Below are 72,089 nucleotides of genomic sequence, written 5' to 3'. Positions count from 1 at the left end.
TATCCTGGAAACCCATGAAGATTAATTGTCATTCAAGTACATTATTATCCATACCCCTGTTAAAGTGACTTGATCCCATTCTCCATACTGAAAAAAAATTGAACATGTACATTGTATCTATCAAGGATGGCATCTTTCCTTTCTGCGGATGCCAGGTACAATAATTTTTTTGCTTCACAGTAAACACAAGATTTGTTCATTACCTAACCAGTTTCCAGTATTTACCATGGATCTCCCTATCTTTTCTTACTGTATTGAGAAACGGTTCAAAAACAGCCAATGTGTTTATACATGTGTGTATATACATGCAATTTTGTATTTGCAATGTTGATGATTCTTTTTCCTCAAGTCACAAGTGCTCTTGGCAGTGCTCTACTGAGATTCATCACAATATGTCATATACTAAGAAAATGCTCATTAAAACAGCTAAAGAAAATACTAATCTTGGCTCCTAGTGGCAAGAATTTTGGAGACAATATCATTATTTTGGCCAAGACGAATCAGTAGTAAAGACATGATCTCTTCTCATCCTGTAATCCCAGGCAAAATGAAACTGTTGAAGAACTTTATTCTTCCATTCTCAATGACACTTGGGAAGATTTGGGCTGAATCTCTGCTGAATTATTTCCTTACATCATGGTACTGCATTTCTTTTAATTCTGTTCACCTTCAACCCATCAGCCTGCTAATGTGTCTTCCACTTGAGGAAACTGTTATGTGTTTAACATAGTATTTCTTTATTTTTTCCTAAAAAATCAAAGAAATACGGAGATTTGATAATAATTATCACAGCACTGCTTCAGTGCACTACATTGATGTGAGCTATCACTAACATATATTTCTCTTATTTCACTAGGATTAGTCCTCCTTCGAGGCACATGTGCAAGTAGAGGAATATCACAATTTCCATATTCCCTATGCTGTTGAAACGAAAGAAAATTCTGGCTTTATTTAAATGTCGTATGCTGAAGAGAGAAAAAAAAATGATACAATTATGCTAATGATAGTAATAATATAACAGCAATAATAACTTACAATGCATTCGTAACAACGCATACTCTTGGCTGGCTGGCAGGATTGTATTCGAAGCTGTGGAAAGAAACTTGTGAAAACCTCACGTACTCTTAGGCACTTCTGGAAAAGCAAGGTGCTTTCAAAAAGTAAGATTTGCAGATTCTTGGAGGTATAAAGCAACCTAAAATTCTCCTTCCACAAAGAAGAAAAGCCATCCAAACTATTTTTTTTTCTTCTTTGTCACATAATGAGAGCAGCTCCATTCTGGTAAGATAAGGAGGAATTACTCTTTTACAGCAATGAAGAGAAAACAGATGTAAGGACTCATCAATTGGAATGTGACATTTTTTAATCCATGTCAAACATTGCCTTCAAAATTGTCTGTCTTGAATAATTTGGCTTTACTGGAGCCTCTATAAATAAGTTTTCATAAGACAAGATGCTCAAAACTCTAGAAATGAAGTCAAACTAACCCAGAAAAAAACTGCTGTGCAAAAAAAAAAGGGTCAGTCTTGACTGTTGATGGATCTCTCTCTTTGTAATTGTTTCTGAGGATCTTATTCATCAGTCTTCTGTGAGAACATTATGGGAAAATGGAAGGCACTTTATCACCACAGCCTCCATCTAGTGCAGATGATCCATTTCATGTACCATAACAGAATCATAAATTGGATTACAGCCTAGGAAAATACAAAGGGAAGGTAGAGTAACCTCTAGTTATCATGATTAGACTGAAAGCAAAAAATAGACTTAATTTTTTTAAAAGCACTGGCACTTCCTTTTGTTTTGTGAATATTTACAAAAAAAAAAACCAAAACCAACCAACCATAAATACTTGAGATATTTCATATTCTTTTCTCTCCAGTATTTTGTCCTAAAATCCCATTTAGGATAGAACAACTTGTTCAGCTAAGCCACTGTATTGTAAGGAACCAAACACTCTGGAAATGACAATGCTACATGTTCAGAATAAGAATAACCTGGAGGAAGTCAAAGGAAGTCAAATGAGACTAATAAGTTCAAAATTTCTCCACAATTTAAAAAAAAAAAAACACCACATGTTTAATTAGGAGTGGAGTTGTCTGCGTGTTGGAAGATCAGAGTTCAGAGCAGGGGGAAGGACTTTTTCTTCTCTAAAATCAGTTGTTTCTGATCGCTGACTTGTCATTAAGCACACTGCCACATCTCTGTTTATATTAGCAGTACGATGCTCTCGTAGTCTGTGTAACAGTAGCAGATAAGAAACCCCTGTATTACACCAAATTTCCCATGTCTCATTCCAGACTAGTCTTATGTTACTATTTGAAGGACTTTAATTATGACCTAATGCTATTATCAAATTTTTCATGGTTTCCATAATATCTTTTCCTCACAGTTTACTGAGATATCTATTTGCTGTGAAATTTCATCACTGTTTAATGTAATGAAAGCATTTCTGAAGCTGAAAAAATATCCTAAATTTAGTCCAGATGTTTGTTTGCTTTTGCAGATGCAACTAGATTAATAACAATCTCTAATTCGGGGTTTCGTGCCCACCTTGTATTATAAATTATTTATCACTTACTCCCTTTTGTTGATAATCACCAACAAACTTTCCTAAAATTTTTTGCACTGTTGTCAAGCAAAAATAACTCCACTAAAGCCAATGCCTGTACAATGGCAGATGGTGGCAATGAAACGGGAATAATTCTTCTGCTGTTTGCAGTAACATTCAATATGTGGCAGCTACTTCCCAAATATCCAAAAAGGAGAATCTCTTTTTAGAATAACACCTAAATAGGTGAACGCTATAGAAGGAGATCAAACAGGTAATGTGTGAGGTCATTTTTTGTGAGATTCTTGTAACTAGTGAGAGAAATGGATCCTTCCGAGAATTTTAATACAGACAAAAGGGAGATTTTTGGAGCTGAAGTCAAGACATGAAGAAAGCATTTGGCAGAGGTTGAAAGCCAGAAAGAGTAGTGAAACTATAGAAAAACAAAGAGAGATAGGGAGAAACAATACTGTGTGAAACCCTAAAAATGGCTTATGGAATATAAAATTTCTCTGCGAGATGAATTCCAGACTTAGATGTGTATTCAGTTCCCAGATCTCAGAATTCCCTATGTGAAATGGGATGATTCACATAGTCTATCTGCATCTGAGTTTTCAATCTGTAAAATGCAAAAGAAGGGATGAGAGCCAAAGAAACTTAGGGCAGGTGAAAGTAAAATTGTATCTTGCAAGACATATGTAGTAATCTTAGTAAACCTTTTAATCTACTCAGTGGCTTTAGCTGAAATGCTCTCCTCAGTGTTGCACAACATACTTTAAAATAGTTGTGAACAGCTGTAAGGAGGCCAGAGGAGAGAAGGAAAAAATGATTCTAGAAAGCTAGGAAAAATCATCCACAAGAAAGATTGAAAAGAATGTAGTTTTTGAATCTTGAGAAAGAAAGGAATACAAACCTCAAGGAGAAGCAATATATCTGTACAAATGAAGCACGAGAAGAGATTGTCCAACAGTTCAGCAAAATCTGCATTATAGGAGATCCTTTCCTAAGAGTTTAACAGACACTGGCCAGGAATGACATGGTTTTATGAGCTGCCACTGATGTCAGTGTGACCAAAGTTAAATATTTATATATTAGAAAATAACATTGCAGTGATGATTCAAGCATTCATGATCCAAGTGTTTCATGCCAAGAGGACGTTTGCAACTGTATCAGTTAGGAAAAGTCAGTCTACTGAAGTTTCAGTAGACTATGGCAGAAAGGTATCCTTCACATCATTTAATTTCAATTTAATTTTTAAATGGAAATTAATTTAATTTTGTTGCAGAACTACTTCCTTCTTTAATATGTTTTGAATGCATAGCTATTACTGAAAGAGATGCCTCATTAAAATCTGCCTGTTTTGGTTTAGAGCAAAACTCATAAAATTTGCAAGATTTCTTTTAATCAGTTAAGTTGGAAATTAATGTCAGATAGCACTACTTTCTTTCTCTTGTTATTATGGGAATTGGACTATTAATAATTTCTTCACTGTTTTAATTTAATCTGGAGGTATCTTCAAATACACCATCAGTGTATTCAATAAAGGAAAGAAAGCAAGCTTTGAATTTCAAAGGTCAGTGTTGCAAATGGTAGGTCATTATGGTCAAGACACATTTTATTTCCTTTGAGAGATTAGTCTACATGACACACGGATTTTAATTATAAAGCATGGACTTCATAACAGAAAACCAAATTTTGATAAAGTGAATTGCTAACACACTTTTAAGCTTGTGTTTGGAAAAGGTATAAGGGCTCAGACATATCCTATTTGTACATGTAGGAATTTCTTCTCTGTGAAAAGAAATGCAAAGTCAACAGGACCTTGCGAAAGTACTGACAGAAAAATCTTTCTGAAATAGCTCCTTTTCACTGCGAGGCAGCTCTCCATTTAGACTACCTCTGACTTATTTTCTCCGTTTTAATGCTGAGAAGTGTTTCTTTTTGTGTAGTCAGCTACTCTTGATGGAGATAGTGAGTGCTCCCTGGGCTGAGACTGATGTGCCAGTTGCATTCAAGGAGGCACTCCTTTTCTTCCTGATGGATCCATCATTTGCCATTGCCTTAGGTATGACTGATATTAGCAGCCACACTTCAGGGTCAGATCTCCTTTATTTCAAAAGCTGTGTTATCAACCAGTTGTATTACCAAAGTTTTCGGTTTCTCTCTTTCTTCAATTCCATTTAATCTGATTTCAGACTGCATATTAGTTGCAATAATCAGGATATCCAAGACCCAGATAAAGACTCACAACTGTTCTTATTTCCTTGTCTTCCTCTTGCTTTTCTCTTTTCATGCAGTCTTGAGGGAAACCTTGCAAAGGAAAATTAACTTGAAGACTCCTTAACAGCAAAAAAAGCCAAAGCACAGCTAAAGCTAAAACCTTTCAGCAGTCTCAGAAATTTTTTGCAGTTCTGGCTAGAGATTGTAGTGTATCCTTGCTGTTTGGCAAGGAATTAGATACGTTGCCTGATTGTGATACCAGGAAACATGGCTGAGCTGATGCCTGCTTGGCTAAATCCTCGTTCCCTCTCCAAAACCAAGAAACCCAAATACCTTTAGGGTGGCATGCCCATACTGCCCATACTGTGTTCTATCCCAAGCATTTCCAAAAATGTGTTTGCTGTCATGGGCCAAAATCTTGCCTGTAAGTGTGCCAATAAATAGACCAAACAATCAATGCACGAACCCATACTCGGGTCCCATTTAATTTACTAGCATAACCTAGACTTTCTGTCCTGAGCTTGTCTGTTATTCCTTTCTTGTAACCTGCTTTGATTATTGAGATGATGAACACTTGTGACAGTATGTTGTATTTGAGCTTAGTGGTGTCTTTACACGCTGGCATAGTAAATAATAATTTGGAATACAACAATGAGTTACACTGCCCATAACTGACAAATTATATTCATTAAGATGCCTCCATAATTTTGAGCTGTGTCAGTGCTGCAGATCAAATGACCTGACATGTTAAAAGCTATGATTTACATATAGAATAATTCCTTGAGGCAAATAGGGTAAAGCTTTGTTAATATGGAAGGTTGCAGTGAAATGCAGTGAAAGGAACTGGAGATCTGAATAGTCATGGGGATGCCTCTACTGATCATCAGGGAAACATCTTAGAACTCTTATTAAAAACTGGTTACTCATTTACTATCCTCAGATACCCATGTGGAAAAACATACTTTGTCCTCTGGGCTAGTATGACAGGTATAATTTTGTATTTCCTTTGTGTTCTTTCTTGTACTTGCTAAGGTTATGGCCATTTGAATATTAGATTTCTACAAAATTTCTGACTGTCCAATGCCTGAATATAATCCATAAACCACTACATGTTTCAAAAGGAACTTATCTGACCACAGAACCTCAGCACTTTACAAGCCATATGTACTGACAGTGGCCTTAGTGATGAGATTCGTCTATTTTCTTCTGCGCTTTTAATTTTTAATGGATTTAGGGCAGGAATAAATTACTCTTATGTAATTCTGGCTTGTTTACACTCAGCTGAAGTTTTTGAATTGAGGTACCTTTGAAAGAGAAAATGCTTTTCTCTGAAATAGCCCTTTGGCTTTTTGAGTAAAACACTGATATAGACAAATCACAGCTAGGATTACAGCATCAGCCAGAAATATTTTCTCTCATGCAGGTGGAGTGTGACCAAAAAATAATCTGGGCACTTAGGCTCTAATGTACCTATTCATAAACAAACAAGAGAAAACAGTTAGTAAGTCTCTGTGTAGAAATTACTGTTATTGAAAAACAGAGATTCCGAATGTAAATTTTACTCTACCTCTCACCAATGTATCTGACCTGAGCAAAGTAAGGTCCCATACATTAGCTTACATGGCATTGCACAGGAAAGTATGGAATGATTTATTATTTTTTGACCTATACTTTTCAGCATTACTTGTTATTCAAAGCAGTAGAAAGGAATTCAATTAATATACAGATGCACTGTGCCTAACATAGGAAATAAACTGATTCAGTATGTTGATATACTGCTTATCCCAATGTCTGACACAGAAACTCTCCTGCAAATTCTCTTGCATGGCTGCCTACTACTCTTTCATGAATCCCAGTGTTTTTCAAAGTATGTCTTTGTAGTACCTTAGCTGTCTAGACCAGACTATTAGTAACCGTTAATTGCTGCTATTCAGTGAGTTATCATGTCTCATCAGAGCTAGGGTAACTGGCTCTGAAGGTGCTTTCATGTCCTAAAACTAGAAATAATATCTATTATTTCACATATGTAATGGCCTAAGAATATATGTACACACAATCATTTACCACAGCTCAGCTGATGAATGGTACCTCATTAAATAGCTGTGATTTGGTCATCACTCTAAGCCTACTTTCTGTCTCATTTTTATGTTTGTGAGACGGAAGCATTTTGCGTCTTGTGATTAATTGGATGATGGTTCACCAACACAGGACCTGTCAGTTGCACAATAAGATCTGTGTTACAGGTTCTGTGTTACAGGTTCTGTGTTACAAGGATGAATCTCCCAGAAACCTCTGCCGGATTTTCACTTCCTAAAATTAAAAGCAATTTTACCTTAAAACATTAACTCTTGACCTCAAATGAGGACTGTGAGATGGAACTTAGATGAAGGGAAAAAAGGAGACATGAAGATGAGACACTTCAAAAAGTTAAAAAAAAAAAGCGCAAATAACTTCAGGAGGTCACCTTATTATATGATATCTAAAGAAGATGAAAGAATCTGATGACCTGAAAATGAACATAAAAGAGTGAAGATTAATAATCCACAGTCACACAAAAGAGAAAGAAATGCCTGTAATGTCTTTAATTTGTAACTATAAATGATACCAAATAAGACTCTCATTTCTCTTGACAAAGGCATGAGTCTGTATTGCTATCACTTATTATTAGCTTCTTTATTTGCTTAGTACTAGGCAATTTGCATTAAGAGCCCATTTTTCCCTCTTCTATTTTGTTTGTTTTTCAAATGAATTTATGTTCACGGTGGGAGGCAGCATGAGAAGCCTTGGATTTAGCCACAGAGAATAGCAAGCAGTCAGCAAATTTCCTTTTCGGTCTCCTGCTGATTTGCCAGAAGAAAAAAGATCGTTTAGTCACCGTGCACATTCAGTTCTTATCATCTGTGGTCCCAACGGGGGGGGTCAGTAAAATGTCAGCAGGATAGCCAGTTAGTGCTAAACATGCTGCTGACTTTTTAGGGAGGGTTGTGCATCTTTGGCCTTAATTCTCAACTCAAAAGCCTCACTGCTGCCATGCCGTCTGCAGGCTATCTCACTGATTTATATCTGGTTGACTCGCTATCTTCTAGTCCCTTAATATTTCTGTCTCTTGAGAAACCTCTAAGGCAGGGATGACTCTACCTACACGTCTGCAAAGTGCCAACCTTATTGTAGGATCTTTTTTAAGCAAAAAATTCCTAAATCTTCATTACTCATAGTTACAAATTGCCTTTACCAGAGTAGAATTATCAAGAAGAGTTAGCCCCTGCTTAACTACTTGGTTTGCACTGTCACAATGCTGGATTTGTGTTGCACTCAGTCTGAGCAAATGTGTCTGGCAGGTATGATTTATTCACAGTCTCTACTGAAGATGTGTCTATCAGGGGGCTTTGAGAGTAATGATCACATCTGATTAACTTCACCTCTGTCCAGATACAATTTTCTGAGTCTATTTTTCAGTAAGCCTTAGCATGCTCAAGAAGGTAATCTGGTATAAAGGCATATGAACCTGAATAGCCAGAGACACTGAATACTTGCTATATATACTTATAATATACAGTACTATTCAGTGGAGTCATAACTTTTGTAAGTTGATAGTATTTCACAACACAAAACAAGGTCCAGCTTTCCTTTAGTGTTGTCCAGCAAACAGTTGATCATTCCATGCTCAGATTGGGCAGACAGATTATGGGCATGTCATGACAGCAAATAAAGTGTATCTGGGATTATTCTCTCACAGTAAGGCATGCTGATAAATCCTCTTGGTCTTCCCAAATTCACATCTCCATGCAAGCTACCTATGGGCCAAACCAGCACCAGAGACAAACAATTTATGCATATGTACAGTCAGGTTCCAATGTCAGGTATATTCCTCAGCATTGTTTAATTCATTAGTATAGATATTAATAAAGTGTCTACAAGCTGTAGAGGACTCCAGACTTTTGGTAGTAAAGTAATTTGCATGGAATAACGCGTCCAAATACTCGTAAATATATTTGGGATCCAAGCTTTCTCAACTTCTATTCAAAGCCTCTGACTACTGAGATGTTGAACAAAAAAAAAGACTGCCCATAGTTGTCTTCATATAGATGACCTTTCTAAATTAAGTGTAGCAGATTCCAATTAGAGGGTAACACCTTCCTCCAGCCTAGAAAAAGGCCATCCTGAGACATACATGTCAGCACTGGTTCAGCCACCTGATTTTAGGCACTTTCCTAAAGGCTTGGTTTGTGTAGATTCTTCCATAGTCTTAGGGGTCATACAGCCAGTATGGGATATAAATCTCCACCTAGAAGCATAATATTCTATTAACTAGTGACTAATTTCCTCCGTTAGCATACCAGTTTAATGTTATAACTTAGATATAATGATTTTTCAGTAAGGTCTTTTGCAGTTGTAGCAAGGTGGGTGATGGGTCTCTTCTCCCAAGTAACAAGTGATAGGACAAGAGGAAATGGCCTCAAGTTGCACCAGGGGATGTTTAGGTTGGATATTAGGAAAAAATTCTTCATTGAAATGGTTATTGAGCATTGGAACAGGCTACCCAGGGAAGTGGTTGAGTCACCACCCCTGGAGGTATTTAAAAGATGCATAGATGTGGTGCCTAGAGACATGGTTTAGTGGTGGACTTGGCAGTGCTAGGTTAACAGTTTGACTCTAATCTTCAAGGTCTCTTCCAATCTAAATTATTCTATGATTCTATGATAGGATGAGGGGTAATGGTTTTAAAATAAAAGAGGGTGGATTTAGACTAGATATAAGGAAGAAATTTTTTACGATGAAGGTGGCGCAACACTGGAACAGGTTGTCCAAAAAGTGGTAGATGTCCCATCCCTAGGAATATTCAAGGTCAGGCTGGCCAGGGCTCCGAGCAACCTAATTGAGTTGAAGATGTCCCTGTTCATTGCAGAGGAGGTTGGATTAGATGACCTTTAAAGTTTCTTTTGAATCCAAACCATTCTGTGATTCTGTGATTCCTTCTTTTACAGATTAGTGTCACAGGGAAAAAACTGTTCACTTGTTTGAATTCAACCACATCAGGATCAAAGTGGTTTATTGATTTATTAACACATAATTAAGAGGCAATCAGTAAATGATATATTTGACATCAATATCAGCAATATAGCAGATAAACCACAATCCTAGTCACTTACAGAATGTTAAGGAATCTAATCTCTATAAATCTCCAAACCATGATAAAGCCTCCTTGGGGACACATCTGCATGCTGATGTGGAGTCCCTACTTGCTGCTCCATGTTTAATTCCTCTTTTGAAACTGACTCCTCCTTTTTTCAAAAGTATCTTCACAATTCCCTGGTTTAATTTGTGTTTAATCTGGCTGATGGTTGTCTTCCCTCTTAGTGTTAGCCATTTGGTCACAAAAACCTTAGACAATTTTGCACATTCTGTTGGTATACATTCCTGCCTCACCAGCTTTTGTTTTCTAGGCCACATCACCAGGTAGGGGATCAGGTGAATTCCCCCACTCCCTTCATGTACCCATTTGCTTATGTGGTTCATTGGTTCGTGCTCAGAAAAACACGTCTCAGGCAGAAGTGTTTGTAAATGGCATTGTTCACATTAGTAGAAGAAATTCAACAGCAAAATAGGTGCTGTATGTACAAGACGCTAATTTTGGATCTTGGTTATATATTGTTTTCACACTTGGGCCATGACAGAATAAGAAGGAATTAGTCCTGACTGTTTTCAGTGAAATAACTGAATAAAGAGAGTCAAAGTCTTTGACAGTTTTATTGATGTTGCATATATTTTTCACTGTATCAAAACTGATCACTTTTTCTTTAGTTTATTTTAGGTAAAGTGTAAAAATTTCTATATAAAGAGATTTCATTTTAGATACATGCTTTATTCATTGTATAATTTCCAGACAATGCTTCCCATTGACAATTAAGTGGCCTATTCTTAAATTATGTTAAGATAAGCAATTTATACTTCCAGTTCTTATTTTAAATTAAATGTGGATACCTGTGCATGTGGTTGTACATGAATGTGCGTGCGTATATAAGAGAATCCCATTCAGAAGACGTGATTCACTACCTCCCTCTAAAAGAAGAAACAATCCACATCAGCTACTAAGTCTTTCTTCAAAGATGTGAACGAGTGTGAATTTGAGGCACAACATAAAGTAGATGACATTGCTGGAGGAAAATAAATAAATAATATGCAGGTACAACCAGAATATCAGAAGTGACTGTCAGGCAACAGCACTGTCTACTTTAAAGTGTCAGAAGTCCCTGTCAGTTTGGAAGAAAACAAATGAAACTACCCATTTACCTAGTTCTCTGGTGCAAACTCTAAATGACTTCACCCTGCTTTGGTTCCTCAGGCAAAAATAGAAAATGTCAAGACTGAAGAAGAAGATGTGCCGAGACTCGTGACCAGAAGGTTTTCAAGCCAGAAGGCAGAAAAGGATCCCTTTGCGGTTGAAGAAGCAGGATAAATTGCCGTGCCTCAGCCTTTGGAGCTTTGGGTTTGTTTGTTTCTGAATTCAAGAGGTTCTAAACACACCAAAAAAAACCCCTAAGCTTTGTTTGTTCTGGTTTTATTTATTTCCATTTGAACATAAAAATGAAACCATTTTCATTAATCTAAATGGTCAGGTTTGGTTGATTTTGTAATTGGTTTACCAGATGATTCACTGTTTGGAACTAAGATTTATCTCCAAGTATCTAATAACAAGACTTTTCTACCTCTTACATAAAAACCCTAAAGGAAGGGAATTTTTATCATTATTATTATTATTATTTTACATGCTGCAAATTAGAAACCATCTAAGTCCTTAGTCTGCAAAGGCCAGAAGCATGCTGAAATTGAGATTATTGAAACTCCATTGATGCTACAGGCTAGAAACTCAGTCCCTTTGCTCTGCATGAGATACAATGGGTTTACATCCTGTGGGTTTACAGAGAATTTCTGCCTACTGTGCTCCCCTTTCACCAGTGGATGTGACTGGTAATAATTCAGATATAATACAGGTATAATGTCAAATTTGGGTCTAGTATGCAAATTGACTCTATTAATTGTGTTATAGTCAAGTAGCTACTCATTCCTCCTAACACAACTGCCTAGTTAGTAGAAGCTGTTAGGTAAGGCAGTCTGGCACTTTGCAGATTCTCAGTTTTGGGCAGATTTGTCCTGGGAGAGGTAAGGATGAAAGATGAGAGACCTCTCATGCCCCCCATTTTTCTTGTTCATACAAGATGTATTTGATAGGCAATGGACAAGTTTCATGTTTGCCACAAATACTTGACTGTTAGTGCTTAATTGTTAGATTTAAATACTCTTATTCAATTATCCATCATTAACTGCATCCCAAAGATACAAACAAGTGAGCTTATGATTTAGGTGAGTATACAGACGCTGTTTAGGCTACCGAATAGTCATTGGAGAGGTGAGTTAACTATTGTATTTTTTTTCCCCCAATCTACTGGTATAGATTGTCAATTGTTTGCCATTTCTGCAAGTAGCAACTGTTTCCAGAACCTATACGTCTTGTTTAGCAGTGGACTCAGCAATAGTGTGCATTTCTGCCTCTAGGAAAGGATGGTTGGTAAATAGTGGACATGTGCAGGGGTCCTATAAGGATGAATTTACTAGTCCTTCAGTCTTGCCAAATGGAAAACCAAGTAGGATAGCAAATGTCCTAGAGCAAAAGGAATCATAGCCAACATCTCCCTACAGAACTGCTGAGTCTTCATTTCTCCAAGTTGCAACAATGCTGAATTTTCATCTAATTATAAGTAATTTATTTGCTAGGGTTTAAATCGCCTACCATTACTAGTTCACTAGGGGATGGCAAAATGGCTCTAGTCAGATGTCAAACTACACAGACAATTTAGATGAAAGATGGAGGCTGGTGATACACATCTCAAAATCTGCTGCTGGTGGGTGGCTGGAGGATTATTGTTTCAGGCAAGAGATCAGTAAAAGATTTGAGATGATTTGCCTGGTGGTAACAGTAATTACACTGATAGGACTGAAGTGACTCATAATCATGGCAGTAAGCCAGACCCTCTTAACACTCTGCAGGGAAACTAAAGGTCACCCAATTTTCAATTAATTGGTTTCTGGGGGCTGATATTTTTTTGTGGCTTCCCTGAACTGTTAGGAGGGCTTACTTCCCTCCTTTTGCTACCTTTCTTTTTGATTGTGTTTCCTTTGTTGTTGTTGTTGTTGTTGTTGTTTAAAAAAACAATATACACCCTTCCTTTGTGTTGTACCTGTTTTTCCCTTTCAATAGGAGCAAAAAGGTTACATTTAAATGTCTTTATCCATATACAGATGTACTTTATCTTTCATTCTCAGAAGCCTTAAATAGCAATATTGATTTAAACATATCTCTCTGATATATTTTGATAAGATACTTGCATATTTCTTGACAAGATGATGCCAGAAGCAGACACTGAGTCTAAATGCAACATTGAGGAACATTATTCTTCTGTTTCTCATGGATTTCAGATTATTCAAAAAAGCAGAGTAATTATCATTTTGCATTTCTTCCAGATGGGAGTCTGAAGAAATAAAATTACTTTACTAAGGGGTGGAGAAGGTGATAATTTCCCATGCAGTTTGACCCACTCAAAACTCATTTTTTCTGTTTAAATCATGCTACATGGTATGACATGTATCTCTGTCCACAGTGTAGAGAATAAGTTACGATAAACTGCTTTTAAACACTTACATTTTTCATTACTGAAGGTAGATGTGAAAGTCATACACAATAAGCAAAGTAAGCATGTATATTTGAACCCTGGCTTCATAGATCCCAAGATAGGAATAGAAAACAGTGTTGAGAAACAATAATCAGACAATAAAATACATTGCTGAGCAACTATAATCAGCTAAAGACTACTGGCTACTACAGTTGAAGTAGAGAGTGAATTGAATTTCTGTGGAAAAACACTTTCGTAATATTAGACATTTTTATTTTGTTTTTATGAGAGTCAATTCTTTTTTTTTTTTTTTCAAAACAAGGAACAAAAAAAACCAAAATGTCACCTCTTTAATTGTATTGGATCCAAAGTCTTTGATGTATATACTTATATTCTAATGAGTCAAATATGCCTTTTTAATGAACAGCTGTAAAGGATAGAAGAAGCAGTTTGATCATTACATAGAATAATTTTTATTGGACTCTGCATAGATAGAGATGAACAATGTGACTTGAAATGTATTTTATTATTACCAAAAGCTGAGCACTGGATTTTGTGTCCTGTGAACCTTTCATGATCAAGTGTGAAACTGTAGTGACTGATCACAGCTACCAGTTAACACTAAGCTCAGACTCACAGAGTTTTATGTTTGACCCACCAAGGGAGACACAAGATAGATAGGCACAACTTGGTTTTTAAGTATTTCCAGGGATGCCATCTACACTTTTCCAATCCTTCTGTTTTCCTCATACTCATATGTGATAGTTTGATGTGGGGGGGTGTTCTGGTGGCAGGGGAGGGGATTTGCTCCCTGTGCCACCAGATCTGAGTCCCATCCCCCTCGGGGGGTTGAGCCAAATCGGCGCCTCTGCGAATTGCCCTATTTAAGTTAGACAAAGGTGCGGTCTTTTGGCGGTCTTTTGCCCAGGAGCGAGGAGAGGGCAGGAGGGCGCTGCCCTCGCTCCCGGCTCCCGGCCGGGCGGCCGCTCGGGCCCGGGCCGGCGCCACGTGCTCAAGATGGCGCCGGGGGAGGCGCATGGGGGACTCGGGAAGCGCCTCGCTCCCGGGGTGCCCGCCGGGCCGAGCTCCCCCTGAGGGGATTAAGATCTAAGAGAAAACAACCACAACGACCAGGTCAGTCAGGATGGAGCAGGAGGAGGTGTGCTGGAGCTGAGTTTTCCCTTGCAATCGGTGTGAGATGGCAGGCAGCCCCCCTGCAGCCAGGGTGTACTCGGCGGAGCAGAGACCCACTCGTGGCCCGTGGAGAAGCCCACGTCGGGGAAGAGATGCCTGAGCCCAGGAGAGGTCGTGGAGCAGGGGATGCGCGACCAGGTACTGTTAATAATGGGCATGGGATGCACGACGAGGTCGTGGAGGCATCTGGAGTCCGTGGGACGACCCTCGCCGACGCCAGTGGCAACAGCTCCCTAAGGGGCCGAGACTGGTAAAGCCCGAACTGGTGCAATCCATGGGGAAGGATTGCAATCCTGCGGGCAGGACTTACGCTGGAAAAGTTTGGGGATTTTTTCCTTGTGAGTAGGGGATCCACTGAGTCAAGGGAAAATGGTGTAAGGACTCCTCTTCCTTTGAAAAAGGAGCAGCAGTAACAACATGGATGAACTGACCTGCACTCCTCCATTCCCTGTCCCCCTGCGCCGCTGGGGGGGAGGTAGAGCCAGGAACAAAAGGAGAGGGGAGTGAGGAGGCTGTTGTGTTTTAAGATGTGGGCTTGTTTTCTCTTTCTCCTCTCAAGTAACCGATTTCGTTCACTTTTGTCTCTTGTTAAAGTAACTGTTAATAAATTGTTTTGTTTTAAGAAAAAAAGCCTGAGTCATGTTTTGCCCGGGACCATGGTTGGTGGGTGCTCCCTCTCAGTTCTTGTCTCGACCCTCAGTCCAAAAACCACGACATCATATGACAACAGTCTCTGCAGACCAGGCATTCTCCAAACTGAGCCATTCTGTTAATACATGCAAAATCCAGCCAAAATAATCATTATGACAAAGTCAATATTAGTATAGCTCCCCAAGATTCATTTCTTGAGAATGGCAAAATGTCTTGTCAAGCCATTAAGAAGAGTGGCTACAATTGAACCAAACTTCTCAACATTCCATCCTGAGAACTCACCTTTTCATCAAACCTAGCTGAGAAAACTTACACCCAGTTCAATTAAAAGAAAAACTGTTGCTTCCTCCTTACACACTAATCTGTTAAGGCACTAAGAACATAAAAGAGGATGTGAAGTAAATGGATTTTTATACTCTCACTGGAACAGTTGAATTTCAAATTCTTTAAAGCTTGAGTTCCAGTGTAATGTGATCATTGTTTTTAGTACTTTAGGGAAATGTTAAGAGCAGAGTTCTTCCCAAATTTTAATCTAATAATAATAGAAATAATACCCAAGAATCGATATTGTTCTTATTAGATTAGCCTTCATTTGCTACTGTTGTGCTTCCCTGGGATTTGAATGGTCATATGGTTTCAGAGCTTGTTTATTTAGGGAGAAGGTTTTGTTAAATCAGCCTCTGAATAAAATCATTCCATTTCTAGTGTTATGACACGGCAACTGAGAAAAAGAGAGAAAAGGAAGGGCGGGGGAGGGGGAGCAGGAAATAGTCTTTTGGCAGGAATAACAGAACTGCTGAAGTTTTAATGAAAGCAAATTTGAAACTTATGAAATGCTTTGGGTGACATTAATAATAGAGAGAAGAGATCCAGTCTTCACAGATTTTAGTTCTAGAGCAAAATATTCCATTATGCTACCTCCTCTATGTAAAGCATGTTGTACCATTTAGATCAATTAAGTGGAAGTATTAAAAGGATATTACAAGGGCAGTTGCCCTATCAAAATAAAGATAAAGGCTGAGGCCACTGAGATTGCAAGCGTACATTTGTCACTGTGCAGTCACCTGTTAAAATAGCTGTTGTGAACTTTTTGGACTCAGAGAATGCCACTAACTATTCTGATAATGAGTTCTGTCTTACCCAAATTAGCCCCAAATAAAATGATTTAATTTTTCTGAACTTCTTTGAGGGTGAAGCTATTCTGTTCATCTCCAAATAGCTGGTTCTCAATTTAAGTTCATTTTCTGTTTGCTCTATGACAACCACGAGAAGAGCCTGTTTTGAGTATTTTGGGGCTTCAGCTCTACATTGAAAAGAAGAAGTCAGATGTAAGTAGAAATACACAAAAAGAAAGGCCAGACATCAGGTGCCATAGTGATAAGCTATTTCTATAGAGAAAGTAGACACGTAGATAGTTACCTGAATATCTTTAAATATCTCAGAGGTGTTCTGAACAGGAGAGTATTTCTGCAGGAAATGATCTCACCATGGCTCTGCTGTTGCAATAAGCAAACCATACTGTATACATAGTAGGAGACAGAAAAACAAAGTGATTGAATACGACCTTTTAAATTCAAGAGAAAATGATTTGTTGCTGCATGTGGTCCACTTGTAATATCATCACAGTGCCACTTAGCTCTTAAAGAGTTGTTTTCATCAATACTTCTCAATGTACATTATAAAAAGTTGAAATATCACTTTCTATAAAATTGAAATAAGATGAGCCTTGTACAAGGATACTCAGCAGTCTCTTCGATCAGGCAATAATACAATTCAGTTTCTGAAGATTTTCAGTGTTCTTGCCATTTGGCAAGACGGCTTCTTTCTTTTACTTACTCAGAAATCAGCCAGGAACTACTTAATTGAAATAACTACAATTACACATCTGAAAAACAGTTGTGAGAAGAAAAGGCGGTCTTCTATCCTTAGAAGCATCAGCCTTCTGCTATGCATACCAAAACAGCTCAAAGAGCAAAGGGGAACTATAGGTGTCCTACCAACACTTCCTAGAGCTTCCCATAAATAAAGGTTCATACAGACAGCCCAAAGGACTTTTAAAGATTTCTCCAATTGAGCAGATTATGCTGCCACGATCCCATTGACATCTCTCGTGTTTGCCTCGAGATCCCAACTTCTTCGTCAGCTGTCACTGACCCAGCTGGAAATAGGATGATGATTCCTTCCTGCCAATAGTGCACACTGACACTGTAGATTAACTTCCCTGTTAGAGGTGACCAAGTGACTCCAAGAGAGTCGATGAGTCTATATGCCTTTTGTCTTCCACTTTTAGAGCTTCCACTTTTGGAAAGAGTTCATCCTGTGTAATCTGAGGCATTTCGGCAATGTACTCCTCCAGCTGGTATAAACACTGAGCCTGAAATACATATGAAATTCCAGGGCTTAGGCACCTTGGGGTTACTACAGAGGATGTACAGCAAACATTGCGGTGCCTGTCATTAGATCTTGCGCAGTCTCATGGGAATTTTTGTAGGGTAATACTGCAAGATTTTTCTCAGAAGTAAATGAATTAATTGAACTTAAAAAACAATCACAATATGAATTTGAGGTATGAGTTGGGGGCTTCACCTGCCAAGCTTGAAGACTTACACTTACTCACTGAGGCCTTGTTTTTTAGGTATTTAAGTATAAATGTTTATAGGTAGTTGAAACTAGTAAGTACAGATTAGGGTCCATACATGGATAAAAAAGATAGTTTCTAACCTATAAACTCAAAAACTCCGTAATTTGTGCTGCATGCAGTTTAGTTAATCTCATTTTAAGCAAACTACTTACCTGCACTCTTCAAATGCAAGGTCCTGCACACGGGTCGGGGCAATCCCAAGCACGAGTACAGGCTGGGCGGAGAATGAGTTGAGAGCAGCACAGAGAAGACCTGGGGCTGTTGGTTGACGAGAAGCTCAACATGAGCTGGCAATGTGTGCTGGCAGCCCATGGGCTCCACCCAACAAAGAGGCATGGCAGCAAGTTGAGGGAGGTGATTCTGCCCCTCTACTATGCTCTTATGAGACCCCACCTGCAGTACTGCGTTCAGCTCTGGGGTCTTCAACATAAGGACATGGAGCTGTTGGAATGGGTCTAGACGAGGGCCATGAAGATGATCCAGGGAGTGGAGCACCTCTCCTATGAAGACAGGCTGAGAGAGTTGGGGCTGTTCAGCCTGGAGAAGAGAAGGCTCTAGTGAGACCTGCTAGCAGCCTTCCAGTTCCTGAAGGGGCTACAAGAAAGCTGGAGAGGGACTTTTTACAAGGGTTTATAGTGACAGGACGAGAGGCAATGTCTTTAAACTGAAAGAGGGGAGATTTAGATTAGGTTTAAGAAAGAAATTCTTCCCTCAGAGGGTGGTGAGGCACTGGAACAGGTTGCCCAGAGAAGCTGTGGCTGCCCCATCCCTGGAAGTGTTCAAGGACACCTTGGATGAGACTTTGAGCAACCTGATGTAGTGGAGGATGTCCCTGTCTATGGGAGAGGGTTGGATCTTGAAAGTTCTTTCCAACCCAAATTGTTCTATGATTCTGTCATGGTTTGATGTGGGGGGAGAGGTTCTGGTGGCAGAAGCTGCCCACCAGATCGGACTCCCATCCCCCTTGGGGTCTGAGCCAATTGGCACCTCTGCGAATTGTCCTGTTTACGTTGAGACAAAGGAACCGGAAAGGTGTGCCTTTGACCAGGAGCAAGGAGAGGGAAGGGGGGCGCTGCCCCCGCTCCTGGCTCCTGGCCGGGCGGCGGCCCACGCCGAGCCGGCACCACCCGCTGAGGATGGCGGCGGCAGAGCTGCTTGGGGAACTCGGGGAGAGCCCCGCTCCTGGGGTGCCCACCAGGCCGAGTCCACCCAGAGAGGACTGAGATCTGAGATAAATGGCCACGCAGACACCAGGTCAATGAAGATGGAACGGGATGAGGTGTGCTGGAGCTGAGTTTCCCCTGCAACTGGTGGTGAGACGGTAGGCGGCCCCCCTGCAGCCAGGACAGACTCCGTGGAGCAGAGACCCACTTGCAGCCCGTGGAGAAGCCCATTTTGGAGAAGAGATGCCTGAGCCTGAGGACGGTTGTGAAGCATGGGACGCACGACAAGGTAGAGAGGCATCTAGAGTCTGTGGGACAACCCACGCCGGAGCGAGTGGCAACAACTCCCTAAGAATCTGAGACTGTGGTAAAGCTCGCAGAGGAGCAATCTGATGGGGAAGGATTGCATCCTGCTGGTAGGACTCCCGCTGGAGAAGTCTGTGGATTTTTCCTCGTGAGTAGGGGATCCACTGGAGCAAGGGAAAATGGTGTAAGGACTCCTTCTCCTTTAAGAGAGGAGCGGCAGTAACAACATGGGATGAACTGACCTGCACTCCCCCATTCCCTGTCCCCCTGCGCCACTGGGGGGAGGAGGTAGAGCCAGGAAGAAAAGGAAAGTGGGGTGGAGAGGTGTTGTTTTTAAGATCTGGCTTTGTTTTCTTTTTATCCTTTTAAGTAACTGGTTTTGCTTGTCTTTATTCTTTAAGTAACTGTTAATAAATTGTTTGCTTTAAGAAAGCTGAGTCTGTTTTGCCCGGGACCATGGTTGGTGGGTGCTCCCTCTGTTCTTGTCTCGACCCTCAGTCCTTTTATTATATTTTTCTCCTCTCCACTTTACTGGAGTGAGAGAGCGACTGTGTAGGGTTTGGTTGCCGGAGCGGCCTAACCCACGACAGATTCACTGTAAGAGAATTTGCTGAGTGAAAGGTTGAAAAAGGCAGACTGCGTTTTTCTGTGAAGTTAGTGACCCGAGTTTTATTGCTTAGCTGGATCACTTGATTCTCCTTAAAGTTAAAACATACACTGGGACCAGAGCCAGTCAATCAGAGACACTAACCAGCAAACTTTTCTAATCAGAACTGAAGTCTTGCATTTCTCTCTCAGCATTTAGGATATTGCTCTGCAACTCTCTTTTTCTTAAATTATATTCATCTTTTCACAGATCTGAGGAGTTTATGTATGCAACAAGAAGGAAACAGACGATGTGGGTTGCGCAGGGCATGATGCTATAGGGTTTTCAAAATGAAAGGTTCGGAAATTCTGCTGCATGGAAATCAGGTAAAAGCATTTCCAAGTATCTTTTTACAGTCCCTTTCTCTAGGGAGGTCAGTTAATCTACGACATGAGAGGAAAGGGGAAGTAGATTTTATTTCATGATCTAAACATATGGTGCTCTTTTCCTCATCAGATTTCACCATCTTCTTAAAGGAAAAAAAAAATAGTAGGAGGTAAACAAAAAAGATGGGCAGAACTGTAATATGCGATTGAAAAAAAAAAAGAAAAGATAAAGAAAGTGTTGAGTTTTGCCTAGTGTACAGAACGCGAGTTCTTATACCTGATTTCTTATCACTCGGCTGAGCTACACTGTAAATTTCTCTCAGCAAGCACTATGTCTCCATATGTGTTTGCAAGACTTTCTGTTCGCTTATGGTGCCCTGGCAGTAATAAGCCTTCATAGAACTACTTTATAGAACAGCAGGAAACTCTTCAACATATCTTACAGAAATGCATGCTGGTTTCTGTATTGTATCTAGCAAAAGAAATCCAGATGATTATGCAAACTGCCTCAAGAGGTCCACGCCAGGGGAGTGGCCAAAACCTGTGATGCAAAAATGATACTACTTTGGTGACACTACAGAAAACTGCATCCAGGGCGAGAACTGACGCTTTTGGGTGAACTCAGATGAAAGAGGTGCCCACTTGATTTTTTGTTTATTTAAAGTTGCACTGTAGATAGTTTTTAGGTTCAGAAAAGGCAAAGCTGTCATTTGTCATGTAAATAGGAGTTTCTGGACTCCCTCCCCAAACTGTCATCATAGCAGTAAAAATTAGAGAGATGCAATCCGTGGGAAGTAGATGGGGTTCCTTACTCTTGATAGGCAGCCAAATAACACCTGCTGGAAGATGTGTGACATAGAGCTGGCTTTCAGTGTCAGTGTGAAGGGAGATCTGTGGCAACTCCTAAATTTCACTGCCTGAGGAGTTGCTTTGGGAAATGCTGAAGTTTGGAAACAGTCTTCTGCTTACAGCTCCTCCCCTATCTGCCATGGAGTAATAAATGCTGTCCAGGTTGATCACAGAATTGTGTATTTTTATCCAAGCAATAAGGGCATGCTGCTTGGATGAAAGAGTATAAGTTTCAGCTCTAACTACCAGTTATGTGCTCTATAAAATAAATGCCACTCCCCAATCTGCTAAAATTAGTATGGTTGTTGTGCTTTATGCAGAATTCATGGTTTTTTACATGTTTTGAATGACTTAAGAGATTGGCTCCTTTAGTGAATTTTCATAGAATCATAGAATGGTTTGAGTTGGAGGGGATCTTAAAGATCATCTAGTTCCAATCCCTCTGCCGTGGTCAGGTAGACCAGGTTGCTTAAATCTTCATCTAAACTGGTCTTGAACACTTCTGGGGATGGTGAACCTCAGATAGTGAATTTCAAATCTACCTTTGTGCAACTAACTGATTTCACCCATGGAATTGTAGATGTCTGGAGGTTGCAAGCCCATCGGCAAGGGAAAGACACAGATGTTGTTCCTCATTCTTGATCATCTGTTCTAGAAATTGGTGAGTGGGAAATAATCTTGTTTTCTCCTAATATCCAGGGCTACAGCCTGTTGACTAACTTATGGAGGTAAAAAAAGCTAAGCACAACTTCATTTCTTTGGCAAAAAGAAACATTAACATTTGATTTAATATTACAAATATTATTAACTGACACAAGCCTTAGAATTTCCTTCCTGTAAATTCAACAAAAGACCAAAAACTTGCAGGTTAATTACAACATGCAAAGCACACAGTCCCAGTCAGCAGGTAACCTACAGCTTACATAAAGATCAACAATAAGCTCCTTGTATCATCCTGTGGAACAACTTTCATGTTTTTCCCCAGACAGTTAATAGAAAAATACCACAGACAGACGGGAATATTTCAGTCCCATCCCTTATGTCCCTCAAAAGCTAATAATCTAAATCTAATTATCAGTCTATTTACTAAAATTATTTATGGCTGACTAGAGATACAGCGAGCCATTCATCTCCTAGGAGATGCGGTTCAGTTTCTGTACACGTCTCGGTATTTCTATCTGGCACTATTGATTATCTCTCAGGAAACACAAGCACAGTATGTTTCCTACCCTGTATCAGTTCATTGATCCCTCTCAACTGACTGCGGTCACAGGCTCAGAGTATGCTTGTGAGCAACACGCAAATAGTGAAATTCTTCCTCTCTGATAGAGCACCTGTGTTTTTGTTGGGTTGTTTGGGGTTGCTTGGGGTTTTTGTCAGAAAATAAGCCTGTGCCCAGGGAATAACATAGCCCTGGTTTAACTGCACGACTCCAGCTGACACATGGTGCAGGGAGATATAATGAGATGGGAGAGCAGGGTATGAGCCCCCTACACCTCTCTGCCTCTCCTGACTAAATTCAGGTATTTTTAGACCAGTGGCAGTATATTTGCATAAATCTAATTGTGAACAGGAAGGCAGCTCCGGCTCCAGAGAGCTGGCAGGCTGCTCTGTCTTTGGCTCAGTCCATTTAGGAATCAGGCAGCTGAGATACCAGCTGTGTCTTCTCTGTGAACCTTCTGTAGATTCTGCTAGAATGACTTGGAAAAAGAAAGTCTGGAGATGATAAATATGGATAACGTTGCCAAGACTTGGTTAAAGGGAGCATGTGTTGAGGGGGAGAACAGCTGTAGAGGAGGTAACTTGTGCTGGTGGTCTTTATTTCAATACCTGAAGACATTAGTGGGACTAACACAGCTTTTAAGAGGGAGGCTTGCCCCAGCTGCCCCAAGGCTCATTTTAATTCCCACTTCATAGAGCAGTCTAGTGCTTATAGCACTCATCGGTGACTGTGGGCAGAAACAGACTGAGGTCCCAATCCCTGCTGCTAGGATATGCATTTTACATGAAATCACAACTGGGAAAAAACATATAAACAGCCCTTGGAAGTGAAGCTGAAGCCTCCCTGTCCTCCCACAGGACATCTCCAGCCTTTCTGCTAGACCTGCCCTTGCTTTCATGTTCTCTTTCCAGCCCAGTGAATTCTGAATTCTTTCTCTGCACACCGCAAGGCTTTTCATCTGGCACTACTGATGCATCCTGCCCTCCCTCCAAGCAGCCTTGAATCTGTTGGCTAAGCAACTTGCCAAAAACACAAGAAGCAGGGAGTTAAGTCCTGTTAAGCAGGGGAGAAAACTGAACACAGATCTTCCAAAGTTCTGCTGGCTGTTAATCTGCTGCATGAAAGCATCTCGTCATGTCAGTGAGTTTGCCCTGGAAAAGCAGCCACTACTACATTTTCTGTGACACACAGGAGCTGATAAACACATTGTGTGCAATAGCTGCTACCTGGAGTTCCTTGGGCAACTCAGGCAGTAGAAAGCCTCCTTTAGAAACTCTGAATAGATTTGGGAATGAGTCAGGTGCCGGGCTGTTCATTGCTTTCAGAAGTACATGAACAAATGGAAAAGTTACGCTTAAGATGCAAAATGTGTTGGAATGTAGCCTGAGACAGAGCAGTACTTTTCAAGATTGAAATTTTGAAATTATGGGCCAAAGACCAGCCCGAATCTCATTTTTTGGGATGAGGTCTTTTGAGTCCTGCGTCAGATGCCTTGTTCAGTGTCTCAAAGGGGAAAATTAATCTCACAACAAACTGAATTACAGCCACTGAACCTTTCTCTTCTCAAAATCTCAGCTGCAACCTGTTGTTGTGTTTTTGGGTTTTTTCCCCGTTCTGCTTTGTCTTGTGCTTATCATTATTGAAGATAACTAACCATTTATTGAAGCTGTGAGAGTAGAAGACTGATCAAGTTTCCCATTTTTGTTACAGTAAAAGAGGAAAGACTCTCCAAGTCTTGTCTACGTGAGCCTGCTGTTCTCACTACTTCTTTCCTCAAAAGAAACAATCACTAGTGCTGGTGTTTTACCCTGAGGGGTAAAATAGCTATACATGCTGTCTGTAGTGTTAAACAGATTTTCTGTTTCTACCCTGTTTCTGTACTGTTAGATACTGCCACTACCTTCCTGCTTTGGCAGATGACATCCTACTTCGACAGCAAGAGAGTGCAGTTAGAAATAAGCACTAGGCATATTAGAGTACTACGTTAATTTACCTGTGATTAAACATAAAGTTGGATGCAAAATCATGGTAATAAAAGCCCAAGATCATAATCTTGACACCTATGAAAAGGATGCTGCCTAGACATCACTGCAACAAGCAAGTACAGTGTCTAGATAACAGCTCATCTAGGTGAACAGCGTTTGCCAGACAAGGCAATTAATACATGAATATAAATACTTTTACAGCCACATGAACAGGCTCCCTCTCTCTGTAGTCACTCAGCTTCTGAATCTTCTCTGCTTCGTTAACTCAATTTGTTCCAGCATTTCAAATCATGCTGAAGTTCCTAGTTTATAGCATAGCAGGACTCTGGGTTTGGTATCATTGATGAACCACTAGTGTGAGAAATGCCTGTCCAATGAAAGACAATCACACCATCTCTTGTTAAAAAAATAACACACACAAAAAAAAACACACACACAAAAAAATAACCTACAACAAATAAGGAATAAGTCTAAGTCAAATCTTTGGATTCAAATTTGGCAGTATAGGTGATGCAGAAGGACAAAACTACAGAATTTCAGACCTAAAAGCCACATAGCAGCTTCCACTTATTTTTTTTCCTCCCTTGATGTGAGTATATTGGACTTGAAATCTTGAGGACAGTTGAGCTGTGATGGTGACAATAGTTTCTCTAAACTTTGTCTTATCCTACATTGGGCTGAAAAGTTGAAATCTTGATATTGCCTTCCTCCTCCTCCCCCTTGCCTTTCTTTTCTGGAAATTTGGTTGAAAAGTTTAATTTTGCAAATTAACTTTAACACACTGACATTTTCTGAAAGAAACACATTTGATAATATCCCTACTCCAAGGCTGCTTTTATTCGCTTGTGAATTTCTTTGTTGTGTGAGGCTTTCCGTTGCCTTTGTTGCCTGTGAGGTAGCCTCATTATAGCGAGCAGAGCAGCCAAATGAAAAAACACAAAGAACAGAGAGAGACATTTGCCATGTTCCACCTAAAGCAGTGCTGTCATTTAAAAATCCTGGGATGTTCCCATTTCCCAAGATTCCTAAATATTCTAAAATGCCTTCTGGATAAAATGGGCAAAGTTATGCAGAAATATAGAGATTTTATACCAGAAATGCTAGAAATAACAAGATAAGAAATCACCAAGTCTAGCCAGGAAACAAGGCAGAAGCAAAATGGGGAATAAGCTGTAGTCTGCTGAGAGATTATAATGGCCTCTTCCATTTGTAATTCCAAATGCTGAACCTCCTTACAAAAATTGTTTAAAAATACAACTTTTTCCAAAATTTATGACCAGAGAAAAAAAGTGGTGATGATAGTAGTGTTCCCTTGTTGTCCAGCATCATGAGAAAGTGTGAGGTTCAAATCTCTTCAGTTTATAACGTACTTTGAAAACTAACATTAGGTAAATGCTCAAAATGCTAGGACATTCTATGAAGAGAGTTCCTCCTCTTGAGGCTGTTCCTCTTTGTGAGGGATGATTAAAAATTAATTGAGCTGAAAGGCGATAAAATTATGATTCTATAGGTAAGTGATTAGGCAACTTACTGTTTCTGCTCCAGTGAATACTTCATACAAAATTATGTAAATATTCATTAGAATGTCAGGAACTCACATCTCCCCTGCCACATGAATACCCTAATCACTAGGATCATAGAGTCTTTTGCCCAATGAATATTTAGTTGTTCTGTAGCGTCTAGCAGTTTCAGCAGGAGGCTTCAATGAGTCTCTTCTTGAATATCTAAAGCAAACGTTTTGAAATATTTGATGTTTGGGTTTTAACCCTGACCAGGAAAGGATAGAATGAAAGCCGGATATCCCACAACCAGGGACACCACTTATATACTGAATTAAAGGAAGAACTACAGTGTCTGTCAACTTGATATTTGTGACAATCCATGGTGGTGTTTTGAGAAAAATCTCCTGCATTGTTCCCAGATAGGCAGGGGAAATGTTTCCGGGCCAGAACTCAACATGGAATTCCCAGGCTACGTTGAAGTGCCCTAATCACTGTAGCACTGAGTATCTGTGAAAGCAACTGTGGAAGAGGTTATAATACAAACAGACTTAATGAACACTAACAGATCGCCAGGACCAGATGACATTACCTCTAGAGCTCTACAGGAACTCACAGATGAAATAAATGCATTACTAATAGTAGTACATAACCTCTCATGTAAAACTTTACGATATCTGGAAACAAAAAGATGGGAGATAAGATACCAGTGCTTAGAAAGTTTCCAGACGTGCTCAGGGACTAATAATCTTTTAAAATTAAGATCTCCACTGGGAAAATTAATAGCAACACTAAGAAGTTATAAACAAGTAGATGCTTGGATAATTTTTTTTTTTTTGAGAAGGGTCATGATGGCTTCAGTAGAAGGCATTGTTTAAAGAGGTCAAGAAACATATGGGTTAAAGTGGTAGGAACTATATAGTTTATTTCAATTTCCAATGAATTTTTAACAGAGGCTTCCACATAGGCTGTAAGGATGAGTATCATGGGATAAGAGGGAATACTCTAACATGCATTAATCTTTAGTTAAAAGACAGGAATTCAAGGAAAACAGTAAAAGGTCATTTCTTGCGATGCAGGATAGTCATCATAGCAGTTGTGCAGGGGTCTGTCCTGGAAATCATTCTGTTTAATGAATTAAGAAATGAGCTAAAGAAGGACGATGATCTGTATGGAGATAATATGATGTGAATGATGATGATCCAACATTATATGAGGCACTTAGGAAAAGGACAGATTGTGAAGAATTTCAGAAGGACCTTGGAGGCCAAAGTATCTAGGAAATAAAATGCCAAATGAAATTAAACACAGATAAAGTGATATAATGAGGAAAAACAGTCTTAGCGTGACACACATGGTGAGCTAGCTTTGGCTTACAGTCAAACTCCTACCCTGTTGCTAGCTCACTCCCCCTCCTCAATATGACAGGAGGACCAAATAGGATGAGAAAGCTTGTAAGTTGAAATAAACATAAGGAGACTGTTTTCCAATTACCATCATGGGAAAAATAGGCTTCACTTGGGGAAAATTAATTTATTCCCAATGATAATAAGTATTTAATTATGAATTAGGAGAGTAAGAAACAAGAAGACAAACATTAAAACAACACTTTTCCTTTCTCCTTTCCTCCTTTCCGAAGCTCAACTTCACTTGCTCACTCCAGACTCCTTTCTGGCACCAAGCAGCCCAGGGGATGAGGAGTAGGAGGTTACAGTTTGTATCTAGTGGTTTCTCTTTGCTCCATCTTACTTCTCAGTTTTCCTCTGCTCTAATGTGAACTCTTCAAGGGCTGCAGCCCTTCAGAAAAATCTGATCGAGCATGAGCTCTTCACAAACCACATTTCCTTCAGGAATGTCCATCTCGTCCATTGGTCCTCCATGGTCTGCAGTGGGTTCCTACTCCAGTGTGGTCTCTACCATAGGCAGATTAGACAAAACCTTGGAAGAAAAAGCAATTAGTCATCTGAATTTTGGACTTAGGTGGTTTTAGTGATATATAGGTACAAAATGGTGGACATGTTTGCTTATAGCTGGACACCTCGTAGAAGAGAAATTTCTAAGATCTTACTCATTGTTTTGTTGTGGCAAAATAACAGCTGATTGGGAGTAACTTACATACAGAGCTCTGATGAGCTGAATCTTAGTATTTCTCTACATAAAAAGCAACTACAAACCTATTTTAACATCAAACTTTAAGAGGAAGACTGAATGATTTGTGTATGTTGTACATTCAGGTCTAGGTCTGGCATTTGGGTCTTCAGTATAAGAGTAAATTAGGTTGTCAGGTTTCTTTGCACTTGTTACCATCTTGCCTTAATCTATTAATTTTTTGAATGGTAATTCTTTGCATAAGTTTTTATGGTATCTCTTGAAATTTGGCTTTCTTTCCTCCTATTTTATATTTCCTTTATGTGGAATTGTAGTAAATGTTGAAAGTTGGAAGATAAGTGAGAAATGAGTATCATATCATGAAAGAAATGTCATTACTTACTAGTTGCAAACGCATTTCCAGTATGTCTTCAAACCGCACTACTTTTTAGGAGTATATCAGAGAAGCAGATATTTGGAGATGATTAAATAACCAAGATCAGTCAGAAGAACAATACTGCAACTGTAATATTTGTTCTGGAAAAAAATCTCTATGTTTGTTTTTCCTAATTTGGCAAGCATTATGGAATTTATTTCAGTTTGGTTTTTTCAGATATATTCCAGTTCACAGAGTTTTAAGTCATACTGTCAAAATGGTGCATAAACCTCTTCTAACCTTTATGTCTTACAGTTTGAAAAAGAAGAAAATTAATTTCGAAAAAAACAAACCCTAAACTCCGAACCAAACCTGATTTGGGATACTAATAATGAAATTTCTATCCTGATCAAGAATATGAACACCTGCAATGTTTGGGATGGTTTGTACCCAAACATTTTAGGTATATTAGTAATAAAATATTTGAGAGTTGAGTACCTCAGTCAATTAGTATCTCAATTATAAGCCTCGAGGTTGCAGAGTATTTATCAAATATCCTCCAACAAGAATGCTAAGCGTTGAACTAGAGAGCTGTTCAGTTTTTTTCTCTTTTTCTCTTAAGCTTCCAGAAAAATATAGCATATCATTTTACAATTAAACATTTTGCTGAAACACACTTTCCAGCTTACATTTATTGGATAATAGGTAGTATTAGGGCAAATCTCTCTATTCTTGAAATTTTACTTGAAAGACAGGAACTACCTCAGTATTTGAAAGTAGAAACCTAGATACCTACCTACAGAAGAGGCTCTGAGGCTATGAAAGCTGTGAAGCCCAACATAAGGTACCTAAATCCCGGAGGGAGGTGTTATAAATACAGTCTCTTCCACATCATTTGCTATTGTCCACATTTGAGTCTCAGCAGTGCCTGATGTGATGTGAGTTTAGGGTATTCATAGAATCATAGAATCATAGAATCGTTAGGGCTGGAAGGGACCTTCAAAGGCCAGCTAGTCCAACCCCCCTGCAAGGAACAGGGATATCTGCAACTAGATCAGGTTGCTCAGGGCCTCATCCAACCGGGCCTTGAACGTCTCCAGGGATGGAGCATCCACCACCTCTCTGAGAGATCCGTTCCCCTTAGACACTGCAGAGGAACCTTTCTACTCCAGGTTCTAGATATAATTTCAAGTGTTTAAACTTAAGCTGTTGTGATGTTGGTGTTGTGCCCTCCAAGTCCTTTGTCCCCATGTCTCAATTTCCCATATGCAAACAGATCTTACCACCATTCCCATCCTGGCAGGTGCATTCCAACCCGTGCTACATTCTGAGCCATTCAGACGCTATCCATACTTATCTGTATGTTACATTTTTACAATATACTTTCTATCTGTAGGACTTCTAGCTAAAAGGAAATAACAGGAAAGGAAGACACAAAAAAAACACACTCAGTGTGAGATTCTGTCATATAACTTACTGGATTCCTTTGCAAATCACAGCATTTTATTATGTTTTCTCCTACTGATGGCTTAGAAAGTGTTAATTTGCCCAGGGAGGTGGTGGAGTTGCCCAGGGAGGTGGTGGAGTCCCCATCCCTGGAGGTGTTTAAAAACCATGTAGATTTGGTGTTGAGCAATATGGTTTAGGGACCCTGACAGTGCAGGGCAAATGGTTGGACTCAATGAACTTGTACGTCTCTTCCAACCAGACGATTCTATGATTCTATGAATTAATGAATTTATGGAAAGCAATCAGGAGCTTACAGCACTACTTTTGAGATACTGATAATACTGTTGTTCTTTAGATAGACTCTTTCTTTCAGAGTATCTAGCACATTAATATATAACCTGCTGACTGGAAGGAACAACGGTACTCCAAGAGTAAATATAATAAATAAAGATGTCATTCTGATGCATTTTTCAAGGGAAAAAAATATTTAATTCCTTTATAGCATCTCAAATCTGCAATGCATGCTGCAACAAAGGAAAAAATGCGAAGGACATGGACCAGTTGGAGAGGGTCCAGAGGAGGGCCACGAAGATGATAAGAGGGCTGGAGCACCTTTCCTATGAGGACAGGCTGAAAGAGTTGGGGCTCTTCAGCCTGGAGAAGAGGAGGCTCCGGGGTGACCTTATAGCGGTCTTCCAGTACCTCAAGGGGGCCTACAGGAAAGATGGGCAGAGGCTGTTCGGGAGGGCCAGTTGTGATAGGACAAGGGGTAATGGTTTTAAAATAGAGGGAGGTAGATTCAGGTTGGATATTAGGAAAAAATTTTTTACCATGAGAGTTGTAGAACACTGGAACAGGTTGCCCAGAGAGGTGGTGGATGCTTCATCCCTGGAGACGTTCAAGGCCAGGTTGGACGAGGCCCTGAGCAACCTGATCTAGTTGGAGATATCCCTGTTCCTTGCAGGGGAGTTGGACTAGATGACCTTTGAAGGTCCCTTCCAGCCCTAACCATTCTATGATTCTATGATTCTATGACTTGATTCACTACTGACTCAGTCTTCATCATAAGACTGTTCACACGTCTAAATTTAATAAACCGATTCGGTACACTTCGTATCTTTGGTGCAGAGCAGCTAGCAAGCTTGTTCATTCTGATGAGAGATCAGACATCTTTGGAAAACAATGTTATTGCTGGTAAAACCCAGTAACAGAAATGAAATCTGCCTGAGATAAAAGCATAGACCTATGAGTTAGGCAAGGTTGGCATCCTCCCATTGTTGTTGTTTACAGTCACCTTTGATTGAGCGATAGATAATCTATAAGGGGAACAGTCATACTCACACAATTTAATGTTATCTTGCTGTGAATTCTCATTTCTGCTGATAAATCATCTTGCTGGTTGAGTTTGTTAAACTGCTGAAGCTGATAGAAAATCTGGTCAGACCAGCAACAATACTCAAGGCGGTAAAAGATATGAACAAAATTCATTTCCCAATATCATCATAACTATTGAACAGTCTTAAATAATATCCAACCTCATTTTAACTTAATATGTACATGGTACTAAGCAGATGTAAGCTGTCAAATGTTGTTCTAGATAACCAGGCTGTGACTACTCAAAGACTATTAGTTTTTGAGACATTTTGCTTGATAGCTTATTTACGCATTTATACAGAATCATTATGCTGAAACACAACAGAATAGAATGCCCACAAAGGGTGATGAACACACTGAAGTTTCTCTTCATGATGCCTTCATCACAGCAGAAATAACTAAGAGGAAAAACTAATTCTTTCAGCACGGTTTCAGTTTTGGTGGCTTAGCAGTTGAGATAGTGCAAAGGTGAAAGACTTACTCTAGGTGGTTGCCAAGGCAGAAAGCTACCGAACAGAAAAATGACCAAAGAAAGATCACTTGGTCACTGAAAGTTTTAGAGGTGTAATAATAGATAGAAGTAGGCATATACAGAGCATGAAACCACAGTGTTGCATGTGGTTGTATGAAGTGTAAAAGGCAGCAATATTCTGGGGAGCTTCATTTCGCTAAGGAGGATGCATAGTTTATCTGAGATGATTATAAACTACATTTTTAAGCAATATCTTGACCTATTAGACTACATTCTTTATATAGTAATTTTATACATGAATTGTACATACATTTTATTGCAGTGCTGCTTAGAATTCCTGTTTTGAGTCTTTTTTTGCAAGATGACAGAATACAACACAAAATGGTTAAAGCACTTTAAAATGCTGTAGTTTTGACATTTAACTGAAACTTTGACTTGTATCAATGAATATACATAAATCATATTGTTTAACTGCAAAATATAGCAGCTGGGATTGAAGAGTAAGAAAGATGAGATCAATTTATTTTGAACCTTTCATGAAAGATGCTTATATTTAAACAATGACTATCAATTCAAATCAAGAAAAATGTATACCCTAAAGGGATGAAAACACTGAGAAAATATCTTGGTTTTAAGGAACTAGACACAGGTGTGACTTTCTATGACTGGATTATACACCAGCATCCGAATTTTCCTCTAATAAATTCCTTATGCTTCTATGTTTTAAGGGGCTCCAGCTCTGGAAGGTTTCAGAACCCAAGGAACTTTTCCTTCCCAGTCCTCCAGAGACAAAACTCAGTGGACTTTCTACACCAAGGGAGTCCTTGTATCCCTACATAATATAAGTCAGGTTTCTTCAATTCCCTGCCCTTTGTCCAGACAGAAGAGAGACTGAGTGTGTATTCCAAACAAACACACACACAGAAGACTCTCCGGTAGCTGGTGAACCCCTGGTCTCATCAGTCTTGACCCCATGCTCACCTTGACTCTTACTTTTCTCTGCCTTTGCCACCTTCAAAATAATAATTAAAAAACCTTATAATGATGCAAAAGTAACTAAAAACAGGTGTGTGATAGTCTCCTTTTGTATAAAAAGTTAAAATGAAAAAGTTGACTTTCACTCATGTATTTAGATGACAGTTATTTCATGCAGAGACAACTTTCATTTTATCTAAGCTTCTACAATACCTGCTGGCAACTGCAATCTAGATAGAACCTGCATCAGTGCCTTCCATATAAACCACCACAGTGTTTCATGAATGCTATGTTGAGTCATTCATTTGTATATATTGGTTTGGGAAGCTAGAAGAGGAACAATGACATTTTGATGAAAAATTCTGGATTTTTTTTTTGACTGATCCAGTTAGCTGTATTCTCAGTTTTATTGACTTAGTGAATACAGCTTACTCTTTCAAAAACAATCTTATATATTGATGATATACTAAGAATTATTCAGATGCCTTAACACATGAGTGATTTCTTAGTCTATTTGTGTAACATACTCAGTTGTCAAGGATATCATGATGTTCTTACTACTCCCTACTGCTTTCAAAATATAACATAAAAAAATAAAATATTGTACTTTAAATTTGGTTTTGAGAAAAGAAAGACATAAAAGACAATGTCTCAAAGGACTAATCTCAACTGAAAGCTCTTCATGAAAAGAATATAAAAGGCTCGAGGTTGTTTGCATTTCCTTTTTATTTTTTAAATTGTTTTCTTTCTTAAATAATTTATAAATAATAATTGAGAGTATTTTGTTGCCTTTAATCATGGTATCCCAAGTGTAATGTCAAGAACTTTATAGATCAAAATATTATGAAGAACAGAAAATAATAACAAGATTTATCCTACTTTTTGTTTTTCTCCTTCTAGGCTAAGAATTGTGGTAAACCATGCTATAGTGTTACTTAAAACACTCATTTTTCCCTTCCATTACCTATGAGTTCACATGGAGAGTTCAGAAGACATAAATTATGGGTACCATACTAAGCAGTAACTATGAGTAAAGGAGCATCATTGCTAGTTCTTTCCTGATCTGGGGAGCAGATTAAAGTGTTTGGAAAATGAATACGCTTTTCACATTGCCAGCTGTACAGGTATGTTTGTCATAGCTGTGGCTTTGCTTAGGCTTTCTCTCCCCACCCTGCCCCACCTGAAAGAAAATGTTTTCAAAGGTCATCCAGCCAGTAACAAAATAATTGTGATTTCATCTGGGCAGTGGACAAGAGTCAGACCCTCCTATCCTTCATTATTTCAACAGTTTGTGGAGACTAGCAACCAAAATTACCTATAACTTCACCCATGGGTTTTCATGAGTCTTAAAAAGAGAAACATCTGAAAGTTTCCTGCCAATAAAGTCACTGTGGACTGTGCATTTAATTAATCTTTACCTAACACTTAAACCTCCAACAAGCTCTGATTCAAGCTCCCATAAGAGTCTACAGAATGTACATTACAAAATAGTTTATGGCATTTCCTGGTCTTCATCCAGAAGTAAGTGTAGATCATACAGTATTAATAAATTATAAGAAAAGTACGCTCTAAGAAATGAGGTGTTTCTTTGAGTGTTTTCTTGGAGATAGCAGGTTAATGCAAATACATACATTGACATGGTCAAAATATAGACTGACATCCATAATATGGTTTTGTGTCTTGGACCTCTGATTTCCATTGAGGTTCCATTCCATGTCCTGTTCTCCCTGCCTGATGTTACCTGGACAGTTCTTCAGCATTACAGCTGATACAGATTTCATGGCAGGTGTATGCTCCAGAAAGCAATTGATTCTTATATTTAACTCCTCTTTCTCTTTCCTCCTTCTTAAATGATTCCAATGGAAATAAATGTAATAAGGTCTTCCTTATTCTCTTCCTACAAAACCTGAAATTAGTTTTGTTGCCTTCACCACACGTTTGTAGGTGATATAATATCTTTTTTAATACCATGATGACCATAAATAGAATAATACTCCAAGCCTATTATTTCCTTCAGAAAATCATTATCCTCTAATATATGTTTCAGAATACTTCCAGATCTTTGACTACGTTATCTTATCTTGATAGTTCAAGCATTTTTAAAGATATATCTGTTGGCAATTTAGTTTCCCTTAAGACATTTTCCCCTCAATAATCTATATTTTTCTATGATTTTAATTCACTTCATAAATATCATTCTGTGGTCAATATTGAAGGCTAGCAGGGGGTAAAGTCAATTTTATATGATATAATCAGAAACTTTCAAATTACAGTGACTGTTTGAGCTCCCTTTGTCTGGTGCATTCATTGATACTATTTTGATGCAGAAGTTTTTTATAGAATACAAGTCAGCTGCAGTAATTATTCCTATGGGATCTTGATATAGAGAACTGGCTATTTTGGGAAAACTGTTTAACTGTTTTCCCAGGACTGCTGAATACAGTCTATTCTTTTTGTCTACTTTGTCTATCTGTCTTTCCAGGCTATTATATTCACCTTACTAACCTAAGTGAACCCCACTAAATTCACTAAGTGAAATGTAAACATTGTGTTTATATTTCCAGTCTCTTTCAGTAAGCATGTATGATCTTTGTTTCTATTTTATTGGTGTAATAAGCTGGGCAGAAGAATGTCTTCAAATCTGAAGAATTAAAATCTGTGTGTACCATAATATCTTCCAAATCATGCTACCTTCCAGAAATGAGTTTCCATTTTAGAGAAACAATGACAAAACTGCATCATCTGAGAGCAAATTGCTTTTCTTTTTGTAATGCTTAATCAGACTTCGAGGTTTAAAAATAAGCACTGCAATAAGTCATCTCAAATCCAACATTATCTTGAGCCTTTCTTCCTCTGAGGAAATTTTTTCCAGCCAAGATTTTGGCCTATTCTGTGTTAACATGTGGGAACAAGTTTCACTATGGCTACATCTATACCAGAAAAGTAAATGTATGCAGAGATATCTTCAAGCAATGAGGCCAACTTGTACAAGACATCTCTTATCTTTTCTGTTTCAGTCCCCAGAGTAGGAAGTCTGTGTGCAAACTGCCTGCTGGAATGGCTTCTGGGCTGCTCCAGCTGCCAAACCATGTCCAGAAGTTGTTCAGGGAAAAAGCCTGTTGGAATGTGCCAAAATCATGCCAGGAGACCTTCTAATGCTTTACTAGCATAAATGGTCATGCTCCGCTGCCAGAGAATCTTCCCAAGCATGCTCAACTTTGCTAGGACAGATGTGGACCATGCCATTTTTCTCTGAGACACACACTCCTCCTATCCATCTGGACCAAAACAGCTCTCATTTAATTTTCTTTCTGTAAGTGCTTTTCCAACAATGTCCAAGGTCATGACTAGAGAGATGTAAGAATCACTTATCTCAAAGTGAGTGTCAAGATATGTAAGAAGAAGTGATATTTCTGTTTAGCTATCTGATACTGTTGCAGAGGTAAGAGAGAGGGAGAACAACCAGTCACCATGCAAACGTATTTATATAAAAACTTCTTTGGGAGACCTCAAGAATTCCTGAATTCTCCAAAGCTTACCAGAAAAGACAATGTCTCTTCTGAAAATTTATATTCTTTGGCCATCATTGCTACAAAAACCCATTCTTCTAAATAGAACATTTTTATTCACACCCAAAAAAAGTGCTGCATAGGAAAGGTGAAGATAATAGTAGAGATGTCTGGATTCTTCCTAACAATGAAGCTTCTCCATGTTGATTGAAGCAGACCCTATTTACTTCAGCTATTCTTCACCCAGAATTCAAGAGAGAAATCTTGTAGATGTCCATGATGCTGTGTAAGGGACAGCTACATTTGCATCTCTACGTAAAAGAAGTGCATTTTTTCATAGTTGAAATATTTTTATCTCCTCTTGCCAAATTCATTTGTATGCCTTAAGTCTTGTCAGATTGGGTTACTCTCTTCACTAGCATTGCCTTCTGCCTTTTCCTTATTATTATTTTCAGCTACATAAAGGCCCTCCTTCCTTCTGCATAGTTTTCTATGGTGTTATCAATGTGGCTTTTAATATGTTCCTATCATGCAATGAGGAAAAAATGACTTTTGCTTTTGGACCAGACAGTGATGAAGTTTGTGCTCATTTTCAGTTCCAGTGGGAAACAATTCTATTCTTCTTGTCAGCCCACTGGGACAACTTTGTGCTCTGGATAGGTTACTTTTCCTCTCTGTGAGCCAGCAAGGACTCATAGCAAAAGTGTGCTCAGATGAACTTTTCTGCTGTGTCGACTTGGGAGGCTCTGACATGACAAAGGACACAAATTCCTTATGGTGCCGTAGAGAATCCTGCATTTTATTGATGGGGGAACTTTGCATATCGTATCAGATACAGTAGCAGGTTGCCTCCTCTTACTGACATATTCATATTAGTCACATTAATCTTGATTGTTCTTCCTCTGCTTTTGTCAGACCCAAGGGATATGGTCTATCTTAAACGCAACTTCAGAGTTTCTGTTCGCTTAATGAAGACAAGTTCGTGCTCAGTAGGCAAAAGGTACTTTAATTTTGTTCTCTCTTGTGTCCTAGATAAAAGACCTTCAAGTTCCTGTAATTTCATAATTATTTTTAACCTTCTGGATTCCTGAAGGTAACTTCCATCTATTGGAGAAGGAGTAAATTAAAACCAAAGCCACAGTAGTTCAAATGAGCTGCAGCAATGAAAACAATTATGTGCTAGAAAAGGTCTGGCAATTTGATAGATTTTTATCTTTTAAGGTTGGATTCATTTCACCTAGCTTTTTATGTAATGTAGAATAGATGGCATGTATCGCTTTCATAAGCCGCATGTCTCTCTTTCCATGGGTAATAGAAGGGTCATAGGGGATTACTGTAACCGGTTGCTAAACTTTCAAATGAACAAAAATATATGCCCCACTTAATTCATTTGTTGGTTCTTTCCACTTCAAAATCCATGACTGTGAAGATCAAGTCCTGACTACACTTATTAAGACTTTATTTTCCCCCAGCTCATTTGTAGAACAAAGTAAGCAAACAAGAAAGTGAGGAATGAAATAGTGGAACATACATTGGAACAAGTTTACGCAAAACTGTGAGGCATATCAGTAAGAGAATATCACTGGAGACCACTGACGAGTGGTATTTGTCAGGGGTCGGTATTGGGACTGGTGTTGTTTAACATCTTTGTCGGTGACATGGACAGTGGGATCGAGTGCACCCTCAGCAAGTTTGCTGATGACACTGAGCTCTGTGGTGTTGTGGACACACTGGAGGAAAGGGATGCCATCCAGAGGGACCTTGACAGGTTGGAGAGGTGGGCCCATGTGAAGCTCATGAAGTTTGACAAGGCCAAGTGCAAGGTCCTGCACATAGGTCGGTGCAATCCCAAGCACAAGTACAGGCTGAGGAGAGGATGGATTGAGAGCAGCCTGGAGGAGAAGGACTTGGGGGTGTTGGTTAATGAGAAGCTCAACATGAGCCGGCACTGTGCGCTGGCAGCCCAGAAAGCCAACCGTATCCTGGGCTGCATCCAAAGCAGTGTGGCCAACAGTTGAGGGCCACACTCTCTCTACTCTGCTCTTGTGAGACCCCACCTGGAATACTGCATTCAGCTCTGGAGTACCCAACATCAGAGAGACATGAACCTATTGGAGTGGGTTCCAGAGGAGGGCCATGAAGATGATCAGAGGGCTGGAGCACCTCTGCTATGAAGACAGGCTGAGAGAGTTGGGGTTGTTCAGCCTGGAGAAGAGAAGGCTCCGGGGTGATCTTATAGCAGCCTTCAAGTACTTAAAGGGGGCCTACAGGAAAGCTGGAGAGGGACTTTTTACAAGGGCATGTTGTAATAGGACAAGGGGCAATGGCTTTAAACTGAAAGAGGGTAGATTTAAATTAGAGTCATAGAATGGTTAGGGCTGGAAGGGACCTTCAAAGGTCATCTAGTCCAACCCCTCTGCAAGGAACAGGGATATCTCCAACTAGATCAGGTTGCTCAGGGCCTTGTCCAAGCAATATAAGGAAGAAATTTTTCACTCAGAGGGTGGTGAGGCACTGGAACAAGTTTTGTCTGCCCCATCCTTGGAAGTGTTCAAGGCCAGGTTGGATGAGGCTTTGAGTGACCAAATCTAGTGGATGGTGTCCCTGCCCATGGCAGGGAGGTTGGAACTAAATCATCTTTAATGTCCCTTCCAACCCAAACCATTCTATGATTCTATAAATATAAAACCTGAGTTTCCTGTTTGCTTATTCAGACCCTTGTCTGTAAAAACATGAAGCCCTTCTAACAGATAAGAGTATGATCCATTCCAACTAATTTTAGATATCACAGCTCATTATCTATGTGTTGTCTGCAGTCAAGTAAAAGACGCTCAGAGACCAATATATTCCATCCCTTTTAGACAGCTATCTCAGGGTGGGTTAAGTCACTTTATGGAGTTACTTATTCCCCATTATTGATGATGGAAGAAGCTTAGACAACTGACATCAGCCGACAGCTATCTTTTAGATGGCTACAGGTTGTGATGGCAGAACATGCTCATGAAGGCGCCATTATATATACCATCACATGTGACAGCAGTCAATAGGAAGTGACCATTCACCAAGGGATGAAAAATCTTTTTCACAAAAACTTTCAAGGTTTCTAAGTTTGCTTTGGAGCTGCCCTCAAGCAAAACACCAAGCATTCCTAATGTTGTCACACATAGGGAACAGTTATTTTCCAGTGGAAAATACAAGCACTTTTATTCAGAAGGGAATATGTGTGTACGAGGTGGAGAATAAGTGGACGAGAACTCCATGTTATGTAGGAAATTCAATTTGGTGTCTCTGCTCAGCCTGGGTCAGAGCAACATGTACCATCCCTGACTGCTCTGTATCAGAGGAGAAACAGTTTGTCATTACGAAAATTTTTTGACTTAGCTGAAAACTAGTACTAGGAAACTGTTTTTGCAGAAGAGAGGTCAAAGATAGGCATTAAAACAGGAGGACTTTTCATATTTTCAAGTAAGATTTGCCGAGCATAGCTGTGGCAATATAATGATTACAGTACTGCTTCTGCTAGATACATTCTGTGAAGCAAAATACACAAAAAATTGGAGACCTTTACCAAGAACCACAAAACTCTTGCTAGCATTAGATTTCCATTTAGAAAGAAACACTAAAAAGTAAACATTTGGAAGTAGAATATGTAACTAATTGCTCTCCTCCTCATACTCATTCACTTTATTTTTAAAAAAAAAGATATCTTCTGCATCATTTTCAATAACATGCATTTCTTTTAACAATACAAATCCAATAGATTTAACTATAGCATTGTTTGGTTTTTTTTTTAGGAGAGTGGGAGCATTTGGTATTGCACATTATGATTGCATAAGCACCAATAGTGTATCTCTGTTAAGTGAAATGCTATGAAATTATTCTAGCTAATCATGTTAATCATGGCAGTGGCAAGGGACCAATCAAAATGAGGCTTTTTAGTTTTAGGAAGAGTACATGTCTAGTATAGCAAGCAGTCCCTGACTTAAATCACAACTGGCCCCACAATTGCCTCTACAATCATGATGATTGCACAGAGGGGAAAAAATAAATTGTTCTGTCAGAACTGGCATATGCAATGACTTTATTTGGCCGAGATAATTGTTCATACAAATCAGGTATGCAGCTTATCATCTGCCACTCGAATATGATCCGTGAACTTGAATCACAGAATCATAGAATGGTTTGGGTTGGAAGGGACCTCAAAGATCATCTAGTTCCAACCCCCCTGCCATGGGCAGGGACACCCTCCACTACACCAGGTTGCCCAAAGCCTCATCCAACCTGGCCTTGAACACTTCCAGGGATGAGGCATCTACAACTTCTCTGGGCAACCTGTTCCAGTGCCTCACCACCCTCTGAGTGAAAAATTTCTTCCTTAAATCTAATCTAAATCTGCCCTCTTTCACTTTAAAGCCATTGCCCCTTGTCCTGTCACTACAAACCCTTGTAAAAGGTCCCTCTCCAGCTTTCCTGTAGACCCCCTTTAAGTACTGGAAGGCTGCAATAAGATCACCCGGGAGCCTTCTCTTCTCCAGACTAAACAGCCCCATGTCCTTCTTCTGTTTGGGACTCCAGAGCTGAAGGCAATACTGCAGGTGGGGTCTCACGAGAGCAGAGTAGAGGGGCAGAATCCCCTTCCTCGACCTGCTGGCCACGCTTCTTTTGATGCAGCCCAGGATACGGTTGGCTTTCTGGGCTGCCAGCACACATTGCCAGCTCATGTTGAGCTTCTCATCCACCAGCACTCCCAAGTCCTTTTGCTCAGGGCTGCTCTCAATCCATTCTCCACCCAGCCTGTACTTGTGCTTGCAATTGCCCTGACCCACGTGCAGGACCTTGCACTTAGCCTTGTTGAACTTCATGAGGTTCTCACAGGCCCACCTCTCCAGCCTGTCAAGATTCCTCTGGATGGCATCCCTTCCCTCCAGCGTGTCCACAACACCACACAACTTGGTGTCATCTGTAAACTTGCTGAGGATGCACTCGATCCCACTGTCCATGTTGGCAACAAAGACGTCGAAGGAATATTAAAGTTGTTGAAAAGTTACTTTCCCAACAATTTTAGTTATTTTCAATAATATGATAAAGAACTGATCATAAAATCATAGAATCATAGAATGGTTTGGGTTGAAAGGGACCTCAAAGATCATCTAGTTCCAAGTCCCCTGCCATGGTCAGGGACACCCTCCACTACATCACGTTGCTCAAATCCAACGTGGCCTTGAACACCTTCAGGGATCGGGCAGCCACACTTCTCTGGGCAACCTGTTCCAGTGACTCACCACCCTCAGAGTGAAGAATTTCTTCCTTATATCTAATCTAAATCTCCCCTCTTTTCAGTTTAAAGCCATGGTATTCATGATAGTGAAAGTGATTTGCATACATATATTAAAAAGAGAAGGTGGCAGAGGAGACAGAGGGTTACAGGACAACTAAAGAGTAATAGACTATCTTATGGAATATTTTTGATATGAAATTTACAGCAGTGTTTTTTCATCAGTTTATCCTATTTCTTCTGTTTTTCCTGAAGTAGTGCAGTTATTAATTTTATTCCCTATATTAAGCCACTCTATTCTCCAGTCAAGCCTTCAGCTGTTTTATCTGTCTGGAACTGAGATAATAGACCACATTAATTGGCTGCATTCCCACAAACTGTTTTGTTCTAGCAGGTCAACACAGTCCTCTTACTTTGCATGAGGCATGTGGGAGATAGGTTCCTGATGTAATTTTTGTTCACATCCTCTGACATCAAACCAGAAATCCTTTAATTTAGTGCCATCAGTGAAGATACTGCACTGACTGTACACACCATATCACTCTCTCCAGCCATTGGAAAAAGTGCTGAGTTTTGACGTAGCTTGTTCAGAAAAGAAAAAAAAAAATATTCTGTACTTTATTTTACATTCTTTGAATTACCTACTCAAAAATATAAAATTGTCAACTTTGTACTCTTCCATGATCCTTATATAAGAGTACTCTCTATGTGGATGTAGCTATACATGTATGTACACATATACATACATACACATATACCACAAATGGAAAAGGTCATCTTTATGTGCACCTGCCTTAAAACTCCATTTAGTACACTGACACATTGTGCAAGTGACTGATGTGAAGTATTTTATTTATTCTTTAGCCCTCCAAAACCATCTCACTTACAGCTGTCACCATTTTCTACCTCTGGCACTTCTCAAGTCTTTCCGAAAGAAATCTAAATAAATAAATAAGTAAAACTTTTGTCTCCAAGGAGACTGTGATGGTACATTGGGAATCCACACAAGCAATCTCCAGACACTGACAGTGTGGAATGAATACAGTAGATGCTTTGTGGTGGGGAAAACAAAAATAAATAAACCATTTCAGTAACAATTCACTTTTCTTGAAGAAAGCTTCAATTATTTTAAACCCTGTTGTTCTTTTAACAAAAAAAATGTCCCATGTTGCACCCCTTTTATTGAATGAATGTTCATTGATTGAATAAATTCACATCATTGCCAGCAGTCTGGCAGCTGGTTGTCATTAATTGCAACAAGAATTTTGAAAACTTTTATTTCATTCAAGGTGCTTTATTTTGTCCCAGTGATTTCAGAGGGCTTGTGCAGTTGGGTAAGGATTTGTAATATGCATGCCTAGCGCACTCTATTTTCCATGTGGGGTTGATAATGCCCTGATTTAATGATGAATCAACTCTATGGAGTGGATCATTCTATGATTCTGTAATTTATGCAAAAAGTAGAAGACCATGGGCAGCGCTTGTATAGCAAACCAAGCAAAACCTGTCCCAGAAAGAGAGGAATGTCTTTACCTTTAGCAAATGGTATCATTTGAAGGAAGGACATTTGGAATGTCTAGACCTAAATTTTCCTTGTAATGGACAAGCAGGGGAAAAAAGGCATGGAAGTGGAACGACTTTTCACCACTGTATTTGCAGGAGAACTGTGTTCTGCATTCATTGGAGCAGACTGCCAAGATGCAAACAGGAATTCTGTTCTTCAGTGGGAAGTCTGTCCCTTGAAAACAGCCACATTTGTGTTGGCTTTGTTTTTGTCATATTAAATATTAGACATTAACTGAGGGTTATAGGGCGGGGGGGGGGGTTGAACAGAAGAATGTGATCAACAATCTTGATATCCTGTTTTTTAAGTTTTATTCTGAATGTCCTTATCTGGTTTAAATGGTGGAGTATGTTAAATATAAAACCTGAATGTTCTAAGCCACATGCCCATTATAGTCTTTTGCTTGTGTAGGATACTTGTAGTTGGACTGAACACATAGACTAAGTGAATTTGTTCATTCCCTCCTGTTTTGTGCAAAGCTAAAAATAACTGAAGTTTACTTAGGGAAAATAACTTCCATCAGAAAGACAAAAATTTTAAAAATCAAGACAGTAAAAATATATAAACATATATCAGCCAGATAATACTCTCCTTAATTTTAAATAACACCTGTAAAATTAAAAAAAAAAAAAAACAACTTAGGAGCTCACAGACTAATTTCTTAGCCACTTGTATACAAGTATCTTGCTTTCCAGGCTTCTGTGAGACTGATCATACGGTTATAGATGATCCATGTAAGGAGGTTACTATCCTTAGCAACTAACTGGTTACTCAGCATAATATGTCTCACATCTTCACATTTCCCAGATGTGCTAGTAACATGAATTTCTGTTTCCCTAGTTTGGTCCAAACCATTTTTACAATAGCTCTAAGGACCAGGATGATGTCTTGCATCAGCCCAGAGAGACTTGAGGTTGGGAAGATCATTTCAGTGCTATCTATGGTCCAGATATATGAAATGACATGTTTGGAGATAGTTACAAACAACCTATCACACTGATAGGGGCACTTGGTTTGCAGAATCAAAGCAGGCTAGTCTAACCACCCATCCTGGACAAATCCTGTTCTCAAGCAGCACTTGTCATATGTAACTGTCCATCATACACACACTTTCCATTCTTTTTTCTGGGATTTTGAGTCTTTCCAAAGTTTTATTCATCATTTTGAATGCATGCTTGGTGTGATGAACATTTTGGCTACCATAAGCACAAAATCATTGCACCAAAAGAAATAGGACATTTTCTCTCTCAAGATTTGAGTTAGAAATATTAATAAAACCGTGAGTCAGAATGGTAGTCTTTATGGATGACTGCTGAATACTTAAACTAATTTCAAAAAAGCCACAAAAACATTTTGAGGAATCAGCTGCAATAAACATTATACTACAGAATATTTAATTAGTTGGTCTTATTCACTACTCAGTGTGTTCTCCACTCTCTTTCCTACCATAATCAGAAATCTTTCTATCCGTTTTTACCTTTCTCCTTATCCATCTAAAAAATATGAACGGTTTAATACGTTTTTTTTTAATCCCTAAAGTTTTAAAACGATGCTGTATATTCTTCAACAGCCTTCTCCACTGAGGAATATGACAGCTGTTCAACAGCTCAGAGTACCATGCTGCATGACCTTTGAGGGGAGAAGGAGCTACACTTGAAATTACAGAGTAGATTTGTATTCAATGAACAAAGCTTTTCAAACTGGAAGCTAGCCAGGACAACAGAGCTAATCATCTACCTTTTGCAAAACATACCATGTGTCCTTTGATAACCATAAATGATTAGAAATATAATTTCACCTGTCATGCAAGAAGTATTACTCCATACTACCGGGTCAGCAGTGATACAGAGCTTAGACTGCTGCATAATGAACTGTGAACAGGCTCAGAGGTTTCCTCCTTCATCTGTGAAACCACAAAGCTAACACAGATGGGTTTTTTCTTGAGATCTTATGAAATCATAGTCCCCAAGAAGTATGGCACTGAGACATAGAAATGCTGTGAGATTAGAAGGTAAGAAGGAATACCTGTTAATCTTTTTTATGCCAGTGTTATGACTGAGGTTGATTAGAAGGTGACAGAGGCTTTAGAAATGTACATGAAAGCTAAGCCCAAACCTCCAAATTCAGAAGAATCCATATATAAATAATAGTTAAATATTGATAGTGTCTGATGCTTTACAGAAAATATTTTCTTCTTCTCTGAAGTACATAAGGTAACAAATAAATAAATTTTGAACATGATTTGATATTGCTTTCTTTGTCACTTCGCTGTGTCAAATAGCAATTTTATCACAAATCTCAAGATATCTGATGTGTTTCATAAAGCCTCCTGAGCAATTAAGTTGGAATCTTGGCTTTAAGAAGTGGTTTCTTCCCCTCTTGTCCATCTCATTCTTTTATATCTGATTTTCTAAATCTTCTCTTTATAGCATATTTTTCCAGAATATAAACTAAACTTGAGTCTTGGGAAGAATACTAGTGCTGTTTGAGTCAATTCTGTCACAAGTCTTATGCCACTCCAAAGAGAATATTTGCTGTGCTTGCACAGAACATTTACGCACTGTATGTGCAATGTGTCTGGTTTCACTGCTCATATGGCATCGAGTCTCATTTTGTTTCCACGCATGGGTAAGGTGACACCTCGAACACTGTGTTCAGTTTGGGGCCTCTCACTACAAGAAAGACGTTGAGGTGCTGGAGTGTGTCCAAAGAGGGACAAGCTGAGGGAACTGGGGTTGATTAGTCTGGAGAAAAAGAGGTTCAGGGGAGATATTATTGCTCTCTACAACTACCTGAAAGGAGGTTGTAGCACGGTGGGTGTTGGTCTCTTCTCCCTGGTAACAAGCAATAAGACAAGAGGAAATGGCCTCAAGTTGAACCAGGGGAGGTTTAGACTGGGTATGAGGAAAAATTTCTTCACTGAACGGGTTGTGAAGCATTGGAAAAGGCTGCCCAGGGATGTGGTTGAGTCACTATCCCTGGAGGTATTTAAATGACATTTAGAAGTGACATTTAGGGACGTGGTTTAGTGGTGGAGTTGTCAGTATTAGGTTAAAGTTTGGAATCAATGATCTTAATGGTCTTTTCCAACTTAAATGATTCTATGATTCTATGAAATATTGTGAAAATATCACAATATTATTAAACTTTTTTTTTTTTTTTTTTTTTTTTTTTTTTTACAAAGACCAAAGGAGCTTTTTGGGGCTACAAATTGGTTCTTTCTATTTCCAAAATGTGGCTTCCCAGCTATTCTGAAATTGCTGAGATTGGAGACTATTTTTCTACAGGTCATCATAGAATGGTTTGGGTTGGAAGGGATCTTCAAGATCATCTAGTTCCAACCCTCCTGCCATGGGCAGGGACACCTTCCACTACATCAGCCTCATCCAACCTGGCCTTGAACACTTCCAGAGATGGGGCAGCCTCAACTTGTTGGAACAACCTGTGCCAGTGCCTCACCGTTCTCAGAGTGAAGAGTTTCTTCCATAGATATGATTGAAATCTACCGTCTTTCAATTTAACACCTTTACCCCTTGTCCTATTGCTCCATGCCTTTGTAAAAAGTCCCTCTCCACCTTTCTTGTAGATCCCTTTTAGGTACTGCTATAAGATCTCCCCAGAGCCTTCTTTTCTCCAGGCTGAACAACCCTGATCCCCTCAATCTGCCTTCACGGGAGACATGCTCCAGCCCTCTAATCATCTTCATGGTGAAAGCAGTAGAAATAGCCTGTTACTTTCTTTTTTCTTGTAATCTTTTAGATATAGACCATCCTACTCCAGCTTAACTCCTTCCCTCACTCAAACCTCTCCAGAGTCCCACAGTCTCTGCCTACCTGCACCAGCGTTCACGCTTTGCTTATAGAGAGTAGGACTACCACTAAGTGAGAGGAAGAAAAAAAATATGACTTTTTTTGTTTTACACTTCTCATTGTAGGACAAGAAAAATAAGAAAGTGAGAAGCAAAAAGAAAAGCAGAGCAGGCCTAGTTTGGACCACACAAGGTGAGAGAAAACTAGGTATCAGACTCATCTCATGCATATCATGTTAAATGATAACCAATTTTAGCATCATATAACAAAAGAAAATAATTTAATTTGGTATTATATGCCTTTTGAATCGTGATACTAACATATTATCTTTATGTTATTCACCAGAAATACTACATACACAGTAAACCGGATCCTCCTTAATTGTTACATATGCACATGCAGTGTTTATGGTTGATTCAACTCCTATGATAACTTCAGGAGAAATCTTGGTTAATATTTTTATTTATAGAAGTTTTATCATTTTCCTCATTTAAGAGAAAGAAGACCAGCAACAGGAGTCATCATTCTTTAACTCTTATCTTTGGTGTCTAAATCAGAGACAATCTTCCAAAAGCAGTTGACAGATATTGCACTGAACTAAGATTCCTAAAAGACCTAAAAATAGTTCTGTGGCATATAAAATATTTAGAATGTTACCAAACCTTGCATTCTTTCCCCTGAAACGGGATAACCAGGTGGGATTATTAGGCTCCTTGAGATTAATAGCATGAAGCCAATAAAATGGGTTAGGTTTATGTTCCATCTTCATAAAGCAGATAATTTAACAGTACTTCATTCTTCTTGCAATCTTTTGCAGCTTCTCACCACGGCAACAGGATTTTGTATTTCACTGAGTCAGGATGGGTGGGATTTGCTTTCATTGCTTGATTTTAGAAGCATGAGCTTAGGCAAGATTCTGGCATTGTTTTATAATACAGGAAACAGGCTTAGAAATATCACAGAGGTTTCAACTGTTCATTAGCTCCTTATTCTCCTAATTGTGAAAAGCTCTTCTGAGTACGTCTGTACAGATAAACACAAATTTCAGACTCTCTCTTGAGGTCCAGACACTTCATATACTGATCAGTTGCTAGCAGAATTAGCAAGAAGACTTTCACCAGGTGAGCAGCGAGTCTATTTAAACTCTGACAGGATTTTACAGATATTAAGCATCCGTGTGGAATGAAACAAGTGAAAGAAAAAACTAATCTTACTGTATGAATTGATATATATGTTCCTGTTAGGAATCACAATATATGATACACACACACGCGCGCGCTCATACATACCCTGTGTCACAGCACCGTGGCCTTGGTCATTTTCTCATTGCCATCTGTTTTTGTACACCCTGCTTGCAATTCCTGTTCATTTTAACAAAACCAAGCACTCAAGCTCATCACATTTTTCTCCCAACCAGACTCTTTCCATGTCCTCTGATAATTCTTAAATCAATCTTGTTGCTCAAACTTGTAACCCAGAAAACATCTTCAACCCTTCACTCACCCAGCTCTCACATTGAGGTCCTCTTAAATGCTCTTTCCTGCCCAACAGCGTGTAGATCTAAGCCATGTACTTGGTTTTGATAACTAAAAGTTGTGTCCTCCTCTGATTGATTTCCAAAGGATTATTATGCTCCCATTTAATTTTCACTGACTTACAGGACACCCTTTTTCTTTTGATCCAAAACTCAACCACTAAAATGGCATTATTGTTCTTTTCCATTTTCCGATTCCTACACTTTTATTTTGTTATAGCTTTGTACTTTTTTCAGTCAACATTTTTGCCCTCCTTTTATCAAACAAACTCTAAGAACTGCAAGTGGATTTTTTTCTGAAGTTTCTTTTTTCTAATGATTTTTTGGCATTCAGTTTTGATAGCCTTCACATATAGCTTTTGCTTTATGTGATGTCCCAGCTACCACTGAACACCTTCAATATAAAATTCTGTGTCTTGCAGAATATAATTCATTTTTAGAGATGATTAAAAAATGGAAAAGAGTACATTAAAAAATTTCCCCTTTGTTTTTCAGTTTCAAATTTTCAGTAGTAGTTTAATCAAAAATCTGAATTGATGTATATTTCAGAGCTCACTATTTGTTTCTCACTGAAAGATTCCCAATATTTCTATGATTGCATGGGAGAATTTAACAAAATTAGTGTGATTGACCAGCCTTCGAAAGCTCAAAATCAAAATAAGTTCTTAAATGTTTGAAATCAAGAAAAGTTAGTTTACAAGGAAAATGTGCCAGAAATGTTGTGTTCATCATAGTGTTTAGAGTACCTTCATTTTTACTAGCATTTCTGGAACTATTTTGGGAGGCAGTTATTTTTAGAAGATCAGAAATCTACTTACAATTTCTACCAGTTATGCAACACATAAACACATACATAGATCAAATTGTGACAGTCTTACAAGAGATGTACCTAAAATACACTAAAACCATTATTATCTTTTTAATCAAGAGAAAGAGAGAAACTGGCATCAGAAAAAAAAAGCATTTATACACTAAAGCTGAAACTTACACATTTAAAAAAACTACCATTTTTTCCCTGATGTTAAAGCAACATCTAAGTTTATCCATTCAACCTTACAATGACCACCTCTGTTTTATTAATGTTTCCAAAGAGGTCTCTGCTAAATGCTTTCTGCTGAATGCCATGTGATTGGCAACCTGTTGGACTGTGAGCTTGTTAAAGTTCAATTGATTTTCTGAACTCAAAACATTGATGCAGGTGAGAAGTCCTCACTAATGACACAATCTTTTATTGAATCAAAAGGGAGTTATGTTTTAGGTCCTTAAGCACCTCATTTGGATTCTCATAGGCTTTAGGATGAATCAAAGCTGCAGACAAAAAGATTGCCTAAATTAGAACAGGAAACGAGGGGTTCTGCAGGGGTGCTTTGAACATTCACTTGCAAGGAAGATCTTTTAGAAGCCTTAAGCCTCCAGGGTATCTTTGCGGAGAATGACCTAGGATGGAGGCACAGATAGCATGCAAGGAAGAGGTCTCAAACTGGGGAATGTAGTGACAGCTGTTCTCTGAAGTTGTGCTGTTGTTCTTACTGTTCTTGCAGTTTTATCGTCATGATCTTTCCTTTTTTTTTTTTTTCTTTTTTTTTTTTTTCCCCAGGACAAACATCTTGCACATTTAGACACAAACATTTAGACATATCTCCTATAGTTTCAGATACCAGGTTCTCCTCGAGCAGAACTTCCACTTGACCACCTGCTACTTCTTTCTGGCATGAAGCAGGTAGGTGAGCGACTTACTTCTGAGTATTACCAAGTCGTCTTTAAGAAGTGCCCTTCACTTCAATCTTGCTGAGTTTTGGTCCCTTTAGTGATTCGATGGAAAGATTTTGTGCATTATCATCCTTTCTGCCTGATTGTTCAGTAAAAGATAAAAAAGAGAGAGAAAGAAAGTGTGAAAAACTTTTTTTTCAGTATCTTAAAATAAAACACTTATTTTGCTAACAGAAAGTAACTTTTTATAATTACTGTAAATATTTAAAAGAAAGCAATGCAAGATACATAAATAGTTTTATTTACTAATGGTAACAATAATTGATTTGTTTTTAGTTAACACATTTTTAAAGATGTTAACATCTGACACATTCAAGAATCATATGGTTCTATTTATTATAAACGGAATAGATTGCATTTTTTTCTAATTTGTGTTATTATTTCTTGTTGAGAAATTATTAATTCAGAAAAATTCTGTATATATTGTTTTGAGTAGAATGGCCCCACATTTAGAAAGGATGATTTAATTTGTAACACATGGCAGAGAGATGATTTGTGGGTCAAGCATGAGTCAATTCTGACAGCTTTATATATATATATATATATAATATGTGTTCAGTGGCAAAGATATTTTCAAACAGACGTATGGTTTTCAGTCAGACATTCTGGGACCCAGCTGACTTACATTTAAATTTAACCAGGTGAGGACAAATCAACCTAACTGGCTGCCATTTACACTATAGACATATCCTGCTGAGGGAGCCATCTTAGGCCACCTACTTAGTTAATGGAAAGAAATGGGTCATTTAGGACATTAAACATCTCACCATGTATTGACTTAGTCTTTCTGATAAAATTAGGAGCACCCTCAAAAGTATTTGTCAGGGACATTTAACAAAATGAAATCTGCCTCAAGTTTCAGTTTAAATTCTTCAGTGTTCCATGTGTCAAAGTGCTTTAGGTGTACATTAAGTCTAATGAAGGGAGAAAAATGTAGCAAAATAGTGCCCCCAAAAAACTTTATTTACAGTGAAAAGGGTGAGAAGAAAGCCATTAGATACTTGGTCTGCAGCTGGATGTATTTTTCTAGTTAGGAACAAAGGAAAGCCACATCTTGACAGACAGCAGTCCTTTAATTTCCGTTTTATTTTTCTCTCTTATTGTCCTTTCTGACTCCTTGTTGCCACAGTTCTTTGCTCTGTAGCCAGTCACAAAATGCCTGTGAGTCCTTCACCATTTCTAGTTTCTGCTTCTCTGGTGGCATCAGCATCAGTAGGTCTATGAATAATATGCACGATTAAATGTGCACAGGGCTGTGCTGAGCTGTGCTCTACTTTTCTAATAAGAAAAAATAGCACACATTCTTTAAAGAGGTAAAATATAAAAATAACACCTGATTGTTAAGCATATGAAATAACTTTTCTTTAGCCTTCAGAATCCCAATTAATTCTTTGTGATATGTATAAAGTTCATACTTGTCCTTGAGGTGATATAAAAGTAGCCTAACTCTGATATTATATACTATATAATTTGAGAAACAGAAGGTGATAATATAAAAAATAAAAAAGCTCCTAAAACCATCCTAGAGAGTGGCAATTAGGGATGTACAAGAAACTAGCATTGCCATTTTCAAACCACTAAAAGCTTCACTTTACAACTTCCATTATTATTTTTTTACATCATTTTTCTGTGGAAGTAAAAAAATATTCCCCAAAACTGTGGAGAACATTGACAACTAATTTTGCAGAACTCTATGAACCAGATTGTGTCGCTGCTTCAAGGATAAAGTCACCTTTCCTTTCTTCTCCCCAAACCTGCTCTATACTATTGGTATTTTCTTTTTCTCCCCTCTATAATAAGAAGTAGACACTGTGTGCATCCCTGTGTTAAAGTGCAGGAGAACCTTACGGGTTTATAATGTGGCTGACACTTGTAGAAGAAGAAAAGGTTTTGACCTTATCCAGCAATTCTAAATCTGGCTAATACTTACTAAGGAGTAGGACACGGACATGGCCATGGATGCACTGAAGGTGAGATTTCTCAGTGACACTTGTGTAACTCAAAGCATATTGCATTACCCCTATGTTCTCTGCACAGAACTATGTGTTAGCATCAGAAAATAAACTGTACTCAAAGTAACCATGGCAACGCTAACATAGATGCACTAAGGATAGTACATGTTACAACATGTAAATCTGAAAGGAAAGAGACAGTGCTCTAAATATCCTGTTGTCAAGAGCAGCTTCAAGCAAGGACACTCAAACCCAAACCCATATTCTGAGAGATCTGACCTCATCCTCCTGAAGACTGTTAGAAGAACCATCCTTCTTCTCCCTTTCAATTTTGCTTGAGGACATTGGTTAAATTTGATGCAAGCAGCTGTAATTCTGTGACAGTCATGAGTTTTAATCATCATCCATGGGCATCAACGCAGTCTTTGCTTTAAGTAAAGCTCAATATTTAAGTTTCCCTGTTTGCTGAGCCAGGTTGCTTGTTTTAGAATAGAATATGAGCAAAAGTAAGGGCAATGTGAACAGTCAGGGAGTCTGAGATCAAGAAATCCAGTAGCAAATCACAACATAGCTCAGTAGAAGCACAAGGTTAAATGTGTAATGATTACAATGTGAAAGACATAAGAAATTCATCACATTCCTGCAACACATAATCTCTTAAAAGAACAGAGAGTGAGTTTAGGAACCTGTTCTGGCTGTATGTGTTTTAGTTGACCAGGCCTTACGAGATCAGTCTTGTTAGTAATGCCTTATTATCAGCAAACTTCTCTATCCAACCCCATGCAGGGCTACCATATGTCCAGTAAGATCTGTACATGCCATCTTTTTCTCTCTAGAAATGTAAATATTTTGGCTAGTTTTCTGGGATTTCCAGGCATCTGGCAGCTCGTATGGGCAAACAGGCCCAGCTGAGCAGCAGATAACAGAGACTCTGACGTGCATACATCAGTTGTACAGCACATGCCTAGTAAAACCCTGATGGAAATATGAGAACTCTAATCTATGTGGATTTGTTATTCTGTGAACAGTCTAAGTTAAGAAAATGTATGGTTACTGAAATAAAAGCAAAGTACGACCTTCATGAAAGATAATTAAGAAATATGCCACTGATGGCCTTTACAAGTATAAATATTGCAGAGAACAAGGCTAGGTAGAAAGAGTTAATGCACCTGAGCTGTGCAAGAGCTGAGACAGCCTCGGTAGCTGCCATAAGTTGAAGAATCAAAGACATTGAGTGCATTCAGTCAGATAAATCGGAGGCCAACTGATGAAAAGATAACTGGTATTGCACAGCCCTGTGCTCTCATGGGTAAGATAACATGCTAAAGGAAAGATGGGCAACTCGCTGCCTTTGAACCATGTGCAGCTTGAGGGCAGTTCAAGTACCTCTTCCATGTTCCAGCTCTGTAATGATGTCTGCAGGACACGGATGGTATGAGGGGAGACACCACCTAATGATGCAGATACCCAGATGAAGTAAAACCGCAGGACCAATTATAGAGCAGAATCACCCTTAGATTTAGCAGCATAGGACCAATTATAGAGCAGAATCACCCTTAGATTTAGCAGCATATTCAGATCAGCCTGGTGGGAGTCCTGGAAAGGTTTTGTTGCCTCCCACCTCTGAACTGGTTTGTGTGATGCCTTTCCCTTTAGCTCTCCAAGAGATACGTTCTATGCCTGGAGGTAAGATTTCAGGTTGCAGCTCATAAAGCCGGGAAGGCTGGTCAATGCAATGGCAGAAGACACACTGAACTCAAAAGCAAATCAAACATGACACAAGTAGCAGAGAAACGCTGTGAGTAGCTCATGAATGCCTGTACGGCTAGGAGTTTAGCAGGAAAAATGCCACCTCCTTTTCAGGCAGTAATGTGGAATAATAAAAACAGTTGTGTTTAAGGCTGTGTAACAATCTGTATGCAGGAGAATTACCTAGATAATTCAAAATTGATACTGAGGCATAAGCAGACAACAGTCCAAAGAGAGAATATGGGAAAATATTTGCTTACAGCACAATACGATCATTGGCAGCATCAATAAAGTGAAAGTTACGTGGCTACTGCTTTAGAAAAAAAGAAGGCATTAAGCTGCACTCTGTAAAGTGGAAACAATAAAGCTGTTAAAAGCACTGGTCTCCCAAACAAGTAAATAGTTTCAAGAAGGCAGCAGAAACTTATCATAATAAAAACGCTAAAATAATGAAACCTTTCACGCATTACTCCATTACAATAGTGTGTCAAGCAGTCCATGGTACCCTGAAATTGTAAGTAAAAAGGAAGAATAACACGGGTCTGATGCAATAAAGGGAGAGAGGAGACAGGGATTTAAGTGAATGGGAGGCAACTGAGGACTGACCCGATAAACAGTATAAAACCTGATTATGAAAATACGTGTTGGATGCTGAAACCACAGATGAGGAATATTGTAGCTGGGATCCCAAAAGGCTTTCTGTAGCACCCACTGAGGAGAGAGACAAAAGACAGTTGAATTGTGAAAAAGCAGCTGCAATCACTAGCAGACATTATCACTTCACCTTCAGGAACACATTATTCCACATGTGCTTAAAGATGTAAATTCCTAATAGGATGGCTATGATGTCCTTATGCTGTTACTAAGTGGAAAATATTAATAAAAGTATGTCCAGCCTCCTTTGATTTACTGCAGTATTTTAGAAAGGCACTATTCTGTTGGGAGATGTCTAGGGAGAGATGGTCAAACATGTCCTACAAGGGGTGAGACATATTACTATGGTCATTTGTGCTAATACTGTGGGAAAAACCTGGAGGGAATCACCACCTGCTCAGCTCTGCTAACTTCTTAATTTGAAGTTTATGTTACAGAGATGTGTAGGCATGAGGAAGTTGGGGAAGGGGAGGAGGAATTGTCTCTGCTTCAGGGTAAGGGTCAAATCAACAACATTATGTGATGGTGTGAGGAAATGAGAAGTGTAAGCAAAGATGGAAAACCATTTCAGTACTGCTTCTGGGCTTTACCCTATATGTTTACTGCATTAGCTACTGTGAAAAGAGCATGCAAGTTTAAGAAGCCACCAAAGCAGTAATAGTAATAGTAATAGTAATAGTAATAGTAATAGTAATAGTAATAGTAATAGTAATAGTAATGATGATAATAATAATAATAGCCTGCTTTATTTACTCTATGTGTGCAGACCTTCACTCCTGACAAACCAAGGCAACACAGGAATGAGATTTTAAAATATACTTCCAAGGCTACAGAGCAAGAACAAGTTGAAGATACTAACACAGTAAATGTGGAAATAGTTTTAGAACCTTAGGGGAATCAAAGTAATAGAAAAAATAATATTACAGGAGTTGCACATTGTTTACGAGGGCGGGGGGAAGGAAACCAATCACAACGATTTGAAAACACTATTACAGTTGAGACTGCAGGAAAACTAAGGCTGATATAGCATTTCCTTATAAAACATGATTTTAGTATTAAATATCCCATCTAGTTGTAAGATAGTTGTCAGCCCAGAGCAGTTTATTGGAAAAAATAAAGCAACTCACAGTTATTCTTGTTTGTGAGGAATATGCCAATTTGAGTTCCAGCAAGGCTAAAAGCAAAAGGGAGTAAGTCACACAGTGCTGGGCTGTGCATTGCAGCTGTGAGGGATGGACTGGGTTGGATGGAAGATGAGCTGTAAGGATGCTGTGATTCAGAAATACCCACTTAATCACTATTCTTTAGTTTAACTCACCCTGCATTGGCTACAATTTTCCAGCTTGCGGGCAAGGCAGGAAACACACAATCTGTTTCATGGGCTCATTTCTCTTTCATAAAGTAAGGACAAGCCTCTACCTCTCTCCCTCTTTTGCCTTCCCTCTCTTTCTCACAAAGTACTATTTTTAATAGCTTTCTTTGGTTAGGAATTTTCTTTTTCATGCAATGCTTTGATGAATATGAACTATTTTGGAGGGAGTTAAATAACTACACATCATTGCAGATCAGTGCTTGCATTCATATGATGCTCCGTATCTCAAACTTCAGTTACTTATGTCATAGTTTTATTTTTTTCCAAACTTTATTTAATTTCTTCCAATGGCTATATTTCAGATAAGAACAGAGAATATTTTTCTAGCTTTCTTGTCACTCAAAACCAACCTAACCAACCTGGTCTTCCAGGAACTGTGACTAGACATACAGCTATCAGTATTAAAAGTACTAGCTGCTTATTTGAACCAATGGATCAGTACCTTTAGCCATCCTTACTCCTTGAGTGATATGTCCTTAACATCTGTGACCAAGCCATGAGGTAATTGAAGTTGCATAGCCTTCATGTAAAAGGTCTTATTTACAGAAAAATCATATCTTAGTCTTCATTGCTACCATTAGGCTCTAAATATTACAGTATAGTCATAATATAATGATGAACTAAATGTTATTGTTAATACAAATATGAGCACTCTCCGGGATTACAGCTTTGAGAAGAGTGGAGATACAAAAGCGTGGCTGATTGAGATTCTGAGTGGATGGCATCATACAGAAAACACTGATTGAAACATATTAGGAAAGTAAGATTGTTACCACATTTTCCATATCCAAGTATTTTATGTACTATTTTATGAAAAATCTATGTTTTATTTGTCTGTTCACTTCTCTATGGCTCCACCACTCATAACTGATTGCATTTCAGATTTTGCTTATAATACTTTTAAAAATCAGGCTGTAAATCAGAAAATGGATACAACTTTCAGTGGAAATTTCAAAACTAAGTATAACTCCTCTTGTACAGGACCTGACAAAAACATGTAAATGGGTTTTGTTAATAACACCAGTCAGTCAGAAGGAACACACTTTAGAAGCTCCATTGACTTCTGTAACAGCGTTCTGGGTTTATGTGGTGGGGTTGGCAGCAGGGAAGGGGCTGAAGAAATGGCCTCTGTAAGAAGATGCGAGAAGCTTCCGCAGCTCCAAAATTGGTCCGATAGCTCTCCAGCCAGGGCTGAGCGAATGCACTATTTAAGAAGGGGACAAAGAAATTCAAGCCATGTAGGACCTGCAGTGAAGAGGGGGGGAGGTGAGGGGCTGGCATCCCCATCTTCCCAGGCAGGTGCTGCCCGCACTGGAGCCACCACCATTCGACTGGATATGGCCACAGTGGCGCAGCTTGGAGAGCTACGAAGTGCCACTGGGCAGAGTTCACCCTGCCGGGACTGCCGAGGTTCATCCGGACAGTTGGGCCTGGCACGGCTGCAGGAGAAAGAGGACTGAGAGCCGAGATACACAGCCACACAGACACCAAGGACAGTGAAGATGGAGCAGGAGGAGGTGTGCTGGAGCTGAGATTCCACTGCAGCCCATGGTGAGATGGCAGCAGCCCCCTGCAGCCTGTGAGAGGAATGTTGGAGCAGAGATCCACTTGCAGCCCATGGAATACCCCATGCTGGAGCAGAGATGCCTGCATCTAAAGGAGTCCATGGAGAACTGTCTCCATGGGAAAGACCCCCCATGCTGCTGGAGACTGACAACAAAGCATAGATGCATCTGAAGTCTGTGGAGGACCCCACGCTGGAGCAATCTGATAGGTAAGGATTGCATCCTGTGGGAAGGACTCATGTTGGAGAAGTTCGTGGAGGACTATCTCCTGTGGATAGGGACAGGGGAAGAGTGTAAGGAGTCCTCCCCCTTAAGGAAGGAGCAGCAGAAACAGTGTGTGACAAACTGACCTGCAACTCTCCCCCATTCCCTACCCCCCTGGGCCGCTGAGGGAGGAGGTAGAGCTGGGAAGAAGGGAGGGATGGGAAGAAGATGTTTCTAAGATCTGACTTTGTTTCTTGTTATCCTCTCTGAATGAACTGTTAACAAATGAAACTGATTTCTCCCTAAGCTGAGTCTATTTTTCCTGGGGCCATGGTTGGTGGGTGATCCCTCCCTGTTCTTATCTTGACCCTCAGGCCTACTACGTTTTTCTCCTCTCCAACCCACTGAGGGAGAGGAGCGAGCAAGCAGCTGAACAGTAGTTTAGCTGCCAGCTGAGGTAAACCACAACAAACAGCTACAAAAAAAGTCATTAAACCAGCTGAAATTTAGTTAGGAAATAGAAGAACTTTAGATAATTCAGTGTGTTTATAATCATGAGTCCCTGTCATTGTATGTGCACACATACACGTGTACAGAGAAAAGTGTTTTAATTATTTAATCAAGAACACAGTTTCCAGCCTAACCAAACATTTCCGTGGCTGCAAGCACGCAGGACTGACCTGCTGAAGGAAGGCTGGATTTGAGCAGGCAGCACATTCATACTACTAAACAAACTACGCGCTGCTGATATTCTTTCTCTTCATGGCATACAAAACTTTCAGACACTTTTCTTCTTTGATCTCTTGTCCCATTCCAACAGATGTTTTTATTTGATTGTATCATTATTTTTTGCTTTCTTCATTTTCTTAATTTGCTTTTTTCCCCCGTATGTTTACAGATCCCCGTTCACTCCTCTTTCTTTCTTTCTTTTTTTTGGACTTATTTTTATTTTATGCAAAGTACACTATGAGCAGCCGTTTTGCCTGGAGACTTCATAGTGAAACTGCACAAACTAGGAGTGAAAATATAGCAAAAACAATTTGATAAAAATAGTGATGTATAAATACCTTTCTTGACACACATTCTCAGCTTACCTTCACTGAATCAAAGGCTGTATTCAGACTGCTCCCAGGGGAAGCTCTCCATATCTTGTTTTTCTAGGTTTCCTTACTTAGCCCCATCAGTATATTTTAACAACGCTCTAGAATGAAGAAATAGAGAAAAACTCTCTCAGAATACCTTAACAGATGTACATTGGCTTACTTTCATCCAAACAATGTTACTATAGTAATTTTTCATCAAATTTACATCCATTTACATTCTTCTGAACAAGATAGGGTTTTTTAAATCTGGTTTTAAATGAGAGATATAATTATGGACTGTACCATTTTCCTGGAATCTTCTTAGACCCATTGCTGCACTTGTAGGATAACAGTACTGAAAGGTTTCAGCTTCCTGGTGTGGAAAAACTTGTATCTGCTGTTAGAACCAGTGAAATCCTCTTGGCACTGCTGCTGGGGCCATGCGCCTAAGCTTTGTGTGGAGCCTGTGTTCTCGGGGAAAAAAATAGTCCGCAGTTTGCATAAGGAGGACATACAAAAGTCTGCAGGCTTTGACATGAGATGTGTAGTCTCAGTACTCTGCATGGCTAGTATAGTTTGGCTAGCATTGCAGCCAAGTTTCTGGTCCCAGCTAATGTGGAAGAGTTCTAGTACCGTAACTCGGACCTATGTTGCTTGAAAGGAGTGTCATCTCCTGATCCCTTCCAACCTCCACCTGGGCAGATCCCCAAATACTGAGACTCTGTTAAGAAGAGATAGCTTTGCTAATTAGGGAACCCTATCTAAGGGGTTTGCCATGCTCCAAATCCTCCATGGACTTCATCTCACCGTAGGCAGGTAGCCAGTTTTATTTAATAGACCAATTATCTGATGCTCTTTTCTATATTTATTGAATCGAGATAAAGACCAATGCACAGTAGACAACTTAGATCTCAAGTATCTGATTCAACCTCTAGCAGCATCTCTCCCTCTCTTCACTGATGAGAGAAGAAGGACAAGGGGCAAATACTCTTGGTTTAAGTACCTCAGTTTAGGTGCAATGAATCTGGGTCTTGCTGTTTCCATTGTTTGTTTTCACCATGGAGTTTCCCAGTGTTCTCTTCAATCTCAACATTCAGCTTTTCATGCCTTTTGAGCATATCAAAATAAACCCACAAAACTTTAAATTATCTGGGCATCATGAGTAATTTGTTTAGTAACTGAAACTAAAGGAGATGTTCGGAACAGAAATTTAATTTAATACAGCTTCATTTTGCATAGCGTTTTCCAAGAGGCACTTAAAATTTAAGAAAATCTGGACTAGAATGGAATCAACAGACATTTAAAGCTGCTTGAATGATGTACAGTACAGTAACTGCTTTTGAAGTTTTAGATAAAAACAGGAGTTATACGAGTGATTTGCAGCAAACAATTTTATTTGATGAATTTTGCTGTCTTACCCGTTGGTGCTCTGTGAATATTTATTCATTATGTAAAATTATTCACAAATGGCTTTAGTGAATAATTCTTGGTTTGCAGATGCTTTGCAAATAGTTCATAGCAGATATTTGTCATTTTCCTCTTTTTTGATGAGGTTTGTAAGCATGGAGCATTGTTTCTGTTCCTTTGCTGTTTGATTTATATAGCAAACCAACACAGCAGGAATTGCATATTTTCCATGATGCTATCTGAAATCCACTTTAGCAAATTTAGTGAATATTGAAGCTTGAAGGTATTGTAGGGTAGAATTCTCATCGGTAATAACTGAGCTTATAGAACTCTGCAGGAAAAAAACACGCAGGATAACATGCTCCGATGGACTCTGGGTCCAGGGTGAGTGGTTGACTCTAGAGGTACCTTCTAACCGAAATTGTTTTATGATTCTAATAATGAATGTTTTGAAACCAAAATGAGTCCATTTATTTGCCCCCATCCTTCCTGAGTGAAATGAAAGATGGGTTCATCTCTGCACCTGCAGACATCAAAAAATTAGGTATTATGTCTAAACTCATCACGGTGCCCTCTACAATAAATACAGTTATTTCTTTCTTGCAGCTCTTTCAGTCCTTCATGTGAAAATGTGGTGAATTTACACTTTTTGAGTACCTGTGATATTGCACTGACTGACAAGGGAACCCATCTCTTAGCTGCCTTTTAGATGTGTAAAGTTAGACATGATTTCCGTACAAAGTTCAAAGGTTCAATAATACAGAAAAGGGTCATAACAGCATGTGGGGACATTAAGATAACTTTGAAAACAATCTTCACAGTAATGGGAAAAAGTTTAATTCCATAAAATGGTAGGCACTCGAGAACTAAGAAAATCATGGCTGTGATAACTGGAAACTCAGCATTTGAAAGCAACAGAAAAAGAAATATCTGTTTGTATTACCAGACCAGATGGCTAGTAGCTACTAAAGTGATATAGACGAGGAAATACAAGGGGTACAGAAGATGAAATAATTTCACTAGAGAAAAAGAATCAATGTGAAGCTACGAAGAGCCAGTGCACTGCACAGAGTTAAAGTTACATTTACCGAAGAAAGATCAGACTGGAAAAGGAAAAGAAACTAGGATAATCAGGAAGATGCAGAATTTACTTCCAAAGGTTGTTACAAGACCTAGTTTGTTTAGTTTAATCAAAAAGAAGGTAAGAAATGAGAAAACTGATCTCTGTACATGCATGGAGAGGGGCAATAAAACAGAGTGTGAAAACTGCTTAAATGAAAGGACAATGTTGGAAGATGGATTAGTGGCTAGTAAATGGAATGGGTATTCCGCATATGAATATTAGAGGAATGGAGGCTGGAAACTAGAAATATTTTCTAAGAAGTGGAGGAAGGGATTTGAATTCAGAACTGTAGGAGTTAAAAACCTGAGTAGCTTGATGAAATGGATTATATGACTTGATGGTATAACAATTTCCTTCCAGTCTTGTGTCTCCCTCATATTTTTTAAATTATAATTTTTTTATTATTTTAAGGAACAATCTGAGAGTAAAAAAAATAAGATGCCAGCTCTCAGTTTTCTCTGGAAGCCATGTTGGAATTGAGGACTGCAAATTGAGCAGTAATTATTCACTCATGAAAGTGTGTTCTACTTCAACATTCTCTTGTGCTTCACTAAATCTTTTTCTCACAAACATTTACCAGAATGTTTCACCCACGGAACAGCTGCTCAATTTCCAGAGGAAAAATGCAGCCAAGGAATTCTGAAAGAAAAGTTTCCTTTTTGCAAATACTGTGTGTATGTTCAAGAATCACCAACACTCAGGGGAATACCAGCTTTCTGTAGCAGGGAAAGGGACATGGTCCCATTTAATATCTCCAAGGGTCATTTAAAACACTCCAGACATGTGAGGTCTATGTCTAGTAAACAAAATAACTTTTCAACTGTTACATTTTATGGAAAGGTAGCTCATTCAGACAAAAATGCTTATCCTTGTATAGTCCTTCCTTAACTGTAAACAGTTGTTTACAGTTTAATTTCACCATCTCCAATCAAAAAGTATTGCATCTATTTTGCTGTTCCTGACTCCTGCAATTTTAAAGGAGGATAACTCAGGCATCATATGTACCTTTTTTTTCCATGAATGTGAATGTCTTAGATCACTTAAAGTCCATTAGCACCATTGTCTTACATTGCAGAAATGTGGCAGGGAAGGATAATCATATGTCACCACTGCTGTAATGTATGGAGTTACCTTGATTGTAAGCAGGGCCAGGCTGCTCAATGGTTAAAATAGTTAATGGCTTGTTGAGGTTCACATGCCTTTGCAAAGGGTTTGAAATTGCCTGAACTATGTGCTGTGTACAGCTTGGAGCGCAGGCTTTGCTAGACTCCCTTTCACTTGGTGTGGATGGGTGAAGGAGATGCTTTCCTCCCATCACACCTATCACTGAGTGAAGCAGGACTCTGTTCTCTGGGGATATACAATCATAGAATGGTTTGGGTTGGAAGGGACCTCAAAGATCATCTAGTTCCAACCCCCCTGCCGTGGGCAGGCACACCCTCCACTACACCAGGTTGTTCAAAGCCTCATCCAACCTGTCCTTGAACACTTCCAGGGATGGGGCATCCACAACTTCTCTAGGCAACCTGTTCCAGTGCCTCACCACCCTTAGGGTGAAGAATTTCTTCCTTATATCTAATCTAAATCTCCCCTCTTTCAGTTTAAATCCATTGTCTGTTGTCCTATCACTACATGCCCTTGTGAAAAGTCCCTCTCCATCTTTCTTGGAGGTTAGGTAGGTAACCATCAGGTAACCTGGGCTATCACCCTGGTTTTATTTCAGCCACCTTTCCTATTCCCTATTCCTTTCTCCGTAAGATGAAGAAGCCAGAGGTTTTGACCAGATTTCAGTACTCACTTCTTCCTTTCCCAGGATCCTTGTCTCTTCGCAGTGATGATGCAGGATAACTTACTCTAACAACTGGTTTACCACTAGTGTCCCCCTGCAACTCCTCAAGGAAGGCTACTGTTTTCTCCCATTCTTAGACCATTGGCTAGGAAAAAAGTCACAGCACTGTGGCACTGACAGTCAGGGGACAAGGCTCCAGAAACACCAAATTATGTTCCAGTGTGGATATTAATCATATAGACTAATGGTTCTGCATATACCTAGCCAAAGAGAGAATGAAAGAGGGTGAATTGTATCTCAGAGCCACAATGGCTTCATGGGTTACTTTTAAGGATATTCCTGAGCCATTTATATGTTTTCCCTGTTCTGCTTAGATCACAATCTTGTTGCAAAAGGAAGACCTTTGGGGCATAACAAAAATAAACTGGTAAGCACGGTGATAAAGAACTGAGTGACAAGTAAGTAAACACTCCTCTCAACTTCGCTCTACTGTCAGAGCAATTTCTCATGATCTTTCTGTCCACAAGCTTCATTCAAATCTTTCCAGCAGCCATCCAGCCACTTAATGCAGGTCATCAAGCTGCACTGCACTTGGACACAATCTGTGTTACTAATAATCTAAAGTGACAAGAGAGAATAAGAGCTTTTTTTAAAAAAAAACTTATTAGCTGAATTTAATAAATTGAATGGCAGACTTTTTACTGCCTAAGGAAGGTCCAAACTTTATTTACATTTCGTTGGCTTTAAGTAGAAACTTTAATTAGAACTCAGAGATGTCATACGCTGTTTAGTTGATGTGGGTTGGTATTATTTTATTTATTTATTTAAAAAATTCATCCCCTCAGCAGCTATCAGTTATTAAGTATTTTCAGTTGAGTGATGTTTTTTGCTCAGATGATATACAGAGGAGAAGATTTTTGAGCATATAGGCAAAATAATTTATAATCTTTCTCTTTTTGTAACTAATGTAATAGTATGTAACAATGATGCTGTAGTTCTGCAGATCAGCTTTCTGCTACATGAAACCGAAACTGTGACCAAAAAAGTGTAGTCCTCTTTATTTCACCACAGAATAAAAGCTCAGCTGTTTCCTCAAAATGCAGGATTTCTTTTGACTTTGTCCGTGGTGACTTTATACTCTCCACAGGGGATATGACTCTAACACTGCCTCTCTATATGCATAGCTGAGCTAGTCCATAACTGTAGATCTGCAAAACAGTGAAGCAATTGTGTAGACTTTTCACGTCTTGTCGAATATGGTGTCTTGTGAGCAAAAGAGTGAGCAGGCACTCAAAAAAAAAAATTGAGTTCTATCATGTGAAATATTTAAAGATATCAGCATAAAATCTTTTGATGACCCTTTTCACCTGATCTTAATTTCCTGTCTAAATTCTTTGCTTTGACATTTTTATTTCCCTTTCTCTCTGTAGGAAATTTTCACTTTTGTCTTTCACCAGCAGTAACCTAAAGACCATGAAGCCATTTTAATCAGTTAGACAAACTTCCTAATGTACTCCTAACAAGGATACACAAATATAACTGTAGTACTGATCAAGTAGACATATACAAAGCAAGTAAATCTTCATTATAAACTCAATTACGAACTTGTTCTTTGCAAGCCCTGACATATTAATTGATTCATATTTAATTTAAGAAATGAAAATATATTCTCATTTCTGTATGTCAAAGAAGGAGAAGCTGTCCTCATCTCTGAATACACAAGGAATGATGTGAACAACCTAGTAATTTCATAACCCAGCTGTTCTGTAAGCAAAATCTTCCTGCCAATTTGGGATCCTGCCCTGCGTTTTTGATCTGCTGTGTTGACTTGCTTACCTTACAAAAATATCACAGATAAGGTTCATAGGCAATGTGAGGGTTTAAAAGGGAAAGCTAAAGTGAGATTTATAGATAAGCTGCTCAACTGAGTCACCAGAATGCAAATAAATGTTCACTGACTATTACACAGGTTTCATGAAACAAGAACATTTTGTAATCTCTCCATTCATCTTTTCTGCAAAATTATTAAAAAATATTGCTACATTGAGGTGCCAGCCATACCCTGATGCTTTTAGCAAGGAAATCCTTTCAAGCTTTAGTTGAAGTACTTTGTCTTTCCTGCTTTCAGGAGGACTGAAAGTTACTCTATGATAGCAGGGGCTTACAGTGGCAATTGCTTCTGCGGAGTCTTTGACCAGCCTAGATTTATTTTATCTTCCAGACTAACAATATTATATATATATATGTATCTATAGCATACATAAGATTTTAATACACCAATATTTAACTGGTGTGTTCCTCGTTTAATTTGCATTTTCATACCAGTAGTGAATTTCCAGCTGTTTGAAGTAGATCCCTAACATCGTTTGTGTCACCATCCTGGAAAGGAGCTGAAAAAAACTGTACTGAGATTTCTCCTGTTGTCTGTGAGCGGATGTGGTAGGAGGCTGGCTCCTGTTTCCCTTGCATTAAAGACTTCTAAAAGAGGTCAGTGCAAAGACTCACATCCAAACATCTTTGAAAACCTGTTTTGAAAGTAGGCTCACTTGTTTCTTTTAGAGAAGGCTGAAGTAGGAGGGGAAATCCCAGATTAAAAGCCTGTGGATACCTGGCAAGTTTTGCCATGGATGGGACTGTGGTAGATTCAGCCTCTTGCAAGTTTTACAGATATCCCTTTGAAATCTATGTGATCATAAAAGTAGTGTCTGTTGAAAATGCCAAAAAAAAAAAAAAAAAGAAAACAAGCCTTCAAAAGAGAGCAAACCAGTGCATGTTCCCTCTATTCAAACTGGAATCCTTCGGACAGGTTTGTCCGCAGAGGTTTTTTCATAGCTGTGTGCATGAGTCATCTACCATCAGACCATTGCAGAAGGGAATGAAGTTAGCATTTATAGTGTAGGAGAAGAAAATGTCTCTGAAATCAGCCTTTCAAAATAGAGAATTGGAAAGCAGGATAGGTTCAGTGTTAGCCGATACATTGAAGGAATGACTCCCTACATAAGGGAATGAATAAAAGAGGGGAGAAAAAAATGGGTAAAAGAATTTGAGAGTACAGCTACATGAGTACAGAGCTTCAGGTTAGAAGGACATTTCACAGAACTTTAATGTTTAGGATGGTTAAGGCAGTGAACACCTGGAGCTTAAGTTAGGTCCTAAAGATAGGTGATATGAATATCCCCAGCTGGAAACAAATTATTTGTCTTTCCATGCCAATAGTGAAGAGCTGTACGCTCTTCATATATGTATTTATAAACGATAGCTATTTGTAGAGTGTAAACAACAAACCATCTTAACTCTGGAGCTTCCCGAGAACAGATCTGCTACACACACATATGTCACTTTATACCACGTGCTCATTAAATGGCTGGCTGGCCAGTTTCTGATACTAATTGAGTAAATAGCCAGTACTGTATCCCTGTAGCTTGGCCACTTCTTCAGGCAGCTGTCCCAGTTTCCTTGGGTTGCTACATTTCTTTCAACCCATGTCATGACTATTCCAGAAAAAAAAAAAATAAAAAAAAAAAATACAAGGAATCATTCCCAGTACCTGATCCTAATGCAACTGTAGACTTCCAACATCCTTGAGAGCGTATAGCTACTGTGGGAATTCCTAGTAGTTAAAAAAGGGAGGGAAGAATATATATTACATTGTACTTTGTTCTTTGAGGGGCAAACCTGAGTGGCAACCTACTGCGGTTGGTCCCATCTAACATCTATGAAACTGGTAGAAATGGTCAAGTAATCAGCAAAGTAATGTTCAATTTGTAAAGCAATTCATTAAATAACAGCTAATACTTGACCAGAACATTGAATCTGTATCTGTCTCTAACAAAGTATGCATTTTTCCATTAGAAATTATGACAGAGCTTTGGGTACATGGTTTCATACTTACCTTGGGTGCCATTTATTGTACATAAAGAATTTTTTTTGTTTATGATGGCTCTTTAGCTAATGTAAGCATACTGAAAAAAGAAAAAGAACTGAACTTGTCTTCTCAAAGCCCAAATAATAATGGTGATAGACCTCCATAACTGTTTGAGAGTATCCAGTCAGGACAGCACTTATTAAAATAACATTTTTATGTGCTATTTCTCTCCATTAGACTTTAGGAATTAAAATCAATCAACCTTTTTTTGCTTTTTTAATGAAAGGCACTTTTGTTCCAAGGCAAAGCTATTTATTTCTAAGTAGGCAAAGAGCCTAGAAAAAGATGAAAAATAGCAACTTTTCCACCAATTTCCTCTCTGGCTGTTCTTTCAGTATTACTTCCTAAGTCTCAGAGGGTAGAGGCTTATAGTGAGAATGCACAGTGGGTTTTGCACCATATCAGTCTTGCATTGATTTTCTGCCCTTCCCCCTCATCTCTCCCCCCAAAAATGGGGAAAAAAAGCAACAAAATTGAGAATGTCACAGCACTGCTACCCCCACACAATTGACCATCATTGTGGTTACAGTGATCCTTTAAAGAACAAACACTGTATTTCAAACAGGCAAGGTATGAAGGGAGTCACAGTTTTAAAATAAATACCAATACCAGGAGGCTAAAAAAAGTTTAGACCTGTGTTCAGTTCATATTAGCAGCTCATAAATAATAAATATTTGAACCTTTGGAGATATTTTAGGCCTTAGAAAGTGCCAAGTGCTCTAGCAACATATAGCAAATTACACAGGACTGCAGAGCCCTCAGCAGCTGTTCTGGAATTTACCAATATTTGCAGGATTCAGTGTGCAGAATTAATAGTGGGAAAAAAAATCTTTCCCCACTGTGCTAAAAGGCATATGAATAAACCATACAGAGTCAAACAGTAAATGGCTCCTTTTTGTATTTCTATTTTACAAAAAGCATACATATAGAAATAAATATACATACATATATAGAAAACCAAACTTTTTGAAAAGAAAAATTTTGTTTACAGGGAAGAAGAATAGCTAAGACAGAAAAATATTGAAGAAATATAATTTTTAATTTAACTCTATAATTTCAATGAATATAATTATATTCAGGGTCACTATGACACTTTTGTCCTGCTCTTTTCAATGGAAGGAAAAGGAAAATAAAAGATTCAAACTAATGCTTTCAGCCTTTAAGGGCAAAAGTATTCAAGACGTTTGCACTGTAAAGCAACTGAAATAAAGATTAGGTTGAAATCAATAGTGACAATGTTAGTTGACCTACTGAAGGGCTAGGTCCTAGAATAAGTTCTAAAAGAGAATGTATCTTAGTAGTCTGATTGCAATGTAACATTGCTAGATATAGTCAATGTGCCTTCAAAGTGCAGTCATATCCATTACTAAGACCTTAGTCATTGAGAGAACATAGCTCTGATCATGGTTGATAACGATTCACAATTCATAGGCTTTTAAAGGGAAAAACTGACCATACTGATATAAAAGTACTTTTACAAATTGAAATAATTGACTAAGCTCTATAAAGGAAAGTTTTGGATCTGATTTTATATTGAAATAATGACAAAGAAGTATCTTGTATTTACATGTGTTGTGGTTTAACCCTAGTAGGCAACCAAGCACCACACAGCTTAGACAGATAAACAGATGGGTAGATAGATTATAGATAGATAGATAGATAGATAGATAGATAGATAGATAGATAGATAGATAACTCGAACTGAATGCCCACACTGGAAAACTCATCTAAGTCAGAACCATCACTGTTTTCTTTCTGTGCATTCAGAGGATACATTAGTATCTCCAAAAGACTCCAGACAAAGATACATATATCTTCTCACTGACCATAGCTAGACACTATGGCAACTACATTTGTAAATTAGAGCAATTACATTTGTAATGTAGACATCACATTTAGGTGCCCTAAGTCTGAAGCCTAAAAGCTTCTTTAGTCAAGCAATTATACAATGTTTTACCTCTCCCTCTCCACCTCTCTGGTACTGTTCACTCATTTTGACTTGAGTGGTTAGTTGAAATGTGAAGTTTTGTGAGTTGTTCCTGGAAGAGAGAAAATTCAACAGTAGCTGCATACCTTTCATAATTTTTTCTTTATTAATTTAAAACAAATAATGAAAAAGCAGTCGGTACGATTTAACATGATCATGCTATCAGTGTTTCTTACACTTTCAGTAACATCTAAGGGAGTACTTCAGAGTTTGATTTTTGACATTTATACTTCATCAGAAGCAGATCCCTTCTCTTCCCTGCACAGTATGTTAAACATTATGCTAAATTATAAAGTATCTCACCATTGAAGAGGTTTCAGTCCAGGAATATGTTCATATAACATTCTCTGCAGGGCGTCAGCACTTCTTAAAACCAGCTGGCCTCCTGTGCGACCTCTTTGGGAGGAAGCTCATCACAGAATATTCACCTGGTTTAAGGTAGGATTAAGGAGTGTAGCAAGTAAGAGGTGGGAACAAGATTAGCCTGACAAGTCATTGCTCTCTAATTTGTATTAATTATGCTTACTTTTATATACTCTTCTTAAAGCTACAGCTACTTCAATACCTTTTGTGTTGATATCTCAGCCTATTTCAATAATTTTAAATTATTACCTTCCATTTTCACTAATTTGAGGCTCTTTTTTTGTTCCTATGCTGTAGCTCCCTGTTCAGCTTGCTTCTGCTCTTTGTACGCAATGCATATGTGAGTAGTGCCTATTTTAAGGTCACACAGCATGAACAGCATTAATATGTATTGGTTATATAATAAAAGGAAGGACCTCAGTCCTGAAATACATGAGCATCACCATCCTGACTTCAGTGGTGCTTTATGTTACAGGAGGTCTTCGAAGTATATAAACTCTGCTGCAGATCTTCTATCTATAGGCAAATCTGGTTAATCCATAGAATTTCAGAAAAAAACGATAAGAATACCTTACTGGATTCTGTAGACCAGTTTCACAACCTGCTGTTGATAAATCACTTATGAGCTGAAGGCCAACCAAAGACAGCGTGCAAAAGAACTACCATAATAATACCAACATCCAGAACAAAATCAGTAAAAATATGCTGCCTCTCTGTACTGCTAGAAATAAATTCCTTTTATCTAAACTGGATCCATTTTGCTACAGTTTATACCCATGAAGAAGTCATTAAACAGCAGCCTCTTTCACAATTAAAACCTGTTCTCTCAATCATCTCTTCATCCTAAAAAAAAAAAAAAAATGTCCTTTTCTGTCAGCTTTCTTCCCTCATATCTTCCACTAATCTGCTACAGACTCTAATTGTTCCTTGTTTCTCCAGGAGTGTGGTGTATGAAGATGAGCTCTTCTTATGAGAAGGCTAAAATCTTGTGAGTGCTGTTGAGTAAAAACAAAAGATACTGCCCTCATCTTCCAAGCCATATACAGCATACCATCATTGCCTTGTTTTCCATCTCTGATCAACCATAATGCTGAGGTCATCTTTGGAAGAACTGCAGATTGTTCCCTGTTTTCTGTCTCTGGAACTGGTTGCTCCCACCTACCTGCAAAATCTTGCATTTGTCCCCATTAAATTCACTGAATTACATTTTCTTCTGTTTGTTGAATTCTAAGCCTGTCCCCCAAAATATATTTCCTGTGTCTTTATCATTGGTAGATTTAGTAAAAACGCTGAAAAAGACTGAACTAGAGGAGAATATTGCAGAACGTCCTTCAGTGTCTCTTTCCGTTAGTATCTATACTTTGGGTGCAGTTACTCAATTTTTTTTTTGCACCTGATATTTTTATCTAGACCTAGTTTGCTTACGAGAGTTCCGTCTGGGACCTTTCTAAAGCCAAGATACATGACATCCACTGCTTCTCTCTATCCACAAATCCTGTTACCTTGTCACAGAGGGAGTTTAGATTGGTTTGACATGATTTGTTCATGACAAATCTATGTTGGCTGCTTTTCATATCCAACTCATCATTCTGCTACAAGAGCAGAGAAAATAATCTGTATTGTTTCACTATTGATTTTGTCTGCATGGAAAAAAGTCTGACGTTTCACGCGAAATTTGTGCATTAATCCAGTTTCCTTCATAATCAGGTGAATTAAGGTAACGTATATGAAAATTCTTTCCAAGTATTCAAATAAAAATATGCTGGATTTAGGTTTTTTTTTGGTTGGTTAGTTGGAGGTTTTGTGGGAGGTTCTTTTACTATGTCAATACAGTAAGAAGGATATGCTAAGTTTTCTTTTTCATACATAAAAAGTGTAATTGAGAGCTAATGCCAAAATTCAACCAATTATAGCTACGTATGTCTTAAGGCTATTTCTTTAATAAATGTGCATATGTCAATTGCTTAAATGTCTGTGAAGCTTCTGCAAAAATATGAAATTCATCACCTTTTCCGAATTTTCTGCTACTCAGGGAAGACATTGGAAATACAATGTACATTCAAATTTAGGTAACATAAGGGAAGATTTTCCTTCCAATATATTTCAACCTTGTTGCAGAAGGACAAGAGGACAGTTCAGTCTCTGCAGGCCATTCAGTCCTTTGTTTCTCTGCTGAGAGTGTTAACAAAGATGCCAGTTAACACCAGCTGTAATACAGATACCTGTTCATGAGACTCTGGACAGAGACCAACAGCCATTTCGAATAGGTCACTGCGCAGCCATCTGTCGTTAGTGAGACGTGGGCAGTACCGACATGTGCTGGACCTCATCTAGCCCTGGTGAGTGGAAGGCTACTTTTCCTTTTACCAAGGCACTATTTTTCTCCACCCATGGAAAGATTTTAGAGTAAGTTTTACATCTCCTTTTCACATTTCATAGAATCATAGTATCATAGAACTGTTTGATTTGAAAGGGACCTTAAAGATCACCCCTCTGCCATGGGCAGGGACACTGTCCACTACACCAGGTTGCTCAAAGCCTCATCCAACCTGGCCTTGAACACTCCCAGGAAAGAGGCAGCCACAACTTCTCTGGGCAACAAGTTTCAGTGCCTCACCACGCTCAGAGTGAATAATTTCTTCTTTATGTCTAGTAGAAATCTACCCTCTTTCAGTTTAAAGCCATTACCCTTTGTCCTATCACCACAATGCCAGCTTTCTTGTAGGCCCCTTGAGATACTGGAAGGCTGCTAGAAGGTCACCACAGTCATCACTTCTGTTTTCCAGGCTGAACGATCCCAACT

The sequence above is a fragment of the Tauraco erythrolophus genome, chromosome 5 (assembly GCF_009769465.1).
Source record: "Tauraco erythrolophus isolate bTauEry1 chromosome 5, bTauEry1.pri, whole genome shotgun sequence".
In the NCBI taxonomy this organism is placed as follows: Eukaryota; Metazoa; Chordata; class Aves; order Musophagiformes; family Musophagidae; genus Tauraco; species Tauraco erythrolophus.
Note: the sequence above shows the minus strand (reverse complement) of the source record.